We start from the raw sequence: 72,089 nt of genomic DNA, 5'->3' as shown, positions 1-72,089 counted from the left end.
TTTAATTGGAACATTGGTGGTGGGCTTCTTTGCCACCTTTCTCTCTGGCGGGATATAACGAAGGTTTCCATTGGTTGATTTCGCCTTCCATGACGAATGAAAGTCACCGTTCTTTGATACGTTTTTCATGAGGAACGAAGGCTTTTATGGCAGCTTATTGTGACGAAGTTTTTAAGATAAACTGAGATTTTAAGCAAGTGTTCTACCTAACATTCTCATTGGATTGCTTCGAATTGTGGGTTTGTAACGACGGCTTCCATTGGTTGCTTTCGTCTTGGATTCGTTGTATGAATAGATACAACTGTTACAGGAACGGTCACGTGATTCTCCAATGGATTTGATAAAAGGTTGTGATTGGCTACAATTGACATGTTATTCCCTCGATTCTGTACCAATCACGACGATTGGTAGATTACCTCTCCATCGAATTGTGCTTATGAAGACTTTTTTTACTTGAATGATGAAATTCTTTATGAAGCAACGGGATATAACTGAGGCAATCGTTGCCATCTACTTCTCTGACGTCACTTCGTTACCCTGCACGTGGTGGCGAATTGTACCCGTGCCTGCGGTAATATAATGAAAAGAAGCAATATGACGACGATAGAATTAGTTATACTGTGAAGATTCAGATAAGCGTTATAACGGAGTCCTATATCGTGATGTTGTGTAGTTTGGGACCACTTGTCATTACATGTATAACTGAGGATACGTTAACATTGATAGAAAAAGGTCGTTTTTTTCGCAGTAGTGTGGACATATAATAAGGAAGCTATCATAACATTACTGTAAAATTTCACATATTTTGTATAAAATAAATGTTAATCATTCGCCTTTTTATCTTTGATAATCTAGATATTTAGTATTTTTGTCTACATAAATGCAGTACATATCTACAGTGAATATTTGTATGTAGAATGTGACAATATGACCGATTAAGAAATACATGTGTAGGTAATATCGAAGTATTTTTCATGTAGATCGTTTTGATATGACAATAAAATGTGACTACGTCATATATTGATATCAATAAAAAACACTTTGTTATTTAAATCACATCAAGAATGATATTTGTTTAAAACCACTGTCGACTGGATGTTTTGATAAAGTATATAATCAGTCCTTATTTTATTGAGTGACTTTCTTTTTACTTAGGCACATTATCCGACACGCCTTATTTTTATGCATTAAAACGCTTATTTCAAGAAAGATGAGGGTTTATGACGCACTGACCTATTTTCTTGTGTCAATATTTTTTTTTGTTACTTAATTTCCTTTTTTGCTTGTGTATTGTGTCAGTTGATTGCTTTACGTATAGAACCTCAGTATTAATTTTTATTAGTGCCGTTATTTTCACATTTTTATAAGTGTCGATATTTCCATTTATTTTCATTTATTTTTTGTTTTAATTAATCTTAATGTGGATGCAATTAATCTATTTACAGGAAGGCATTAACAACAACAACAACAACAAAGGCTCCACGGCCACATCCTACTGTGTTTCCTGTATCCTCATCGTCATCGTAATATTTGTCATCCTTATCGCCATTTTCCTCGTCTGAAAGAAACATCAAAGGAACTTTTAATGAATCATCAAGCCTTATATTTTTAGAACCCTCCCGGTAGGCAATGGTAAAACGTTGTACCGAAGGCTTCCATTGGCTGAGCAATTGTTACGGAATAATGGTAAACATTGCATAGAAAGCTTCTATTGGTTGAGCAATTGTTACGGAATAATGGTAAACATTGCATAGAAGGCTTCTATTGGTTGAGCAATTGTTACGAAAAAATGGTAAAATTTTATCGTAGGCTTTGATTGGCCGAGCAATTGTTACAAAGAAATGGTTAACATTGTAACGAGGCTTCCATTGGCCGCGCAATGGTTTCAGAGAAATTGTAGGCATTATAATGAATGTTTCGATTGGCCGATATATTCCAGTTTCTAAAGAACAATTGTAGCAGTATTTATTTGATGACGGTAATGATAAAAACCATTTTATGTTAAGATGATATAGTTTAATGTCGTTTGTGTTATGTGTACGTTTGCAATGTTGAAACAAATGTCAGTGGTCACCTTTGTAAGCAGATATCTAAAATGTCTGTTCTTTTATTTTATCACCAAACTCATATGTGTATGTAACTTCGTTTCTGTCGACGTCGAAGTGGTAATCATAAATTCATATGTATTTTGACAAATCGTTCTTCATCTGCATAAGAACAGACCGCAAAGGACATTGCATTCAGACGCCATTTTCCTATTATTAGTTTCCGGGCAAAAGGGCTATAATCAATGAGCGCATTGTGATATCTATATATATCTCTTCTTAACATGTACACGCTAGCATAGCGCTTAAGGGAACAACCAACCAATTGAAAAAAATAGATTTTTGAAACATCCCCTGTGTATAGAAAGTTGAGCCAGGGATAAAATGTCTGGCAGCTACTGATTGGCCAGTATGTAATGAAGTAAGAAAATAGATATGTAGCCTGATAGGTAACTATCAATAAGAAATATTGATATAAATTTCGAAAGTCCGATTGAATTTTTTTCCCCAAAAGTTGAGGTAATAATAATTAACAGGTAAACATTTAAGATTTTTGTGAATTTTTATTGCGAAATTCGCCCATTTTCAAAATGGCTACCCTGGAGAAAATTTGAGCTGAAGGACCCAACTTTTTTTTTTTATTATGTGTTATATGAGACCCTAAAGTTTTGTTATAAACCAAAATTGTCATCTTGAATTCAAGAATTTGAATGAAATACTCCAAAACGTTAACACTAAAGTCTATGGAAAAACAATTGGTTGGTTGCTCCCTTTATTGAACATGAAAGCGTTATAGTATCATCAGTGCTCTCCGATTTGTCAAAAGGCATGAAGTACAGAACAACAAATATCATGCATTTTAAAATCTATTACTTGTTTTTATATTCAGAATTGTGCACAAGTTTATAAAAACAAGTAATAGATTTTAAAATGCATGATATTTGTTGTTCTGTACTTCATGCCTTTTGACAAATCGGAGAGCAATGTTACAAAGATATTGAATTGGTGACCTTTAGTCTTTAATTTGTCAAATATTGTAATTTTATATTTGTTTTGGGAAAGGGCGTTGATAAGTTGCAAAAACTTGTGCCCAATCCCTTTGTACTTTTTGACAATAAAATGTGTTTGAATCATTGAATCAGTGCGTTATAACATGTACATGTTTACTGCAGCAAACCTCCTTATATCGTTTTCGAGCGTCTAACTCGGCGCGCTGTAATATTGCGAACATATGTAGAATATGTAAGCGTTTTAATCAGTGTTCTATAGAATAAATAAATCCGCGCACTTTTCTGTATCACACTATTATGATATACCTGAGCGATTTAATATCAGTCCGCTATAGAATACAGACTTAAGCTAAGCGAGTTCCAATAGATATGTAAGCTTATTACGTGTTCCTTAAGATTTCAGTACCATATTTTTGTATTTAAAACGAAAAAAAAAAAAAAAAATAAGAAAAAAAAAAATTGTGTATCATGTTGTATGTAAAGGGACCACAGAACCAAATCAAGATTTAATAGGAAGGTGAATGCATCGGGGCCTACTGATTTTATATTTTGTGTGGGCTGGGCAATACATGTAGATGTAAAATATATAGAAAAAAAGTTATTTTTTCCTAGCCTGTTTTTGTCAGAGGGAGTTAATTAAGTGTGTATTTTGTTGTAAATTTAGATGAATTTTTGGTGCTGAATTCAATACAAGATGGTGGCCCCCATATAAAAAAAGTTCAAATTGGTAGAATGTTTAATAATTCTATTTACAGGTTTCCGAGATGACATTCTTCAAAATTATGGCTAGTGGACCAGTGTTGAAAACTCCATTTAATTAAGCAGTACAGTGGTAAACGTTAACATTACCGTCTATGGGAAATCATTTGGTTCCGTGGTCCCTATAGAGCCGTGTTCCTAGTCTATTTTACATAAAGGTCGCGTGGTATGTAATGTTTTTTTTTTTGTTTTTTGTTTGTTTTTTGTTTTTTTGAGAAGCATTCCATTTATTTTTCTAACAAGTTAATTTGACTGTCTCTTTGTCTCAGACTTACAATAAGTATATATTTTACGTGTTTATTTCAACACATGCTGTCCATTACCAAGCAGAAAAGACACCATACGGGTGTAAAAATACCGTTGATATTTTTCTTCCTACATTTCACTTCTTTTGCCTGATAAATCAGCGTTTTCAAACGCATGATAACAATATTTGTAAACATTTTGAATATTTTTTTTCTTTTTTAGTTTAATAACCAATAACCTCGTCGAGGAATATGATTGGAGTACCTTTTTAACTACTTGTAACATGCTGATTTAGCTAGTGAACGTTTTACTACGGTTTTCTTATTCGATTCCTGTTGTAAATCAATTCCAATATCAGTTACATTTAAAATGTATTCTTGATAATCTTTCTAGGAAAATGTTGGGAATATCATTGATTTTTATTATTCGTCTGATTCTAAACATTACTGGAGACTGATCAGGAGATCGATAGGAAATTCGGAGACTTGGAGTCTATTCCTACTTTAACTGATTCATTATCGGATGTTTTAGGTGATGATAAATCAAATATTTTGAATAATCACGTTTGCAGTAGCATACACAGATGATGATAATACTGGTATTCATATTTTTTCCGAAAACAGAGAGTTCAGTTGAAGCTCCTATGATTTGTTGAATCTAAAAAATAGGCAAAAATAGGCAATGCTTCGGGTGGTGATGAAAACAGTCACTATAGGTTAAAGCAGACTGTTAAACTTTTTGTAAACCACCTGAACTGGTTTTTAACATATCATTATCCACTTGTATCTATCCTTAGAGTTAGCGCCTTTTACGAATGCGATAGCCAATATCCGTCTTCTAGCTATAGAAATTTCTTTAAAAAAAAAAGCGATACATAAAAAAGTTATTGCAAGAAAAAGAAGATATCGTTTTAATAAGTGATATTTTTTATTTATTTTTTAATAGCGAAAAATGCAAGCCGAGATGAAATGACAGCTGAATAATCTCAAACCATATGGTTCCATGGGCTGTACTTTGAGTACATTTCCGCAGCTTCATGTACTTTACAAGAGTTGCTTCCCCTGAACCACTCAGATTTCAAATGAACGCCCCATTTGCTTTCATCAACATTTCTTAACTGAGGTCTCTATTTCTTGTCATTATGCGTTACACGTTTAAAGTTTCTTTGAGTCTTCGAAATCATTCATTGTTTCATTAATTGTATATTATTATTCTATCTATTAGCATGTGGATATTTAATTACATGTACGTAATAACATTATATTTCTCAATAAAAAAAGCATTTGACATCACTGTATCTGAGTTATTCCATTAGAAAAAAAAGTTCGGCAAATACTGTGCGTAATTGGTAGACAAAAGTTAGGTTAATACTGTACATCGGCGAATATGAGTAATTGGTAAATACATCGCCGAATGTGAGTAATTGGTAGACAAGAGTTAGGTAAATACTGTACATCGGCGGATTTGAGTAATTGGTAAATACATCGCCGAATGTGAGTAATTGGTAGACAAGAGTTAGGTAAATACTGTACACCGGCGAATATGAGTAATTGGTAGACAAGAGTTAGGTAAATACTGTACATCGCCGAATGTGAGTAATTGGTAGACAAGAGTTAGGTAAATACTGTACATCGGCCGGCGGATTTGAGTAATTCGTTGACAAAAGTTATGTAATTACGATACATAGGCGAATGTGAGTAATTGGTAGACAAGAGTTAGGTTAATACTGTACATCGGCGAATATGGGTAATTGGTAGACAAGAGTTAGGTTAATACTGTACATCGGCGAATATGGGTAATTAGTAGACAAGAGTTAGGTTAATACTGTACATCGGCGAATATGGGTAATTGGTAGACAAGAGTTAGGTTAATACTGTACATCGGCGAATATGGGTAATTGGTAGACAAGAGTTAGGTAAATACTGTACATCGGCGAATATGAGTAATTGGTAGACAGCAGTTCGGTAGTCACTGCGCATTGGCGAATCTGGTGAGAATCGTATTACACATTACACTAATGAAGAGTTGGCTCAAACTCTGTAGCGAACATTATTGATATCATAAATCAGATTTTATGTGTAGGGATAATTTCGTACAGGTCTGTAAGTGATAACCAATTCAGTTATTGCAGTTATAACATAGCTTTATAAATGTCTAGTAGGAACTGACAGATATATTGGGACTGTAGAACAAAACTACAAATGACAAGAAAAAATGCATTTCTGTTTCAATTTTATTTAAACGAAAGGGTACAAAGTGTTTATGAAGTGTATTCATGTATTTCAGACACGGCAACATCTCACGATTCAGACGAGCTCTACGTCTTACAATATACATGCATATATAGATTTCAACCGAACGAAACGATGGAGAGAAGGGGTACTTAATTGGTGTACTAAGTCAGTATGAGTTATCGCCCTTATTCCGTTTTATGAAGTAAAGATTAAACAGGATTAGCTTCCCAAAAGTCTAAGAGAGCTACCAACAGCACTATCTATTAGTAAGAAGTTATAGTAAAGTTTGAGATAAATTGGAATGTTGAAGCTTGCGTAGTTATGCTGAGATTAATGATCGAACCAGTCAAAGTAGACAGACGTATCTATCCTTTTGCAGTCCCCACAGTGCGACTGGTACAAAGGCCAGTTACAACGCTACCATCCTGTCGGTTAAGACAGTGAGCATCATTTGAATCACGATTTTAAGTGGGAAAATGATTCTTAAACCAGAACATTACTCACTAGGAACATCATTTGTAATAAAAAGATGCAATTCGTCATATTTTGAGATTTACACAAATATATTGATACTGACACAGCATGTCTTTCCTTTCGGTTTTGTTTCGGTTTTGTTTGTTTGTGAACGAATGATGCAGTAAATACATTCGGAATTAAGTCCCCTTTTTGATTAATGCTCCGTTTAAAGATTTAATCATGCCTTTGTCAAATTCATGGAATGATAAAGTCTTTTTTTTATATTTGTTTTATTTTTTAAGACATTTTTAATACATAAATATATAAGAACCACACACACACAAACACACATCAATTCCAATTGGTATGGTTTGCCTGTCATCATAATCATAATTGTATCATACTAATCATCATCATAATCATCATATTCATCACCATCATAACCTCATCTACATCATAGTAATCATCATCATCATATTAATCAACATCAAAATATCATCATCATCATCATCATCATCATCATCATCACCGTCATAATCTCATCATCATCATATTAATCATCATCATAATCTCATCATCATCATCATAATCATCATCATCATAATATCATCATCATCATCGTCATCGTCATAATATCATCATCATCATCATCATCATCATCATCATCATCATCATCATCCAAATCTCATCATCTTCATCATCGTCATAATATCATCATCTTCATCATCATCATCATCATCATCATCATCATCATAACCATCATCATTGTAATCTTATCATCATGCTAGTCATCATCATCATCATCATCATCATCATCATCATATCATCATCATCATCATCATCATATTCATCACCATCATCATATCATCATCATCATCGTCATCATCATCATCATCATCATCATCATCATCATAATCATCATCATTGTAATCTTATCATCATACTCAACATCATACTAATCATCATCATCATCATCATCATCATCATCATCAATTAAGCAAGGAGATAAATACATAAAACATACATACTTCTATACTTGTATATATATTCTGATAAACATACATCCATCCCACATACTCATACATATTCAGTTTCCTGGAAGCCTGATCAATCCTGTCGAGGGCTCAGCTTCTGTGTTGGTCATATCAACTCTTGCCACGTCAACTGAGCCATCGGCACGATTAACCAGGCTCCACACTGATTACACCAACTACATCTAGCATATACACACAAAACATACCAATATCATACCCACATGTACCTGAGAGAGAGAGAGAGAGAGAGAGAGAGAGAGAGAGAGAGAGAGAGAGAGAGAGAGAGAGAGAGAGAGAGAGAGAGAGAGAGAGAGACTAGACAAGAGATCACAAAGGCATTTTGATAATTAACATTGATTCCAATTGTTATTTATTCAAGTGGTACCATAAACATATAAACTCCAGCATCCAGCAGCTCAAGTAGGGAGAAGTAGTTTACATACAAGCATACAAGGCACGCATGTATATTTACATAAATAATAATACATGTATTATCATATATTGGCACACTAAATCAAAATTGTAAAGAAAATTAACTATCAGATAGTTCAATAAGTTTTTCCAATTTTTTCCATTCATTTTCACATTTCAGCTGTGCACCTTCACCTTTACTATTGGCTATATACTTTTGAAATATGTAATGTTCTTTACTTGAATTGATTAAGGCATGAGGACTTAAGACTTTATGCAAGCATCTTGTTTTGTATATAAAAAACGAATGATAAAGTCTTATCAGGTCTTTAAGGATCGCCGGGTAGCACAGTGGAAAACACACCTACCTTTCAGCTAGTCGATTCCCCGGTCGGACGTGAAAAGGTTTGGCGTCACCTCGCCGATAATATGGTTTACTCCGGGTACATCATCCTACACTAAGAGTCTAAGACCCCTCACGCGCGTCTACCCGAGCAAAGAAGCGTGACGAACATAGTTCGCAATTGTTGTTAAATGATTGGCAGATTAAACGAAATAATGAAGTTTGATTTTTTTAAGATAAACTTCACGTTGTTGGATTACACGAGATGACATGCGCAAGTCACGTGATTCAGCTTTTGGAGCCCACGGGAAATTGCATTGAGTAATTTCCCTATTGGATAATAAAATTTGTCAGTATAAACATTTGTGTTTCTAGGCCGGTTGTTATCTCACGGTGTGGAGTTGATTTGAATTTTTTTTTATCAAGCTTCATGATTCGTTTTATCTGGGTTATTTGGGGTTTTTTTTCTTCTTTTTTTTTTCTTTCAAAAAACCAGGGGCGTATCATATTAATGTTTATTAAGTTTTAACGCAGAAATTTACTTAAAGAGTTATTTACATTGTTACCAACAATGTCCACCCATACCATGCCCACGGTAAAACTTGAAAAAAAACCCCCCAGTAAATGCCACGACTCCAGTCTGCTGCTTTCATAATCTGTTGAATAGAGACACTGTCAACAGCTGCACCATCAGCAGAAGTCGCCCAAGAGTTGTGTGCCCCAAACATTCAAACATTTACACCTGTTTGTAACAATACTGCTTTTAGCCATCTTGAAATTGAACTTCTACACACTAGCCGATATGTTGACACTGTACCAAAGAGGTAAACATCTGGATTTCATCTAGGAAGCCTGGGTTCGATTCCCCGACTGACGTGAAAAATCATGGAGTCAACTGCCTGATCATGTGGGTTTTCTCCGAGTACTCCTGTTTTCTCCGAGTACTCCTGTTTTCTCCGAGTACTCCTGTTTTCTCCCACATTTGGACCCCCAGCGCACTTCCGTCAGGGCCAACAAGAGTGGTCAATACAAGTTGGTATTATTTGTTTCGCAATTGTTATAAAAATGACAGTTTACATAATAACGTTGACACAGTTCTAATTAATAAGCGTGTAATGCTGCCTCTGACTGATTCAGTTATGCCCTTATTAAGGGATAAGGGATTTTTTAAGCATTTAAGGAACAACTTTAATAATCATAATGTGACGTCACTTTTTGCGCCTTTTACGTTTGTTGTTGTTGTTTTTTTAATTTTTTTATTAGGTATGAAAAGCAAAGTTAACCAATCAGAAAGCTGAATTCTGCATACCAACAATGGGAAATTAATTATTAGTCTACACATACTGTAATTTGATCAAAAATAAAACTAACGCTCCCAATGTCAATGAGTTGTAAAAACTTGCCTCTTTGTGTAGTTACTAAAGCTAATATCATTACTAATTATCTTGTTTAAACAGCAAGATATACCAACTTAGCTAATGGGTGTCCAGATTACATGTGGAAAACATATCCTGGAAATTACTTGCAGATATATATATCTTCGCCTTTGGTAAGATGAATATTTAGCAGTGGCTACAAATCTAAAATGAGAATACAGCATCTCTGACCTAGATTTATTTTTGTCCTTTCTGTTTTTGTTTTCAGTTGTTTTTGTATACTTTTTGTTTGTTTTGTTTACGTATGCTCTTATCCCACTGACATAATGCCTTTTGTGGCCGTGGTGGCCGAATGGTTAAGGTTTCCCGATTCTTTATCACTAGCCCTCCACCTCTGGGTTGCGAGTTCGAAACCTACGTGGGGCAGTTGCCAGGTACTGACTGTAGGCCGGTGGTTTTTCTCCGGGTACTCTGGCTTTCCTCCACCCCCAAACCTGGCACGTCCTTAAATGACCCTGGCTGTTAATAACAAAATAAACCAAACCAAACCTGATGAACAAAGTTTAATTAATACAACGACTTCATGATCTATTTGATGTATGAAATGTGAATGTTTTTTTCTTTACTCCTGTATTTTGTATATGTCATGAATTATAAACAAAATTTGAAAATGAATTAAAAATAAGTAAAAAAAGGAAAGATGAACATTTAGATATAAAGCTTGCCGTAAGAGAACTAGCTAAATCAGCGAGTCGGGCTCTCATTGCCTTGGTAGGATGTTTGATTCTGCTGATGGTATGTCGTACGCGGTATTTAGTAAATTTTACTGTAGTGCCGTTTGGAGAAGATCTGAACATCGTGTTTAATAATGTTCAAAATAGAGATTTGAAATTATTTTTAGGATAAGAAAGAAATTATTCTTATTTAAGTAAAAAATGCTACATCGGTTAGTTATCTTGCGTTTCTACACAACGAATCGAAGTTTTTAGATTTCGCTGTCAATTAAAATCCGTGAATAATGAGCAGATTCTGTTCAAAGTTTATTCTTGGCTTTAAGGAAAGGTAAATCATGGAATTCGAGAGCTAAAAAGACAGGAAGTAACTATGGTATCATCAATATTTTAGATAATGTCTCTAATTCAGCCAAATCCGTTATATTAAAAATCCAACAAGTTTTCAACGCTGATGAAGAGGTTTGGGTTTGAAGTCTCTGGTGTAATACAGGCAACATTATCGGGAATAAGTGATGGACATACCGTTTATTAAAAAGGATTTACAACCGGTGCATGACGTCACCACGTTAATGCCGAATCAACACCGTAATGTATTAGTTAAGTCACAGGTGCCTGACTCGTTTTATAAAATAATAACATATAGATTACATATAAATGAGAAAGGTTCTGAACTCCCCCAGGCTTGAAATCTGATGTATTTATTTCTAAGTACCGTAGCTTCGGTTGCATTGGGTGGATTTTTTCGAAGTAGGACTTAAATTAACAAGCATTCTGATTGGTTAAACAATATTTCTATAACCAATCAGAATACGTGTTCAAATTTACCGCGACTAACACAACATGGCTACTCAAGGGGAAAATCTGCTATCAGTATGCATACAAAGTCCAGGGGCCGTCGATAGGGTGCTCGTATACATAAAGTAAGTGTATGTAATAGTTGTATTCGGTGATCTGATGAAGCGTACCTCTTGATTAACCCGTGGACTTCGTATTTAAAGCTATGTCCAATAGAGTCAAAGTGTGGTGACCCCGATACGTCAACTTGTCCGACTAAACAAAATCGAGGGGATTTTGAAGTTTCACGCCCGATTTCGTAAACTAATATCGAGAAATCGACAACATGTTATGGCTTATTTTAAAGATTGATCATTTCTCTTCAATTTAAGTCCTACTTCGAAAAAATCCACCCAATGCAACCGAAGCTACGGTACTTAGAAATAAATACATCAGATTTCAAGCCTGGGGGAGTTCAGAACCTTTCTCATTTATATGTACTCTATATGTTATTACTTTATAAAACGAGTCAGGCACCTGTGGTTAAGTGGCAGCTAACCGCCCCTAATATAGACGGGTATATATACATTATGTAGATATACGCGACCTATCGCTCCATAGGACAATATACTGTGCACTTCTTCTTCTTCTTCTTCTCCTTCTTCTTCTTTTCCTTTTTTTTTTAGGTTGAAAATGAAATCCACTTTTTTATGTGAATGTAACTTTTATTCTGATCTAATAGTCCATTTGTTTGAGCAACCAAGTATTTTAGAATTTTAGATAATTCATTTGTTTCAGTTAATCACAAATATTTCATTGTTATTATTATTTATCTAAATAATCTAAAGACTTAACTGTTTCTAAATAGCCTAACACAATCTTTACCCTCCAATATTCATTATACCTCGGATAACTTGGTCGGCTGGTAAAACACTCTTTTAAAAAATCTACGAATTGAAGGATTATTTTCCTTCAAACTGTTCATCGACACATTTAGAGAGCTGATCGCAGATCGAGCAGTAATTATTTAAGTATTAAAGTGTCTTATTTGGTGTCTATAGTCGATATAGATGCCAGAGCACAATATGATACGTTTGTTTGCAAAGCTCTGGCATCTATATATATATATATATATATATATATTTTTTTTGAAAATTAAAATTGAGTTATAACATAAAAGATGCCAATATTCAGCGACTTCGTCAATGAGGTTCGACAAATGAAACAGCCTATTTTTTTCAAAATGCATTTGTCACGTGCATATTGGCAAAGAAAAAAAGTGCATTTGAAACACACAATCTGTTCAATTCTTTTTATTATTTGTGTAACAATATTGTATGCAATTTCTGCACTATAGCCGATTTCTGTATGGTTAAGAGAAAGTAGAATGTCTAATACCAAATTGACATGGTTAGATGGTTGATATAGGATTTATGATCCGTTGTTGGCAAACATCTGCGAAATACCGCCATAACACCAACAGTTTTGTCCCTGTCTCCCAGATTCTGTGATACTGTTGGCAGCGGCGACTGAAATTCCTTCATTTTCCAGTACCATCTTAATATAGAAAAATACACCAGACGTATCATTTGGAAAGAGTGTCTGCCCTACCGCAATTCATATTATAATGATCGTCTCAAATCTGGCAGAATGTAACTTTGTCCGCACAAAAATCGTAGCAGCTCTGGAAATCATATCTGCGTTTGGCCGAATAGGCGCGACTAGTACCATGAATTCCATCTGATCCCCCTCCAGCTTGTCTAACACTCTGTGAAAATTGTTGAAAGTAGTAAAAGAGAATATAACATCACTAGACCAGTTTAGGTTGACAGGATCAACTTCAAGAGTCTGTGGATCAGATAAAAATTATACTTGATGCAAACAGGTCGATATACAGATTTGGCCCATAAATTAATGAACAATTCTTTCAAGCACATTTCGCCACTGTGCTCATTTCATATCATCAGACAGTTTCCGAGATAGAAAGTCAGCTGGTGTATTAGAACTTCCGGGTATATGTGCAGCTGACACCCAAATGTTGTAATATCTCTCTGATGTGTTAAAAAACACAAAGAAATGAAAGAATCAGAATCTGAATCTACATATCATACTCTATAACAAGTGTATTCCCTGAATGTACGATAATACTATTGTATTGTCCCAATTGTAACCTGGTATTAGTCTTGGAATAACACTAATTTTGTCAAACAAGGAAACGAAACTTTCAGCTCAAGAACATTGATATGATCCAGTTTCTCATGCATTTATGATCAGTGGCCTACTGTGTGAAAGTTGGAATCGTGCACAACACCACCCCAACTTGAACAATGTGCTAATCACTATATCTGCTGGAGGACTAAATAAATTCTTAACTGACGTTGAAATATTATCCACGATTGTAAGCAACATAGAATATGAGAAGAGGGCTTCATCCTTCCCCCTAAATCTCTTTTTGTGATGTTTAAGACCAAAATCCTTTTCACGCTCTAGAGGTTTGTAAAACAACGGTTTATGCTCCACGAAATTAATCAAGTTCAGACGTAGTCCTCTGATATATCTTATAGGTCGATATTTCAAATAAACTGTCAGCAAGAAACGAATGATTCAAGTAAAGATGACTTTTTTATGAATGAAAGCAATGACTTCCTTTTATTATTTGCGGGACATTTATCAACTGTTTTACCATTTGTTTCAATGGTATGTCCTCTTGCTAGTGTATTACTATGGGTCATTACGAAACGTTCCTGGATAGGTACACTCGGCACTTCTTTGGCATTTCCCAAAGGAAGTATCCGTTTATATCATATTGAAGGATGTTTCAATTTCTTTCCCATATTCCCATGCATGCGAATTTAATGCGTAGTGTTAACAGTTCAACGAGTGCGTGATTTGGTCAGTCGCGCCACAGGGGTTCGGTTAAAAAAAACATATAAAAGTAGGCCTTAATGACAACAGTTAATAACCTCAAATACACCAAATATATAGTTTTTATACACAATATCAAACATTTGATAACTCAGCTTTTATAAGACTTTATATTTTTTTGATGTTGGATTTTCAGTGTTGTGGCTATTCACTGATTCCAGATATTATTGAAAAATAAAAACCGAACCTCTGTGACTCGAACTACATGTGCATTTACACACGATCGAAATTGAACACGGTTAGGTTAAAGGTCGAAATCGACATGAAAGCCGACGTTTAAAACTCGTATATATGAAGACTTGTGATTGAATGGAGTTCGTGAGGTACAATTATTAAACAGATGGACCGAACAGTTTATAGCCGACGGTAAGGTAAACTATATCACAAGTAAGGCGGTGATATATAGCAGCTCTGTTGTAGCGAGTCACCATCACTCCCATCTGTGCCTGATAGTGTATAACAGTGCAACGACGGAGGACCATTCATGCATGCATACTTACATTTGCAGTGTCAATATATGAACCTTGTATGCTCCGGAATATGACACATTTGGCTCTCTTTAGAGCGAGAAGTTAAAGGAAACGTTGTGGCTTTATTTATTCCCGTCAGATGAATTTTAATATCAAATGGCCGAACACGGTAATCATATGATAAAAAAGAATGTTTTTTCTTATGACTTTGTTGTTGTTTTTATAATGTATATTGATACCTACCTTTGATACGTAAGTCATACAAAAACATCGCAGTGTTTTACTCAGCGTTTTTCCCCATTAAAACCCACCAATGTATATACCGTACGAGGCAAATGAACCGTGAATTTATATCAGTACTCTTAGATAACTAACATACTAGCGTTTTCTAGGTTGATTAGCGTATGTTTAGTTTAGTTTATTTCCGAATGTAGCACAACATATATGAATTACATAATACATAAACGTACATTACAATTCATTTGAACAAGATGGCGGAGAACACAACCGATATAATTATAATTCATACCATTACACACATGTGTATATAACACACTCTCTAAAGCTAGCAAAATAACGAAACTTGACAAATACTGTCTAACGCAATTCAGTTATTGAGTAGAGATATTCTTTTGGACGAAGCATGCATTATAGTTTTACTGAAATTTCTTATATCTGCTACATATAGTTTCGTTGTATTTTGCATATTTCAGCGACACATAACCTTATATTCTGAAGCTTTGGGTGAATTTTGAAAAAAAAAACAAATCTTCCAGTAATCTTATAAACACATTTTCTCTTTCACTATCTGGGAATCAACCATATCACACATTCAAACCTTAACATACGAGGTAACGAAATAACCCCGAAATACCGGTAGTTTTAGATACGGAAACTATTGAGTCATCAGTGTTTTGTCATTTGTTCTGTTCTTTTTCAAAGTGAATTTTGCACTCTAACCTGAAAACGTCACCATGGTTCCTGGAGCTAATAACTTTTTGGAATTAAAACAACATTAAGGTTTTTAACTATCTGCATCTATCTTAGGAGGTTACGAAGTATTAAAGATCGTTGTATCTTTTTTTTCTATAAACAGTCTAACCGACCTTGCCACAATTATACGGCGATGGGTCGTGGTTATATGGTCGCAAATCCAGTTTTACTCTTGTTATGAAGAGCTGCTGTCTGACCTTCAAATGAACTCCTTCTTTCTAATCAATCACGTGAACGGAAGAAGTCATTTGTCCTGTATGTGTGCGATTCGTCAGATTGATCCTGATTTCCGCAGGATATTGACACACGGTATATTCCTTGTGGTCCCTTTTATGAATCGTTCCTTAGTGAATGAGACGGTATTAACAGATAAGGATGTGGGGGCCGATATATTTTATCGGTTTACAGAGGAAGCTTAATGATCATGTGACTGTGGTTGTTTACGACCGTTCTATGTATTGTCTAATGCATCTTGTTTACGTCAAAGCGAAATTTAAATTGGGCAAAGTCATTAGCGGCAGTTCAAGTATGTTGAGTGACTCTGAAGGCTACACTAATTGTAAGAAGGAGCTACAAAACGAATGTTTTTAATCTGATTCCAATTAGGGATGGTGCCCGCGAAGGTGAATAGTAACATTATTGGATTAATCAAGGTTAAACTGTCACTACATTTAAACGTATTGACAGTTTTCTCGACCAATAAATGTTCTGTAGCAAATTGGGATAGAACAGAATGAAAAATAACCCCGGAAAAACAAACAATTGTTATGCAACACAAATACAATGTATAAAAAGTAAACACGGAGTCATGCAATTATTGTTTAATAGCAAATAGGAATGACAAACAAAGCGACATTGTGTAAATTTGATTTGGATATATCAAGGTGAATCCGGCTCTAAATTTCATGTCACAAAGGGCAATTGTTTTTTTATCAAATGTTTTAGTTTTCAAGAGCAAATAAAGTCGGCTAATGTATTTTGCTCTTGAGAATTACAAGGGAGAATAAAACCGTGCGTTCCTTTGCTTAATTGAGCGAACCCTAATTTGAATTAGTCAGATACAGATCGACAATAACACATTCTGAAATACGATCTGAGGCAGTGAGTACGGAACAACCTTGTATGTTGATGAGCAGCAAGCATGATACATGCTTACTTTAATGTAGTTTTAACCCAAGAAAGGATATACATTTTAAAATGAGATCTTGCGTTCAAAACACCCTCCCATACTCTTTATCAATTGCGACTCTCGACATACTGTTTACCACCAAAAATCGACATCAACATGCATCATGCAAATTGTGAAGATGGGACTTAATCATTGAATATAGAATTGAATGTCACATGCAAACATCAAATGATTGGGGAAGAGGGTCTTCGCTATCCAGAAAGGGGGAAATAAATAAGGATACATCGATACATATCGTGGTAGGCGGATGATGTTGAAGAATTATTATGTCATAGATTTCTTAATATTAGGAATGTTTTCTCCGATAAATTGATCATATTGTTCAAAGCTTTCGGATATCAGTTTTACTGTCATAGGTTATATTTCGACGAAATTGCTATCAATGTATTGCGAGTGGTTTTAAGCTTATCTGATTATGGTTACTCAGACTTTAGACAAACAAACATAAATTTCGTTGTAAACAGATAACATCAATAGGAAGCATTGTCTGTTTCCCATCAGTCTCCGCTCCCGTTGATTGATCGGAGAATAGTCCTGCTGTGAAGGCGAATTCAAAATTTTAACTGGAATTTTCAAATCATTTCAGAGAATACTGATATCGTGACGTCAAATTAAGATTATTTCGGGTAATCATGAATCAGTTTTGCTAAATTATCGTCGCTTGAAGCAACGGTTACCCATAACAATATATGCAAAATAGAACAAAAACACACTTTTTTACGTTTTCGCACTTCAGTTCATGATGGACTGGAAAGTATATAAGTAACGAAAAAAAGGTTGGTGACTGGATACATAAGCTAGTGACGGGATATATAGCTTGGTGACGGGATATATAGCTTGGTGACGAAATATATAGCTTGGTGACGAGATATATAGCTTGGTGACGGGATATATAGGCTGTTGACAAGATATCTAGTTTGGTGACGGAATATATAGGCTGATAACTGGATACATTAGCTGGTGACGGGATATATAGACTGGTTACGAGGTATATGGGCTATAGCTAGGATATACAGTTTGGTGATGGGATATATAGTTTGGTGACGGGACATATAGGCTTGTCACATGATATATAGGCTGCTGATGCGATATGTAGCTGTTGATATATAGTTTGGTGGCGGAAAAAATAAGCTGGTGACGGGATAAATAGCCTGTTGACAGAATAATACATTTGCTGACGGGATATATAGTTTGGTGACGGAATATATAGTTTAGTGACGGGGTATATAGTTTAGTGACGGGGTATATAGTTTAGTGACGGGATATATAGTTTGGTGACGGAATATATAGTTTAGTGACGGGGTATATAGTTTAGTGACGGGGTATATAGTTTAGTGACGGGGTATATATGACGGGGTATATAGTTTAGTGACGGGGTATATAGTTTAGTGACGGGGTATATAGACTGGAGACAGGATATATGGGCTGGTCCTGAGATTTATACTTTTGTGACGGGATATTTGAGCTGCTCACGGGATATATGGTATATGGGCAAAGTGACGGGATATATATAGTTTGGAGTTGAATTGTCTTTAAAACAAAATTAACTAGGAGACGTTATGGTAAAATTTTCTGCATTGTCAAAAATCATTTAGGGTTGTTTTTCTGATAGTTGATTGTTCAACATTCCCCCATCAGTGTCCATCTTTATTTAGCTGAAGGAATCAGTGGGTTCTTAATCAAAATATCCTGTACAGTAAATGTGATGATGCTTCACGTACAATACTCAGAACAGTTCTATTAAGAATTAGTTGATACTTAATCATGTTACCCCGACTTCAGAGTCGAACGATTTATCACTAGTACACTCGTACTGTATCGTATCAATGGGGTTCATCACTGAAATTAATACCTCCATCCAATCGACCGCCTTATAAATGCCTTCCGAGGAAGCACTGAAAAGTACCACTTGAGAAGATTTCATTGTACTTCCACATGTCCTCTGGCTGTTTTTCGGATTGCGAACCCGTCTGCCCTGGATGTTTGTTGATATTTGAATACCATGATCATATAGGGTGAGTTTGACACCGCTGGCGATGATCGACAATGACATAATCTGTCCCAAACAGGCATAAAATAGAAATTTTATCAAGAGAAGTAAAAAGGATATGCAATAGTGCTCTCTTGTTTATTTCGAAATATGTAAATATTGTGATGGTTCATGGAAATGGGTATTTCAGCTGCATAGTCCAAAAGCTAGATTATTATGGCTGTGCTGTTGAGTGTCGTGTCTGTGTATCGAAGTTAGGCAACGTCGAGCGTGGTCAGCTCTTGAATTGGTGACCGCGCCGTTGTTCTCCCGGTGCAATATTTATTAGAAGACTCCAGCTATGATATAAGGCCTAATATTTTCATACGTATGCATTTCGAATGTTGATGGGGGTGTTGTCGATGAAGCAGAAGATTCCGACTCTATCAGAGCACATATCTTTTTTTTCTGCTCGTATTTGCTCTCGTATTACGGATTTAGAGTTAGAATTACGGTTTGGTTATTTTATCGGTATTCTTTGTAGTTAAACATAAGTCACTAGATCCTAACATATAACCGTAACCAAATACTTGCCAAAACAGTTCAAGCCTGTTTTCTGTAGAATGTTTCCTCGTCCTAAACCTTCAAGCATAATGCCAGGGTACTTTCACTGTGAGCATAAACTACGGTTTGGTTAATATGTCGTTATTCTTTATTATTTTATTTATTCATTCATTTTTTTTTTTTTCAGAACAAAAAATTCGCCAAAATTAAGAACTGGAATATCATACACAATCTCTTTTGTGCTCCTTGTAGATTCAAGCGTCCATGCCTTAGAAAATTGGAGATTCCAGAATTTTGTTTCAAGTTTGCATGCCTTACAATGATAATTTGTCCTTGAAGTGATTCTTTTCTATAGATTTAAGTTATCGTACGTTGTGTATATTATTTCCAGGGAGATTTCAGCGTCCATGTCAGTCGAGTGAGATTTTCATGGGGACTCGAGCTTCCATACCATATGAGTGCTGTTTTCTGAGACATTTCATCTTGCACGACTTTAGTTTTCATATTAAAAATGTCAGAATGATTAAGTGGCCTATCCTTCCGGAATATCTGGTTTTAATCACCTTGTACGTTTTAAGGGATTCCATACAAATATGTATTTCACCATTGTTTTATTGATTTTCAGTCAGAATCACGATTTCGTTTGAATTTTGGCATTTTATATTGTTTTACATTAATACAAATCCGATTCATCATAAACCTTTTGATCATACCTGTAAATTATACTTCTTCTGATATTTTGATATTCTTCCATATACTGTGTAAATGGTGTGGTCTGAGACACTTTGAAAAGCAGGAATTTCTTTTGACCAGTTGATGGGAAATGCGCGTATGAACTCTGAATGAAAGAAGGTACAGCCCCTTGACGTTTCTTCACAACGTTACACACAGGGACAACTCCCATTTAAGCTGTTTGATAAGTGCGATGATTTCTACTAAGCTTTTGTTCATTCTGCCAACAATAGAGGTTAGTATGCCCCAGTACATTCAATGTTCGAAGACACGTTACCAAAATCACAGGGTTCCGAGGTTTGTATGTTGACCAATGCAAAGTTTGGTTTGGTTTGGTTTTATATGTTTAACGTCCTATTAACAGCTAAGGTCATTTAAGGACGGCCTCCCGTGAGGCTGCGGTATGTACGTGTTAAGTCTCCTAGTGATAGGCCGGAACTTTTGCCGATTTATAGTGCTACCTCACTGAAGCATACTGCCGAAGACACCCAGAGGGACACCCCACCCGGTCACATTATACTGACAACGGGCGAACCAGTCGTTCCACTCCTTGTGCGATATGAAGATAGACATATTCGATGTTTGTTTCTCTGTCTGGTGGTTCCTATATTCGATGTTTGTTTCTCTGTCTGGTGGTTCCTATATTCGATGTTTGTTTCTCTGTCTGGTGGTTCCTATATTCGATGTTTGTTTCTCTGTCTGGTGGTTCCTATATTCGATGTTTGTTTCTCTGTCTGGTGGTTCCTTTTGTTAACACCATTGTCACCGATGTATTAGTCTATTTTATTGATGACACCACCGTTTGCTTTATCAGGTCGTGAAACTAATTCATAATGAGGTACAGCGTTAGACTATGAGTTATCACAAAGTCATGCAGTGATCGTGAGAAATGATCGTTGTGTCGTTAATCATAATGTTCATGAACAATTGAATTTGGAAAGATTAGTGTCAATCAAACATTTTAATGAAATCAGATTTCATAAAGAATCACCGGGAAAATCTAATTTGAAAATCATGCCATCATAATGACTTAATTGAAACCGAAAATACGGTAATTTTAGCAATAATTACTTGTATCTAATTGATTGACGTATTGATTAATTTCCATAGAACAGTTTAAACCAACAAATATTAACCAACAGCAAGGCTTGTTTGAATTAGTATTTTGTTCAAATTTAATCATTCTAAGACACCTGTGTTAAGATATCACAATTATAGTTAATGATTCAATTCTGTTTTAATTATGGTAATTGTTTCGGTCATTAGTTTGTCAAATTGCAAATTAGCTAAAATGGCGTTGAACTTGAAATACCAGTTACCATTTTGGTTGTTCGTCTATCGGCATTTGCTGCGGGACTGCCAGGGGCTGTTACATATCTATATATCAGTAATACGGTTTAGTATTCTTACTATTAGACAAAAAATATAAATTAGATATTGAACAACGATATTGTTAGCATTTTCTTAAATATAAACATAACAGAAACAACTGCACTGGGACATACACAGGTTGGTGTCCAGTCCAGGCTCTTCCTTTGTCAATCGTAATAGTCCCGCAGAAAATAAATCACAAATTAAACGTTACATTGCTGTCCCGCAGCAAAATAGTTTGGAGCTGAAATTTACTAGATAAAAGAAGGATAAACATTTTCTTAGAGTGATAGTTCGTTCTAAAGAATAAGTCATAATAGACAACAATAGTAAACAAAGATAATCTGACTTTATTATCAGTGATTATTCAACAATACATGAACATCAGAAGAAGAAAAAACAATCACCAATTGTTAACAATATGAGCAAGTATGGCAATGTCCGTTAGGAATTCTAATCTTCGTTGAAACGACCCATCTCCCTAGTGTGTTAGGCAGTCTAAGCGACATTCACCAGTATCACATTCTCTGAATCACTCTTCGCTGACAAAAATAGAACATTCCTGCTTCGATTGATCCTTTAATTGAGGTTCTTTTCAGCCACCGTAACTATTGTGCATTTCGTAGATCAGTCCTTATCCTAAATCTATCAGCTAGATTTTTTCGATGCCCTTGATTATGTTAGATAAATTGAATACCAAAAAGAACACCAACTTTTGTATTGTATTATCTAAATTTTTGGGGAAGTCATTATTTAATTGTTATTCCATATGAGGTACAATACGTCTTAAAGAATGATATAAATTATGGAATGTAAATTTGGTTTAGTTTTATATTATTTACTACCATTTTTGTATGTTGTTTTCTTCAATGAGAAATTAACAGTTTTATAGACGATTGTAAAAAATATCCAATCATATCGTCATCCCACATAAAATCTGGAATAGCTTGTTGATCACGACATATGCAAATTAACTGATTTGTCAAAATGTTTCGCTTGTGACACCGTATTGTCTGTTTTGAAATAGTTATTCGATTATGACGGCATCATTTGACTATTGTTTTTTGTTATGCTAAATTAGTTATTTGTATTAACATACGTTGTAGTATCTCAGTACAAAATTAATAACCGGTGTTTACATCAATTTCAATGACTAGCACCATTGGTAACGCGTCAGTATCTATGACGTCATGATGCTGTCGGCACAGCGATCTTATTTTAACATGTATCTTCACCATCTACGTTAAACTTGTATGAATTAGTCATTGTACGACTTCGTCGTTGATGTTTAACTTACCTGAGCACCATTATAATCTGACGTCATGATGACGTCATTCTTAGTCCACCAAGTTTGTATCGTTATTGGTCCGTTTTTCATTATATGTTTAACAACCTGCCTTTCTTCCTTTTATCAACCCATGTATATTCCGCATACCCCAAACTGAGGTGTTTTACAGTTGTATAACTGAGATAACAAAATACATATAAAATGTGACGTCATACATTTCTTACATGACGCTATCACAAGTGACATGATCATTGTCATTTTCCTTCGCCGAACATCGTGAGTAACTCACCCGATCATGTACACATAATTTCTCTTTCGACAGAAAACGCACACGTAATTTAAACCCATTGGTGTTTGCCTCTGCGATTATACACCCGTGTGACGAGCGCCCCCTATCGAAGGATCCACTACTGGACGAGGAATTTGGTTCTTTAAGTTTGAGCATACCGCGATTTGTACACTTAAAATCACCGGAAACTGTGAGACAATCGGAAGCGTGATTGTAAATCTCCTCACGTTCTCGGGAATTAATCCTTCCGGGACAAAACACTTCCATTAATCCTCGCTTAATCTGTATATTGAAAAATCCATATATGAGAGGATTTAAAGCACTTTGTAGTAGAGTAGACGTCTCGGCGAATGCCATGACAGACGGTGTAAACTTGTAGGTGTAATTACTATAGATCCTTATGAGTGTGGTCACAAAATACGGAGTCCAGCAGGCAATAAAACTGATTATTATACAAAACGTCATCTTGACGGTCTTTATTTTAGCCCTAGGTATTGCACTGGTGTTGACGATTGATTTCCGTAAAGAACAAGTATTTGTTCCATTGATCAGCTTCCCTTGCCTCCAGACAACTATCACCACATTTACATAACAATAAGATAACAAAATGGCAGGAACAATTAGGATATACATTGTCATAAACAGGAAATAAATCTTCCGCTGCCACATGGCAGTGTATCCTTGGCTGCGGCAGCCATATTGAATTTCTCCATTCGGAAGTATTTCGTCAACGGTCTGCACAAAAATAAGAAGCTGTGGAATCGCAAAGATGAATGCAAGCGTCCAGGATATGATGATCATTCGTCGGGCTCTTGTATGTGAGCTCCTAAACTTTAAGGGACGACAAATAGCCATGTACCGGTCAAATCCCATTGACGTCAAAATGAACGTTGTACTTGCTAACGTCACAACTTGTACATACGTTAAAATTTTACACGCTGCAGCTCCAAGAACCCATTCACCGAACGCCACAAACAAAATCTCTGTTGTCATAGTTACCACACAAACAGTCAGGTCACCCACAGCTAGATTGATGATAAATATATTGACACGGCTGTTCCTCTTTCTGTACCTACTGCACGTTAGGATGATAATGATAACGGTGTTACCAACTAGCGTCAGCACCATGATGACGACAATGGACGCTACACGTTGTATGACGTCAGGAGTCCAAATTTCTATATCGCCTTCTTTTACATTTTCTATCTCGGATATATTTTTGTGACAAAATGTACGTGACGCATTGTGGACACAATAAATTTCCACGACATTTTTATCCCACTCTTCCATGACGTCATGAAAACATGCGTATCCAGCCAAAACTAGTTACAGTGTGAAGTTGCATTTCTAAGAACTGCGTGTTGGTCTGACGAATCTATGTTGAATTTTGTAGATGGGCGGCGAGGGATCATTTGGTATGGCGTAGATGATGGAGCATCTTCAACTGACCGTCCTGAAATAACAAGATAAATATTCAAACATTTGTCATGAATGACATAAACGCTACAACATATGACAATGGCAAAGTATTAGACATTGGTTACAAACAGTGGTACAATGAAGTGATATTTTTTTAATTTTATTTTTTATTCTAATAACACGATTAAATAACATTTTGTCTCAAGACCTTTTTTGAGCAGATTCCCTTTATGAATCCATGGAAATTGTTTACATCACCATTTGACATTTTCAGACATTTTTATTCTGAAATCTTACACATAAAGGACATCTTGGAAAATCCTATTTTGTATGAAGCTATTTGTGACGGAATGATTGAACTATGACGTCCAATAGAGCGTGCTATCCGTTTATTTGTATTATTGCTTTGTGTTGCTTGTCATATGGCTCTCACGTTTGTGCAGTAATCATATTTTAAATGTTGCAATAACATTTTCCGTAAAACAGCAATATCGTTTTCAAATGCAGAGATAACCAGCGAAAAAAAAATTGCATGGTCCTTTTTAAAAGGAATGTAATTCGTTTTTCATTTTTACTAACGCATTAGGACAATCGATTTTATTTTTACAACCCTTTCCTTTCAGTATGACCAGTTGTCTCATATAAATGACATACCACTACCAATAGAGGCAGACAACAAATGCTCGGTGAAGCCATCTCGTTAAGTAAAAAGTAATATTATATTTGTACATATTTTTTTTTTTTTTAAATTCAGTCTAGCTCCCTTTCAAGGTTGTTTATAAACGTCAATCAACATGCTAAAGATGAAACATTGTTAGTTGTTCACGTTGTGACACGTTTTAAATAATTTTCTACTGTATTAGAAGAAAAAACTATTTAAAGCGATTTGCGAATAAGAAGGTATATGCTTTGATATAACACACTGATTTCGCTAGATAGATGGCAATGTCTCAACATTTGGCATCGCAAATGGTCATATATCAACATTTGACATCACAAATGGTAATTTTTCATCATTTGACATCGCAAAGGGTCAAATCTTAACATTCGACATTACAAATGGTCATATATCAACATTTGACATCACAAATGGTAATTTTTCATCATTTGACATCGCAAAGGGTCAAATCTCCACATTCGACATTACAAATGGTCATATATAAACATTTGACATCACAAATGGTAATTTTTCATCATTTGACATCGCAAAGGGTCAAATCTCAACATTCGACATTACAAATGGTCATATATCAACATTTGACATTTCAAATGGTAATATTTCAACATTTGACATCGCAAAGGGTCAAATCTCAACATTCGACATTACAAAAAAGGTCAAATCTCAACATTCGACATTACAAATGGTCATATATCAACATTTGACATTACAAATTGGAATATATCAACATTTGACATCGCAAAGGGTCCAATCTCAACATTTGAAATCACAAATGGCCATATCTCAACATTTGACATCACAAATGGGAATATTTCATCATTTGACATCGCAAAGGGTCAAATCTCAACTTTCAACATTACAAATGGTCATATCTCAACATTCAACATTTCAAATGGTCATATCTCAACATTTGACTTCACAAATGATTATAACTCAAAAAGCGACTTTACAAATAGTTTATAACTCAATACTTGACTTCATAAATGGTAATATCTCAATATTTGACCGCACAAATAGCTATCTTTCCTTTTAACGATACCAAAAACTCTCTTTGTCAAAATCCAGGACTAACTTTACAGCTCTCAAGCTGTAAAATCATAATTTGTATGAAAAAAAATTGAATAATGCCAATATTTCCAATACTTACCAACCAATTGCTTTATTTCCGAAATTATCGAATGGAATTTAACTAAATGAATTTCAATGAATACCAATAAATATCTGCCAGGCAAAGACATGACATTGTATTATGAAAGATTAACTTACGCAGTATATAGAAGGGCTGTTTAGGTGCTGTAAAATACAGTAAAATGGGCGTAAGATGTATCAATATTTTTACATTACTGACGATAACCGATGGCTTCATCGTCGAGGGACTATGAAGGAACATATGCAATAGTGTTCCTCGTAATGAAAAGATTTTGGATTGATAATGCACATTTGATTTATACCACATTGACTGCTTTGCCTGGTCACTAAGGGAGAGGAATGGTCGTTCCACAGCCGACCTCGGAAATTATTGCCGTCAGTATCTCACAGAGAAGTGTCAAACAACCTCTCAAGCAGAAATGACATCTACTCTATTCCTGGTCACGCCTGAATGGACACAAATGCGAACATGTATTTCTTATCAAACGTATTATGCTATTTGCTTGGCATCTACATTCGATTGAAATGTTGCATTTTTTCTAAATGTTATTTATCAAATGTGTCTTTTTAACCAAACGTAGCACTGCATCAAATCGACATCCTTATTACGTTTGACTAGAATGGTAAACTGTCTTGAGTGTATGTTGATATTAAATGATTGTTTATTAAATCCCTCTCCGTCCGTCCGTCCGTCCGTCTGTTCATCTGCCCGTCAAACTTTTTGTCATAATTCCTAAACTCGTTGTATTAATCTTGGAAAATAAGTCATTGCTATGATAAGTTTTTGAAAAAAACGAGGTAAAATAGTGTAGATAAAATTTTTAAAAAAAGTACTTATGGCGAACAAATTTGAAACCCAGCATTCTATCATAAAATGTGCATTGGTGAACGGAAAGTCGCATGCATAGCTTTGCCGTTTTAAAAATCTTCCATATTCTTCTAAAACTTAATCTTATAATAGGGGTAAAATGCCATAACACTAATTTGCAGCTATCATGTTGAACTTCTTATTGCAGAAATAATACGATATTGTCAAATACATCAATAACAATAAACTGCAGCCAATAGGCTGAATGTCTTATCGCAGAAATGATACGATATTGCCAAATGCAAAACACCACTGCAGGACTAGGAGACACCTGTAAATTGTTTATGCTATGATAAGGTTTTGGAAAAAAGCCGAGGTAGAATAGTGCAGATAAAATGTAAAAAAACAAACAAACTTATGGCGAACAAATTTGAAACCCAAGCATTCTATCATAAAATGCGCATTGGTGAACGGAGAGTCACATGCATAGCTTTGCCGTTTTAAAAATCTTCTACCTTCTTCTAAAACTTAATCTTATAATAGGGGTAAGATGCCATAACACTGATTTGCAGCTAACATGTTGAACTTCTTATTGCAGAAATAATACGATATTGTCAAATACATCAATAACAATAAACTGCAGTCAATAGGATGAATGTCTTATCGCAGAAATGATACGATATTGCCAAATCCAAAACACCACTGCAGGACTAGGAGACACTTGTTGATTGTCCATGCTGTATACAAATGAAAGGCACAAACCTGGTGTTAAAAATAAATTATGATGTAACGAGAAAGTAATTACCTAGCATTCCATAAACAACGACAACATTTATCATAGTTGTTAACTGCGTGTTTGTAGTGCTTTCGTGCAGATGTTTTCGAACTTAAACTGTTGCTAACGAGTCATTTATGGCCGAAAGAAGAAAAAAATCCAAATAAGGATAATTTTCTATTCGTTCCCTGGGATGTATTTTAGCTAAATCTACAGAAAATTATGCGTCTTTCAAAGGATAATTGTGTTATTTGATTATATGTTATTTCGCTTCCTTTAAAGAGTTCGCTTTCAAAGGTTTTGCTCTCTATCAATTCCGTTAGGAGAAGCATGATCGATATTCTGCCGTATCACCTGATTTCCCATCAGTAATGAAAACTTCTTCCAATTCTTCAGCACACGCCAAACGTCCACTGTTACACATGACATGCTTATGAAAGAACTGATTTCGCTTTTGTATGCGATACATTTTCGTGTGTTTTGGCATTATTTTTCAATTGTACATATTTTAACATTATTTTCAACTGATATATAACTTTAACCTTCGAGTGAGTGATATAATTTTACCAGTGCTATTCATGAAAGATTTTATTTTTTACCACAATATGCGGGTGTTACTCAACTCCTCAGGCATAAACAATTTTTAAATGACAAAAAGTTTATTCCACACGCGGTTAAAGCGTTTTGATTGTTCTTTACTCTCACTTGAAAGGTCGTTTCACGGGACGCGGAAACGATGACACACACAAAAAAAACTTGTTTTGGTGATAATAATACTTTATATAGATTCCACTCAAATTATAAATTGAAAAAAATAATTAAACTTGCGAACTTGCTATGATTAGCAAAATATTTTAATATCTTCACATTTCTTTTCCAAAATTGTCAGTTTTGCATATTAATTAGCAGTATTTGACTTTAGGTCATACAGCCCAACTGATATTGTGAAAAGAAAACTTTGACGCGAAACAAGTCAATTCATCATAAGAATATCTTTTCTATTGTGTTAGAAACAGTTCACACAAACTCGTGGCTGTTGCATATGATATTTCGTTCACTATCGTTAGTTACACACGACCACTCGTTGTAAAACCTCTAATCATATCACAAGAACTATGCATGTTTTATACATTGTATCAAAGTTTGCGTTAAAATCTTGAAGAGTCAGACGTTTTCTTCATATGCTTAGTTTTAAAAGAGGAAAGAACATTGATAATACATTTTGAAAGTATCGTGAGTTTCCCTTGGCTTAATAGTTAATTTTTATTTTATTATGATTTTGTGAATGACCGGAATATCAGAAACTCTTTGAAGAGCTTGCTACATTAAACGTATGATTATATGACATCATAAAATATCATATTAATATGATTTATTCGTTTCGTCATTATTTCAATTTCCGTCCATCAGTTTTATCCATTTTACGTTGAGTGCCACTAATAATGAAAAATGTTTGTCATGACTGTACCGCTAGACTCTTCAGCAATTATGCATGTTAGCAGTGAATTTAGAAATACACAAATGATTGTACAAATGTCAAATAAGATATAAGCCATGTCAATAGAAAGGACCTATTAAAGGAACAACAGGAGTGTGCCCACGAATCAATTAGATCGAAACCCGATCCAGGTGCAATTTGTAGCAACCTCAGAGGCAGCCAATGAGGGATTTTTTTACGGAAAACAAAAGGTCCAAGGGGCCTATGATATGGTATAGTTAGTGTTGCCCGACTGAGGTGTACGACAAGGTTCAATTTTTTATCCAACAAACTTTCAGAAACAATGCTGTATGTTATCAAATGATCTTCCCTTCTCAAGAATATTAATCCTTGCACATTATGACCTGAAATATGTATGCAGATACTGTACAATTAATGCGTAACACAATCTTAAAGAAAAAACATGTTCAAATTTGGCACACATTGTTAGCTATGACATTATTTTACGGAAGTGGTTCACCCACTTCAGCCTCTTGTACGCCAAACATTGTGATTATTTTGCATAGTATGTTGAGTAATGATTGTCAAATTTTCAGAAAAATCGGAACTAATGAATTTGACATCTAAACGTCAAAATGTGGGAAGGTCTTTTTTTAGAAAAATACAATGATCATAATGCTATGTTCGTGGTTACTATTGAAGCAAAATCAAAACAAAAAAATAATATTTATTTTCCAATGTGTCTGTACAGTCATAATCTTAAGTCGGCATAGATTTTGAACTCAACTAGGTACTAGATGAAAAATATTGACTTATGCAATCTCATTAACAAGCGATTCGATACCTTTTCAAGTCATCGTGGAAATGTTTTACCCACTTCCGGTTCTTGTTATTTAATTATGGTTTTGTTTATTTTTTATTTATTTATTTATTTATTATTATTATTTTTTTAATATGAAAGAATGTTTAAAAGATTATAATGTTAAGTTTTAGTAATACATAAATCCATTCTGTATATGTATAATTAGATAAACAAAGAAATAATAAGAGCAATATTTTTTAAGCGAAACCTTTTTAAGGTTTCATTCACAGCATTGCATTATCTGAGGTTTAGACTGTTAAAAAGAGTTGCAAATTGAATTTAATTCCGGCAATTTATGTCACGCTTAAAAAATATTGCTCTTATTATTTCTTTGTTTATCTAATTATTCATCGGCATGAAACTTTATCTACTTTTAAAAAAAATAATATGATTCAGATTGTGTCACTCGGTGCTTTCTTGGGATATTAGATTTAGGCACATTGCATTTGCCGTTTGAAGGAGATTGCTTTTTAAATTAGATTACATTTATATGTGTGCTTTCACAACAGAACATCAAATCGAATCTATCAAGCACGAAACATTCTTAATTTCGAACTCTGAAATCTTAATACATGTTGTGTGATACACCTCCTGACAGGAATTCAAAGTAAATCATGTTAGATATGTAGACAAATTAAATATTTATTAAATAGTGCATGTGCGTTGTAGAACACTATGGTAATTAAATTAATGGCGGATCCGCGTCTCCGTTTTGGTGATAATGCCAACAGTCTATAGCCTAGTAAGCATGCATTTAAACTGGTTTATGGTAAAATCATTAATCTGGATTATCGAGTTTACCCTTTTTCATATCACTTTTTTTACAATGATTATCAAACGCCCTACGGATGTAGACCAAATTTATCAAATTGAATATATTTATGTAAATTTAAAAAGAATAAAAAAATAATGGCATTCAGCGATGACCGTATTGTCTCGTGACATGAATCTAATTATCGTTATCGTTGTTAATTTTCATTTAAATAACTCCTCCAGTTGTATGTCACGCTAGAGATAACATCTGATTTATTTGAAGCTTTCGGGTCTAGTTTGCAAATTACGTTGACTATTAAGAAACTTTTTATTTATCTATCTGTTCCTGTTTTGTGCTGCAACAAAAGCCCGTTTAACATTCGAATATATCCGAATAAATTTGTTGTTTGAGTATAAACGTGGCGCTTGCTTACGCCCACGAAGCGTTTATCTAGCATCCTGGTAGCGTTCACTAAGCACCCACGTAGAGTTTACTTAGCACCCAAGAAGAGTTCACTTAGCACCCAAGAAGAGTTTCCTTAGCACCCAAGAAGAGTTCACTTAGCACCCAAGAAGAGTTTCCTTAGCACCCAAGAAGATTTCACTTAGCACCCATGTATAGTTTACTTAGCAACCACGTAGAGTTTACTTAGCACCCAAGAAGAATTTACTTTGCAACAACGTAGAGTTTACTTAGCAACCACATATAGTTTACCAACACCCATGTAGAGTTAACTAAGCACACAAGAAGAGTTTACTTAGCAACCACGTAAAGTTTACTTAGCAACCACGTATATTTTACCTAACATCCAGGTGGAGATTACTTAGCACCAAATTAAAGTTTACTTCGCAGTGTTTACTGATACCATGTAGCGTTCGTTTCGCTTCATCATGTTCAAATGATATTGACTATGTCTTTAACATTTGGGCGAACATGGCTGTTTTGTGTAAATGATCCATCTAAAAATCTCATTAAACACTTTTTTAACGAAATCGTACTTCAAAGTTTATTTTTTAATCTTTAAACGGCATTTCATTATAATGACATCCAGTGGCAATCCTCTTTATGACGGCATCATTAAACATGGTTAATAATGACACTATAGCGAAATGTTAACCATGATTATAAATCGTGATTATAATTGCATGTTACATAATCAGTCAGGATTGTTAGTGGTCAGTAATGACCATGGATAGAATATAAAATTATATCATGTGACTGGCCTCCATTAAGGAAATCCATGGCAACATAAGTTTGATCGAAATTGTTCTGGAACGTTTTAGCAAGGTAATTAAACCAATATCAGCTATTGGATCAAGTGTATGTGAATGGGTTTCTGTGTCATTCCATCTCGACCTCAATACAATATAGGTCAGTTTGATGAAGACGCTGATTCATCAGTCGAGTAAATGAGGACAGGGCTTAGTGCGAAAAGGGTGTAACTTGAGTAATTATTTTACCTTCGACATATCACACCATGTCATCATGTCGGAGACAGAAGACAGTCAATCAGTTGATGGATACGTTTTGAAGCCAGAGGTCGAACTCAGAGAAGGCGGGAACGGCAATCTATTTCATAAGCGGGCTAAAACAACACATAATACCGACATAATAACGAAACCATAATTCAAACTTGAAATGAAGGACACGAGGGTAAAATATAAACAAAATATAGACTTTCATGAACACTCCTGAAAAGGTTTGGTTTGGTTTATTTTTTTTAACTTCCTTTTATCAGCAAGGGTCGTTTAAGGACGTACCAGGTTTTGGAGGTGGAGGAAAGCCGGAGCACCGGAGAAAAACCACTGGCAGGATGTCAGTATCAGGCAACTGCCCCACGTGGGTTTCGAACTCGCGACCAAGAGGTGGAAAGGTACAAGGGGAATACGACCAGAGTTGATGATATTAATTCATGGTTTAATTGCAATAAGACGCTCCCGATTATGATTGATCTGGTTGCTAAATTACATTTTTAGAATACTCAGGTTTTACGAAACGAAATGTAAACTACCAGAAGCCGTCCTTATTCAAATTTATTTTTTCGTTCAAAGGTCGAGAACGGAAAAAAAAAAAAAAAAAAAACTGATCTGGATCTTTTGCAGCAAAGGCGAAGTTGGATTAAACTTGTATTTACAATTCTTGGAAGACCTACAAGGACATTCATCAATGGAAATGCAGTGTGAGGACCGGAGACATCATTTGACTGGATATAAGACGTCAAAGAATGGAGTAGGAATCGAGGTCTAGTGATCCGAGTGAAGGCGAGTTTCACCTCTGTGTTTACAATAGAATATCAAGTGAGGACAATTCGCCTACAACAAAGCGTTCGCCTTAAAAAGTCCATAATATTACAACATGGACAATAATCAGATTCATGAGCCTGAAATAAAGGTATGGTATCGCATTTAATATCAACAGACTGAAAACCAGACGGTGAATATTTGTTTATCAATGATGGTGTTTAGGAACGCTTTCGCGTACCAATAAATCTTGATTAGTTCCGATACAATATAGATTTTGTCTGCAAAAACATCAAGCAGATATTATTTGATATCATCTTAATGATTCGTGTTAAAAGTGGTAATGGTTTCCAAATCCACTTGCTATTTTCAACTTAATATATAATTTATTCTGACTTCCAAATGACTTTGTAGATTTGGTGTGGAACAACACAACTTCGCGCATACAAAAGTACAATGCAGTTATGATTTCAACAGGTATTGAGACTGCAGTATTTTTTAATACATACCAATACACTATTGATTTAAGTTCATTTTTGTTTTTAAAATTGGCATTGCTATCCATTAACAAAGAATCAGAAGTGAAAGAAATCAATTATCTACATAAATGGCGTTTACTCATTGATTTTATATCTGAAATCGTATCAAGATTTTACATTAGCAGTTAATGTGACCTCTGTATACAATGTCTTAAAGTCTGAAGTCAAATGGATTGCTACATCCTGTTTTATTTTTAATTCTACTAATTGATGACATAATTAAATCAAGATGCAATGCGACGAATCGAGCACAAATAAAAAAAGAAAACATTCCTGATTACGAGTATATCACACAAAAAAGCATCAAATTCGTATATCGCCCCAGTGAACTCCGTCTCCTCGATGATAAACATGTGTCTTTTCCAGGCCTGGTGTCACGCAAAAGACTAATAATGTCAATGACCTGTGACTTTTTTATCTGATGGTTTAGATAAGATTTAACACAGGTAGCACGCTTAAGTACACAAGGATCACTATGTTTCGTATCAGCCATTTAATATCAGAATCTTACCTAATGAGAGTAAATATATCGTCCCTGATATCTTTTAAGCATGCCTCTAAAAGGTAAACATGCATCTAATCCGCCCGGGTTTATAAAGTTTCTTTGGTAGGGTTTGTTATCTGAGTAAATTTATTATCAATGTCTTTTCTGAAATATCAGTATACGCATTAATATGTTCTACCAAATGTCCTTTCATCACCCATTTATACAATGTAAACATCAACAATCTAAGACGTTATATCCCTTCAGAGTTTATAAGTATCGAAAACATTGCTTGATAAAAGGGTTGTTCAGCACTACATGTGATAAATATGGTGTATTGATATTATATTATTGATTAGCCAATGTCCACCAATAACAACAGCAAAGACCTCGCCGAAAACAACATCGCCATTTACAAAAGAAAGTCGAATAATACCAAGTTGTCAGTGCGATGACACACGAAATTATATTCCTTTTTGCCTTCCATTATGTATATTGCTTTCACCCGACATGGTTAATTCGTCCTCATTTCAATACTTCTGCAATATATTTCCGCAAGATAATTACTGTTTTCATAGTCCGCAGACACATGACGTAGACCCCGACCTATAAAACTGGTTCTGTCGCCGACTGGTCGTTCGGTCTGATACTCTCAGTATCTCTTAACAACAGCGGAGCACAGATCACAAGACAACGAACTAATAAAAAACTCGGCGGCGTAACAACTAAATCAGATTAGTGTCATTCCGTTATTCCGGAAATGTGTCCATTGTGTCAACCTGTTTTCGAATTTTAAGGTCTAGACGACCGAGGGAAACATATATATCTGCTAACTATCTCTCGATTAACGACTGGCTATCTTTGACACGTGATGGCCTAGGACGACTTTCACAAAAAAAGTATCTCTGTCCCGCAAATTTAGTCTAGACACACTCGACTGAGCGCCAGATTCGATTGATTTGTTGTCACAGACTGTATTGTATCGAACAATCTGTATATCTAATCATCATCGTTTGTATGCTAATTACCGCTTGACCTTAATAGGAGCAGTTTGCTCTAGATAAGAATTCTTATTAGAATAACTTTAAAATAAAATGTAAAATGGAGTTTTTAATATTAAAAAGTGAACTAAGTGAGCTTGATAATTTTCGATTAAAAAGTGAGCTTGATAATTTTCGTTTCTCGCAATGATGTTTGCGCGTTTTTTCGGTATAGCTTTCCCAGTTCAGTTTGAGAATATTGCATCACCTGGACTTGACCTACAGACTGTAGGCTAACGTCAAAGGTGTCACCATTGAAGCAGATGACACTTATCTATCTTCAACACCTGTATTTATTATTTTGTACCTGATATTCAAAAGTTGAAATTGATTCAAACAGGTAAAAATACGTTTTTATCTGTATGGTTAAAACTTGTTGCCCGTTATAGTTAAAAAATTAAAGGGAAGACATATGTATAAAAGACTTCAAAACAGGCTTACCCTTCAGGAACGCCTGGTCCATACAACGCTATATTTTGTTCTTTCTTGTCCTGGTTCTATCGGTTTTGGAGTCAGAATTAATTCCTTTTTATGTCGGTATTCCCAGTTGTTCCTGATGTCACGATCGCGATGTGTGTAGAATGTCTATAATGAATGAACCACTATGTATACTGTCGTTGGCAGGTCGACGTTAATTTGATAACACACTCCTCGCTACCACTCAGACATTTCGTCACTCCAATCTGTGTCAAATTATCTCAATGATTTATTCACGCACGAAACATTTAAGAAATATTAATCCAATTGGACCAGCTGGCATTCAAAATGACTTGATCAAAAGTGTTTTCATAGCGTATAGGCAATGCTTTAACCAGGGCGAAATTGGATATGCTGCATCACAATATCCAATCAATTGTATACTTCGCATGTATTAACATGTCTATTCTGTACAAAAGGGACTTCATTTAAGGTAAAGCATTCATGTAAAACTTCCACCTACAAAAATTCGTAACAATTATAAAAGTTTATAAAAGATAACTGAATAGAAAATCACGTTAACCAACAAATCCGTAAGTTCCGAAACATGAATAAAATAAATGCATATTTCATATGGCTGGTTTGTCCTTCCTTCTAGAACTCGTCAGCTATGCTATGGGCCAACAGTATTTAAATCCATAATTGAAGTCAGAAAAGTCAAAATGGGCCTGTACATTAACTGCAACATTAAATTAGTTTTCTTCTTTTACATAGGATGTTTTAAAAGTGTCCTGAGATTGAAATGCAAATTTGAAGTCAAAAGAAGTGCTACTATTCATCAGAACTTATTTATGGCATAAAGGATAACGGCCAATTTCGGGACTGAAAGTCTACCAGCACAGCTTGCTTCTCAGCCACCTGATAAAATTATCGAACGGGGAGAGAAATTAATTGACTAACTAATAAGAATTGTGGAACCTGAATGTACGTTCCAGAATGCCATAATAGATATCAAGGTTATGACGTCACATAATGAGTGCATAAAATAATAAGGAAGACTACCGGAGGACGGACTGGCTGACTAACAGTGTGAATACGAGAGAGATACGGAAGAATGAGTCTGTATTTGATATCATCAGACACAAGGGAGCAGATGCCATCACTGAATCATGTCCCACAGTTAATTAAATTACTACTAATTTATATAGGACATGAAAAAATCAAATTGTACAAAGGATATGAAGATCAAGGTTATATCCAAATCGAGGCACATTGGCCCATATTCTATCGAGTATGAACCATTTATTACGAAATAACAAGCCATACTTTGATAGATAAAATTTCGGTCTTTATCGACAAAAAAAAGTGACCGATTAAAGAAATACCAATAAAACTATCAGCGAAAACAAATCGTAACTCAGTTGATTAAATCAAAACCAGTGAAACTTGGAGTCAAAATATAAACAAAATAACCAAGTAAAAAGAAGTCCACGTGCTGTTCTGCACGATTAAGATCCCAAGTCACCAATGTCGTCATGTAATTTCCAATTGAGGCTATGTCCTGTTCTCAAAATGACAACCAGCACCGCGACAACTTCGTCATTATTGCACATGTATAACTTTAATTGCTTTATTCCCGAATGATATGACAACGTCACCATCAATCAAATCACGTCGCGTACCAAATATCGTTACCCCTAAGAACAGAGCAATGACGAAAACTACAGCTGCACCTTAAAATGAATCGCCTTATCAGCAAAGATGGAATTAAACAATAAGAGATTCGGGAACAATTACTTCTGGTAGCATGTTCTAAAGCGATCAATCAACAGTGCATATATAATTAAATTAACTCCATTTTGAATGTATAACTGACAGATCTGCCGCTTCTAACCCACTAAAATGCGGAAATGCAATTTCAATCTCCGTCAAAACTCTTCAGACCGGGAGTGTCTATCTTCCATAATCACGTCTCGCGATTTCTGGAAATACTTTTTTGTATAGGTTTTTAGTTGGAAACAGGAACGAGTTTGGGAGAAAAGGGGCGGGTGACAGATTGATAAGTCCTTAACTAGCATTGACTGTATTTATTTTTTAACAAGTCCGCGTCACATTACAGGATTAGAGAGTAGGAAAAGAGTATACATGCGGTGTACACTGCTTTTGCCTATGAGGCCATTAATGTGAAACACCCGCAGAGTAGAACATTTGTTTTCGTGGCAGAAAAAGCGACGTTTTACTTGTTTAACTCTATTGCAAATTTGAGGGTTATGTTACTCTGTATATTTTTTTTAAAAACGTCTTTTCTAAGGCCTTACATGGAACACCTCATTTTTGGAATAAGGGAAAAAACGTCGGCCAAATCAAGGAAGCTTGCGGGCTCTATATCGTCGAGTCGACACAAGTCTAAAACAAATTATGGTTGCGCCGCTCTCTATTTGAGGTTAAATTTGATATTTGGCGGTTGACAGTATGATGTAACCGTATGCCGTGTCGTATTAAGGTATGGGATTGCTGTGTATTACCAAAGTAAATTTGCAATGAAACGGTAGAAACATAAAGCACAATGGCATTCCTATATATTAAAAACATCTGAGTACCACACCAATCGTGGGCACCGTATTCACACGGTCTTAGTTGTGACAAGGTTTTTAAAAACAAACAACGCAGAATACAGACATGATACCGAAACCATCTCTCCAACATCAAATGAATAAGACGAGTGCAAAGTATGAACAAAAATAAAAATTTGCGTGGAGAACCATGAACAATGGCAAGCAGAATAAGACCAGGTGTTCCGAAGTAGTGTGCGTCTCCTGCTTCACCCGCAATACAAATATATGTCAAATTTTGGTTAGGTCATTCTCAAAATAAAAATTAATGTTATGACAACGGAGCCAATATGCAGATTAGTTCAGCAATGGATATAACGTCAAACCACAAGCACTTTTGACAAGAAACTTCGTTTTTATTTCCTTGTTTGACATCTGAACGTAATATATTACAAGCTGCAAAACTGCTGCTGAACTGATTTACTTACGCCAAGAATTAATTAACATGAATGTTACATGTTAACTTTTGTGAACGGTTCGATGCAATATAAGTGGCCCTGTGTAACCTCCGCATTATATAAATTCTATAAATATTAAGAAATGACAACAATTGTATGTGCTTTCTAATAATGTTTTTTGCTTCCTCTGAAAATGCAAATGAAACTCCAGAAGTTCCGCGAGTAAAGCCACGTTTTCGTGGATTAGGTTATATGACAACAACTATTTTTAATGTAGTTTTGAAGCTTGTTAACAATGGTATTGTTTAAGTATGTTAACTTTGAGCATTAAGTCACTTGCTTACAGGAAAAGAAAAAGAAATAATGAATCACTTCCCAGCATGAACGTAATTTTAAATACCTGAAATCGTAAAAAATTACTGACCAGCTGAATTACAGCTGAGTCTGACGGGTCTATTGTGAAATTCAATAATTACAAGCAATTTAGGTTTGTCTTTAGCAGATCTGATTATCTGACTATCTGACAGTTTTGCTGATGCTGGTGATTACAACAAGCGCGTTTTACTGTTTTTTCAAAATATGTGTTCATTTGCTGCATACGTTTGTCCTATTTACATTGTTTACATGTCCAAGTTGATTCGGTATCCAAGACCAAGTCGTATTATCACGATTTCTGTGGCGGTTGTCGACTACTGATAGAAACCTTAACAATACAAGGTTTCGCGAGATGCAGGTGCTGAAGGCAATTGCCTACCTAAATCATGCCATAATTTTGACATCATTTGCAATGTGTTTCCTTGTTGAGTGTATGCCAAGTTGTTCCTTTGTCACCACCATCCATATGTAGTTGTTATTTTGAGAATATGTTACTTATTATTTCATATTCATGATGATAACCGCCATTTCATGCTGAACGACAAGGCAGGTATTTGAATTTAGATATTATTACAAGCATCAATATGACTAAATCGTTCACTAAAACTGCCGGATGGTTTTGAACTTTGTAGTCCTTGTTCCTCCAATATTCAATTGATTATATGAAAATATCAACTAACAAATGAAGTATTCAAATAAGCTATTATGATTCTGGTGACATGCTCTAAAAAAAAGATCTGGTGTTTTTGTAGTGGTTTTTTTCAGAGAAACAATAAAACAAATTGGACATTCATCCTTAAAGCTTAGACACCTACTGTAACAGTGGACGTGAGTATTCATCAATGAACTGGTCTTCTCTATCAGTAATGATTAGCAAGTAAACGCTTCAGATTGAAATTGGAAATTTTATGTCACAAAGAGTTTCTTAATGAACATTTCATATAAAATGCATGAATGAATTACGTCATACTTGCAGGGTCTTTTTAAGTCTTACCGTCGCAGAGACACTCAACATCCTTCTGTTGGAATTGTAAAAACATAAATGAGATTTGTGATTCATTACAGGAACTTGTTGAGAAATTGCCTATCATTAACTATAAAGCGACATGAACGTATGCTTGTATTGTCATTGCATTGAATTATTTATTGATTAGTAAAATGGTTTGGCTACTTTTACTTGGTTAGATTACAATTAAACCAAATATGTACAGGCATGCTTAAACGAAAACAATAGAACCGACATTAAATCGAATCCATGATTCTAACTCAAATTCGACAAAACGCGAGCAAAAAAGTATATGGTGACCCTGCAAAAGGTCATGGAAAACATGTCAATAAGACAATATGAATACCAAGCGCGGTTCATGTTTTCTGATCCTGAAATGCAGCAGTTTATCTTATAGGTAAAATATATGCAGACCGAAGCTTAAACAAAAGTTATCTCAAAGGGCCCTTGGAATATCGAATTGGCAAAGCAGCGCTTAGCGCGTTCTCCGTTTCCCGCGACGGAAACTTTTCACGCGTTTTATCTCTGAACTGGGGCCTTTGGAAAACAGCTTTTGAAAAAGTGTTCCGTCACAAATCAAGTAAAATCTTTCCATCTTTTTAATTGCTCTCATTTAACAGTGCAGTAAAATCACGATGAGAGTAATTGCCTTTATCATAAATGCTATCGTGCGTTATATGTAAAATAAAGGAAGCGACGGTTATATGTAAAGTCACGTGATAACCCGAATGTACGCATGTTATTGCTGGTCGTCTGCACTCTTTATAGAGTTCCGAATGGTCTTTCTCAAGCTATCTTGTGTCGGTATGGCGGAAATGCCTGCTTTATTTCAGACAATACCGAAACGATAATAGCCACTGGGACATTGCTGCAATCAAAGTGAGTGATCAAAACGCTGATATCTGTGTTTATGGCGCTTACCTATTCAACTTTATTTGATTCCGTCAAAAATTTGACAAATACAGTCATAACGTTTTCTGTAAGTTTTCGTCTGAACGAGTCAAGTGAGACTTTCATCGTCATTTTACATGAATTTCACGTTCATTTTTGTACTTAACCGTACATACTTATTCTGGTTCATAGCACTATAACCCGAAACAGACGTCATTAGAATATATTGCACTAGTATAAACGTCAAAATGGGAATCTTCAAACAAAATTCATGAATCCCTATGTTGTAATGTTGGACATTTAGTGCTATGCTGTGATGTAACTAATTCAAAGGGATAGACATATCGAGACAAAATTTACTGATTCTATGTTCTTATGCAGCATATAACGATATATACAAATCCATTAAACAGCATTTCATATACTGGTTTATTTAGTAACACCCTCTAAAGTGGTTCTACTATCCCATAACTGTACAAAATATCAACGTCCGAAAATGTCAACAACATGGCGTGATTACCGGAGGCGTTAGGTAATGAGGTCAGAGACTACGTTTGATATTTAACTTCTAATACTGTTCGAGGGGGAGTATATCACATTTCTATCTAATCATATTTTGACAGACCAACATAAAAAAAATAACTGAAAACTTACACAAAGCACACATACAAAATTCCCAATAATATAAAATGATAGATATATAAGAAAACAATTTTTTTATTTTATTTTTTCCTCTAAATTTTTGTCAATAATTTTTTTAATTTTATTCATTTTTTACGTTATGATAAATATATCAAGGTTGAGGAACAGGATCTCTGTTACACTAAACACAGTATCTACCCTGGGTATTATAATGTAGAACAGGACCTCTGTTACACTAAACACAGTATCTACCCTAGGTATTATAATGTAGAACAGGACCTCTGTTACACTAAACACAGTATCTACCCTAGGTATTATAATATAGAACAGGACCTCTGTTACACTAAACACAGTATCTACCCTAGATATTATAATGTAGAACAGGATCTCTGTTACACTAAACACAGTATACCCTAGGTATTATAATGTAGAACAGGATCTCTGTTACACTAAACACAGTATCTACCCTAGGTATTATAATATAGAACAGGACCTCTGTTACACTAAACATAGTATCTACCCTGGGTATTATAATGTAGAACAGGACCTCTGTTACACTAAACACAGTATCTACCCTAGGTATTATAATGTAAAACAGGACCTCTGTTACACTAAACACAGTATCTACCCTGGGTATTATAATATAGAACACGGTCTCTGTTACACTAAACACAGTATCTACCCTAGGTATTATAATATAGAACAGGATCTCTGTTACACTAAACATAGTATCTACCCTAGGTATTATAATATAGAACAGGATCTCTGTTACACTAAACATAGTATCTAGCCTAGGTATTATAATGTAGAACAGGATCTCTGTTACACTAAACATAGTATCTACCCTAGGTATTATAATGTAGAACAGGACCTCTGTTACACTAAACACAGTCTCTACCCTAGGTATTATAATGTAGAACAGGATCTCTGTTACACTAAACACAGTATCTACCCTGGGTATTATAATGTAGAACAGGACCTCTGTTACACTAAACACAGTATACCCTAGATACTATAATGTAGAACAGGATCTCTGTTACACTAAACACAGTATACCCTAGGTATTATAATGTAGAACAGGATCTCTGTTACACTAAACACAGTAACTACCCTGGGTATTATAATGTAGAACAGGATCTCTGTTACACTAAGAACAGTATACCCTAGATATTATAATATAGAACACGGTCTCTGTTACACTAAACACAGTATCTACCCTAGGTATTATAATATAGAACACGGTCTCTGTTACACTAAACACAGTATCTACCCTAGGTATTATAATGTAGAACAGGACCTCTGTTACACTAAACACAGTATCTACCCTAGGTATTATAATGTAGAACAGGATCTCTGTTACACTAAACATAGTATCTACCCTAGGTATTATAATGTAGAACAGGATCTCTGTTACACTAAACATAGTATCTACCCTAGGTATTATAATGTAGAACAGGATCTCTGTTACACTAAACATAGTATCTACCCTGGGTATTATAATGTAGAACAGGACCTCTGTTACACTAAACACAGTAACTACCCTAGGTATTCTAATGTAGAACAGGATCTCTGTTACACTAAACATAGTATCTACCCTAGGTATTATAATGTAGAACAGGATCTCTGTTACACTAAACATAGTATCTACCCTGGGTATTATAATGTAGAACAGGACCTCTGTTACACTAAACATAGTATCTACCCTGGGTATTATAATGTAGAACAGGACCTCTGTTACACTAAACACAGTAACTACCCTGGGTATTATAATGTAGAACAGGACCTCTGTTACACTAAACACAGTAACTACCCTGGGTATTATAATGTAGAACAGGATCTCTGTTACACTAAACACAGTAACTACCCTAGGTATTCTAATGTAGAACAGGATCTCTGTTACACTAAACATAGTATCTACCCTAGGTATTATAATGTAGAACAGGATCTCTGTTACACTAAACATAGTATCTACCCTGGGTATTATAATGTAGAACAGGACCTCTGTTACACTAAACATAGTATCTACCCTGGGTATTATAATGTAGACCAGGATCTCTGTTACACTAAACACAGTATCTACCCTGGGTATTATAATGTAGACCAGGATCTCTGTTACACTAAACACAGTATCTACCCTGGGTATTATAATGTAGAACAGGACCTCTGTTACACTAAACACAGTATACCCTAGATATTATAATGTAGAACAGGACCTCTGTTACACTAAACACAGTATCTACCCTAGGTATTATAATGTAGAACAGGATCTCTGTTACACTAAACACAGTATACCCTAGATATTATAATGTAGAACAGGACCTCTGTTACACTAAACACAGTATACCCTAGGTATTATAATGTAGAACAGGATCTCTGTTACACTAAACATAGTATCTACCCTAGGTATTATAATGTAGGACAGGATCTCTGTTACACTAAACATAGTATCTACCCTGGGTATTATAATGTAGAACAGGACCTCTGTTACACTAAACACAGTATCTACCCTAGGTATTATAATGTAGAACACGGTCTCTGTTACACTAAACATAACTACCATAGATATTATAATATAGAACAGGATCTCTGTTACACTAAACATAGTATACCCTAGATATTATAATATAGAACAGGATCTCTGTTACACTAAACACAGTATCTACCCTGGGTATTATAATATAGAACACGGTCTCTGTTACACTAAACACAGTATCTACCCTAGGTATTATAATATAGAACACGGTCTCTGTTACACTAAACATAGTATCTACCCTAGGTATTATAATGTAGAACAGGACCTCTGTTACACTAAACACAGTATCTACCCTAGGTATTATAATGTAGAACAGGACCTCTGTTACACTAAACACAGTATCTACCCTAGGTATTATAATATAGAACAGGACCTCTGTTACACTAAACACAGTAACTACCCTAGGTATTATAATGTAGAACAGGACCTCTGTTACACTAAACATAGTATCTACCCTAGGTATTATAATATAGAACAGGACCTCTGTTACACTAAACACAGTATCTACCCTAGGTATTATAATATAGAACACGGTCTCTGTTACACTAAACATAGTAACTACCCTAGGTATTATAATGTAGAACAGGACCTCTGTTACACTAAACACAGTAACTACCCTAGGTATTATAATATAGAACAGGACCTCTGTTACACTAAACACAGTATCTACCCTAGGTATTATAATATAGAACAGGACCTCTGTTACACTAAACACAGTAACTACCCTAGATATTATAATATAGAACAGGACCTCTGTTACACTAAACACAGTATCTACCCTAGATATTATAATGTAGAACAGGATCTCTGTTACACTAAACACAGTATCTACCCTGGGTATTATAATGAAGAACAGGACCTCTGTTACACTAAACACAGTATACCCTAGGTATTATAATGTAGAACAGGATCTCTGTTACACTAAACACAGTATCTACCCTAGGTATTATAATATAGAACAGGACCTCTGTTACACTAAACATAGTATCTACCCTGGGTATTATAATATAGAACAGGACCTCTGTTACACTAAACACAGTATCTACCCTGGGTATTATAAAGTAGAACAGGATCTCTGTTACACTAAACACAGTATCTACCCTGGGTATTATAATGTAGACCAGGATCTCTGTTACACTAAACACAGTATCTACCCTAGGTATTATAATGTAGAACAGGACCTCTGTTACACTAAACATAGTATCTACCCTAGGTATTATAATATAGAACAGGACCTCTGTTACACTAAACATAGTATCTACCCTGGGTATTATAATGTAGAACAGGATCTCTGTTACACTAAACACAGTATCTACCCTGGGTATTATAATATAGAACACGGTCTCTGTTACACTAAACACAGTATCTACCCTAGGTATTATAATATAGAACACGGTCTCTGTTACACTAAACATAGTATCTACCCTAGGTATTCTAATGTAGAACAGGATCTCTGTTACACTAAACATAGTATCTACCCTAGGTATTATAATGTAGAACAGGATCTCTGTTACACTAAACATAGTATCTACCCTGGGTATTATAATGTAGAACAGGACCTCTGTTACACTAAACATAGTATCTACCCTGGGTATTATAATGTAGAACAGGACCTCTGTTACACTAAACACAGTAACTACCCTAGGTATTCTAATGTAGAACAGGATCTCTGTTACACTAAACACATTATCTACCCTGGGTATTATAATGTAGAACAGGATCTCTGTTACACTAAACACAGTATCTACCCTAGATATTATAATGTAGAACAGGATCTCTGTTACACTAAACATAGTATCTACCCTAGGTATTATAATGTAGAACAGGATCTCTGTTACACTAAACATAGTATCTACCCTGGGTATTATAATGTAGAACAGGACCTCTGTTACACTAAACATAGTATCTACCCTGGGTATTATAATGTAGACCAGGATCTCTGTTACACTAAACACATTATCTACCCTAGATATTATAATGTAGAACAGGACCTCTGTTACACTAAACACAGTAACTACCCTAGATATTATAATGTAGAACAGGACCTCTGTTACACTAAACATAGTATCTACCCTGGGTATTATAATGTAGAACAGGACCTCTGTTACACTAAACACATTATCTACCCTAGATATTATAATGTAGACCAGGACCTCTGTTACACTAAACACATTATCTACCCTAGATATTATAATGTAGACCAGGATCTCTGTTACACTAAACACATTATCTACCCTAGATATTATAATGTAGACCAGGATCTCTGTTACACTAAACATAGTATCTACCCTAGATATTATAATGTAGAACAGGACCTCTGTTACACTAAACACAGTAACTACCCTAGGTATTCTAATGTAGAACAGGATCTCTGTTACACTAAACACAGTATACCCTAGATATTCTAATGTAGAACAGGATCTCTGTTACACTAAACACAGTATACCCTAGATATTCTAATGTAGAACAGGACCTCTGTTACACTAAACACAGTAACTACCCTAGGTATTATAATGTAGAACAGGATCTCCGCTACACAAAACACAGTATACCCTAGATATTATAATGTAGAGCAGGATCTCCGCTACACAAAACACATTATCTGCTTTAAATATTATTATCGATTGTTCGTTTCTATTAGTTTCGGTGATAAGCTTTTGTCCCTGTAAGTTTTGTCTCCATTCGTTATGTTGTTATTTACTGGTAAATACCGACATGGATGTTTTCTGGGCCAATGTCCTCATAAATATAACAACATTAAATTAAGACTATTAGACATGGGAAATCCGAGGCGGTTGTCAATTAACGGAGGGAGTTGACAACTGTGTGATAACGGACATGTAATTAGGTTTAGAAAAGAAGACAGTCGGAGGTCGTTCATCTATGGCGCCTTCCTACCAAATACGAAACTAACTAGATATGCAAACCTCAAATAACAGCATGGTGAAAAATAACTCTTGTCTTTCCTGAAAAAAAAAAATCATCAAAATATCCTGAGATTTTGTCGACCTTGTTTTTATGTTTTCGTTGTTTATAAATAAGGCGTGTAAACAAATAACATATTAGGCATAATACTCCACTGGCCTTTGCGATTGTTACACATTTTAGAGTAGGCCTACGGCAACACTGTCGTGATTCAATTAACCTATTTAAGGAAACATAGATCGGGAATTCGTAATCTACTTAGAGTACATGGATGTATCCTGAATCCATCTCCTGTGCCAATTATGGCTTATTATTTCTATTTTGATATTTATCAGACGACGTTGGATCGAAAGAATATTCCAGTTACCCTTATTTTAATTCCACGAAAAAATACTTAAAATCAGTCTGATACTTACTTTTTCTAAACAGTTTCTTCGTGTAAGAAAGTATGGTTTATGTAAGGACTTTCGCATTACAACCAAGGTATGTTTATACGTGACGATTTGATGACTAGTACTGTATGTACATTGTCACCTTCATCCGACAAATGACCAGGACAACATTTGTAAAACATGTACTAGTTGTCTTGGAAATCCGAAGATCGATGTCAATTTCCCGCTCAGCTGATTTGTTACAATACTATGTTCTAGTATTCTATTTTGACTTAAATCACTCGATTCTGTGACCCTTTGCCTAATACCTGGTCATATATGTGCAAGGGCCTATGTGCCCCCTCATCTCGATTTAGTAATGGCCGACTGCGGCGTATTCAGATGGCTTCTTTTATCTGCTGCTTCAACAGATTGTCCAATAGTTCCAATTTTTTCCCAAGTCGATCACAAGGTTATACTGTTTGGTGTGGTCTATAACGGGGAATGTGTGTGTGCTTACTATTGTTTTTATTCTAGATCTTTTTCATCACATAATTTGTTTTATTTGAAGCTGTTTCCATTACAACTCAAGACAAACATGTGATTGTCTTTCTTTGTGGATTCATTTGTTGCAAAAGTTATTTTTAACTAAGTATAGAATTTGGTACAATATACGGTACCTCTGCCAAAGGCTTAACACCTTTGTTGGAGCTTGTATAGTTAATGTGTTTGTAGCTCTGCCAAGTCAATCTTGTCCTACCTCATTTTCTAAAATAGCAGAAAATAATACACATAATGGGAGTAATTCCCTTCCGGTCATGAGTCCTGATAAAAGGTACCTCCTTAATCAGTTTACTGATCGTGCGGCGTGTAGCACAATATGAATTTACATACCTGTATATCATTACGTACAAATATAAAACTTGAATGTATCGAATTTTAAAATCTATAAATAATGTTGAATTGACCTTATTCCTATAATATACTACTTGTGAGGTTTACTTTTTTTATTCAACGGTAGGTTGGATTATATAGGTTTCGCCTTATTTGCATGATGTTGATTAATGATACTGTCGTTCATGTAAATATGTCTGAAAGAAACTATTTTGATATACAAGGGTATTTTGAAAAATAAAGTTGAAAACCTAGATGCGAAAAGGTAGTTGAGATATCATTTTTTATTCGTGTTAAGGTAACTGCATTTTGACAAGTTAATTCTGATTAAATGTCAACATGGTAACACCGAAGTGTAAACAAAACAATACCAGGCAATATTGGACATTAAATTGGTTGACGCGAACGCAAAACATGAATTAAAGATAGTCAGACCATGTGTTCTAAAAATATAACATCCCAAGTAAATATCTAAATCTAACAAATTCCATGGTTGTTTTTTTGTATTTTTTTGTTTGTTTTTTGTTTGTTTTTTGTTTTTTTGTTTTTGTTGTTTTTTTGTTGTTGTTGTTGTTGTTTTTTTTTTGTTTTTTTTTCATTCGATATACAATGTATCTTAGTCGTGTTGTTTGTAACAAGCACATGGATGATATGTAAATTGACTTGGCTGTTGGCAAACATAACATAATTGTGTAAGTAAATGTCATCACCTAATCTAATCCAGCTCCGATAGTCGTAGGGACAATTTGTCACAAAGACGGTTATACTAATTAAAGAATTGATATCCCAACTTTGATTTCTAGCTTGAAAACATTTTCGTAGATCTTTGTGTTGTATTACCGTACAATGTTAATTTGCCGCTATTTATGGTGGTGATAAGATGTTGTTTACAAAACCGGAAGCGTATAGAAATGAGGAGATATCCCTATCTAACGCCGGCGGAAGGATTAAACCTTCCTTGGGAGTTCAGGTTAATCAATGGCGTCAGATATCTGTTTATTGTACACTGAACAATGGTTCTTTATGACGAATATAGATAGCTCGTTGTATTGGTGTAGCTTACAGTCTCTAAACCTAGTTAGAGATGTACCATGATGGAACCACAAATGATATATGCGATATATGTCTTATTTTCTCCTTCCTAAATCTTTTGAAACGCAATTAATCTAGTATATAGCATTTCTTATACTCTATCGTAACTAGTTTTGTTCTTTGGCATTATTTTTCTATTGAAAGTTAACAAAACGTCATTGTTAACATTCGTCAGCTTGATTTGAAAATACACCTATTAAAGGTGTCTTCTTGTTAACATTACAATGTTCCATCACAAGAAATTACGACGCAACGGCCAACAAACCTGGTTTCAATATGGAGGACATCGACGGCCGACATTCGAGTTTACAGCCTCATATAACAGTTTCGTCATCGTGTCAAATATGTGCTTTTGGCTGTAAGAGTTCCTTCAGTTGACATGGCAAACAACCATCAGATTCAAATGTGGCCAATCAACTTTTTTTCTGAAGAACATATTTGCTTGACCGTTATAATGGTGGACAATTAGGTCTATATTGCAATGTGTGTAATTCAAATAGATTTTATTAAGGAAGGGCAGACGACAGGTGGTCTATACTGATACATGCATTCACCCCTTTCACATTCAATGCCAACAAGTGATAAGAAAACTAACAATACTTTACTGTTAAGACTAGTGATTTCAGACGAAATTTGTGTTTTAGTCGCCCATATTCCACAATCTTAAATGGAGGACAAGAAGTCCAGTATAAGTTTAAACCAAGGTATTCAACGTATTTTCGTAATAGGCACCATGTAACATGTAAGTGTTGTAAACATCTCTAACCCAGACAGATCGATGCATCACGCCTGCAACTGCAAAACGGAAATGTATGGCAGAAAATGACTACCATAAAACAGTTTATTTTCGCAACACATAAATTCCATGATATTTTAAAAAACTAATGAGATGATGTAATCGCCGTAATGCCATTAATACGCAGACTAATGATCGCAAACAACAAAACTATTTAACATAAAAATAAGTAGGATTTATAAGTACCATGTGTCATAACTGTATATTGTCAACAACACTTTTTTAGTTGTCAGTCTGCAGCTAGACCATCAATCGGTTTGTTCAATGCAATTATCAATAATGCAGCATGTACACTGTAAGTTTCTGGTATAATGGTGTGCATTAAGGCTGTCTGACTTAGGTTTCCCGATTTCACATCTATTTTTTCGATCAGCTTTATTGCTAATGAAGCGAAATCTGCATGTACGCAACAAGACTGCATGTCTGTTGTCGAAAATAGCACAGTCATACTGTTAATAAAATGGAAAATGTACAGACCTTATGATGGTTCACTTGGTTAAATGGTAAGTTATGTCATATCATCATATATATGAATATGAGAATAATGACGTATAAACACTTAGATTTACCTAGAGGCCATTGGATAGCACAAGGTAAAATACAAGATCAAATACGAGGTTATATACAAGGTCAAATACAAGATCAAATACGAGGTCAAATAAAAGGTAAGATTCAAGGTTAAATACAAGGTCAGATAAAAGGTCAAATACAAGGTCAAATACAAGATCAAATACGAGGTCAAATAAAAGGTAAGATTCAAGGTTAAATACAAGGTCAGATAAAAGGTCAGATAAAAGGTCAAATACAAGGTCAAATACAAGGTTAAATACAAGGTCAAATACAAGGTCAGATAAAAGGTCAAATACAAGGTCAGATAAAAGGTCAAATACAAGGTAAAATACAAGGTTAAATACAAGGTCAGACAAAAGGTAAAATACAAGGTTAAACACAAGGTCAAATATAAGGTTAAATACAAGGTCAAACTCTTAATATAATAAATATCAACAAAACAACCATACCAGCTTAGAAACGAAACCTTTACAACTTATAACGTAATAAAATGAGGGTAAATTATGGATCTTCTTGTAGACCTTTAAAAATAATACAGGAAGAATAAGTTAGACCAGGTGTTACGGGGGGATAACCGCCTTCTCTTCTAAAGTCAAAGTCAGGTTAGGTGTTATCTAAAAACGAAAACTAGGACGATAATAACGAAACTACTAGGTATATCAACAAGCATTTAAGAAACCCGCGGAACCAAATGATTTCCCATAGACGGTTATGTTAACGTTTACCACTGTCCTGCTTATATGAAGTTTTCAACACTGACCCACTAGCCATAATTTTGAAGAATGTCATCTTGGAAACCTGTAAATAGAATGTTTGAAAATTCTACCAATTTGATCTATTTTTATCTCGGGGCCACCATCTTGTATTGAGTTCAGCACCAAAAATTCACCTAAATTTACAACAAAATACACACTAGATCAACTCCCCCTGACAAAACAGATTTTTTTTCTATATACATGTAATTTACATCTTCATGTATTGCCCAGCCCACACATAAAACTTTAGTAACTTTTCTCACCTAAATATCAAATCAGTAGGCCCCGATGCATTCACCTTCCTGCTAAATCTTCGAAACGGGGAAAACCCACAATCTATTTTTTTGATTTGGTTCTTTGGTCCCTTAAATGTCTGACTTCATATCGCATAAGGAAGTAAAAGTCTTCCCCACTTGATAGTATAAAACTTCACAATGATGTTCATCCACCTGCATCTCTCAAAACTCTAAATTATTAATTTGTCAATAGCCGTGAATCAGGATGCTGCGAACGCAGCCTTACGGAATGTCAACTGGCGTCGAACACGTGTTCAGGTATTCTGTTCTATGTCAATCAAACGTTAAATCTGACACAAACTCGATCCAATATAGTCATACAACATTTGTTTTGACAAACAAATAATGACATGGAGACTTTTCAGAAAGACATCTCAGAAGGTAGGCGCCATCTAGATCTTTTTCGTTAAAATACTCGCCATGCCATTCTAGATCAAATCAAGCTCATTTTCTCGACGTGACAGATTGCAGAAGTAAGTGAGAACACGGTGTCTAATTGCATTGACTTGATGGGTATTTGTGAGGGAGAAGTGTGTCATTCTTTTAACATTTTATACACACAATTGTGCCTAGGCAATACACTAACTTCTTAACCGAACGCCTTTGATTTCCCTTGGCAGTCGTTCACCTCTTTAGAGAATATTTCTGGGTTATATATTCAAGGCGTCTCCCATACATGCAGCGTACCAAGTAATTAATGAAATGGGAAATATAAGAAGTATAGATCTCCTGGAATGGCATATTTAACTATTTAACAAATACGAAAATATATCCCCTAGACTTCTCGGAATCTAGGAATGAATATCAATTTCGTAAAGATGTAAGCGTCATGCTATTCACCTAGCTTTTTTAACATTGCTATTCAAAACTAAATCTGTGATTGTCGGATTGGATATACCAGAAGAAAATCTATGAATATTTGGGCGTTGAAAATATGCGGGGACGGACTTATAATATCCCTGAGGGAGAAGAAGCAGTTAGCGATAACTGCGGATAAACTATTGGTAAAGAAGGGGTCTTCCAGAGAATTACCAGGAATTCTCGAAGCAACAGTAAACTAAGCATAGGTGATTTAGGAACTATATTTCAAATAAAAAGGGCAGTAACTGCGTATATAAAGAGTGGATCCCAGCTTCCTTATGCGAGATGCCGACTTCTTTACATACAAATGCAGTGCATATGAATGACTATAGGAAGCGTAGATGAAGAAGCAGGAAATCTTATTGATTATGTTACGGACAAGCAAAAAATACGAAATTACAGAACAGACAAGCGATTCTGTTTTTGTTTTTTGTTTTTTTTGTTTTTTTTTCGTTAAGCCAAGTATTATTTCACTTTTTTTTTCTTATCTTTTTTTTAAACAAATGTCTACATATCATGATTATATAAGATTCCCATTTAACACAATTGTTAAATGCATGCTTGAAAATTTTAAGTGAAGTTTATGACAATTGCTAGGCTGCACATGTATGTTACCACGGTGAAATGTCTCCCAAGGTGTGTATCCTAAAGGCCTGACAGCACCTGCATTCAATCTTTATTGTAGTCCCTACTACGGCGAGTAAAACAGACCAAGAGACTTCAGTGTGAATTCAATACATAAAACTGAACCCACGCGACAAAGACAATTAAAAACACAATGTCACTTTCTTCTACAACTTCTGCGATGTCTCGTTAGTTCTGACGCCAATCACATTTCGAAAAGTACATCCACGAGAGATCGAAGACGCTGTTCTATTTGCACGTAAGAAAATATAATACTCCTTCAGCACAATGTAACAGAACCAAAAGTTTGTCTGTTTGTTTACTGGGATTATCTCCCCGTGAACAGCCAAGGTCCATTGAGGCGGGGTCTCCTTGTAGTAGTTGTTGACTACCTCACTGAACAAGTTACGGGAGGCCCGCCGCATGCCCTCGAAAGCAATTACGGTTAAGAGTCTTGCTCAAGGACACAACCACGACAGCACATACCGGTCCGTTTCTGATGTTTTCGGAACAAAAAGCGACATGGATAGGGAGCGGCGAACCACTCACCTCGGATCTTCGAACCAACTGAGTTATCGAGGCCCAAAACCAGGAGAACCGGAAGTTACCTTCGTTTTTGCATGAAACGACATTAAAATTAAAATGAATTTTAGCTTGGATATTTGAGAACCGTTTACCTTTACCACATCTCCTCTATGTAAATTAACCGAAGTGTATCCATTTTGATAATTACGACTATAGCTTTTTTCAAAGATATTAGGATTAGAAGATGTCGTCATATCTGACTACGTGTCACACATTATATGTAACTGCCGACGTCATCATCGGCATGGTAACCTTTCAAACCAATCCTCCCTTAGTACAATTAAAGTCGTGAAACAATAAACAATCATGACTAACGTTTGAATCTATTAATGGACATAAACACCTCATTCAAACGCATGTAGCGTCCTTTGCATGGTAAAATGTACTTCGATTGCTATTAGTAGTTTTATAACGAATTTCCGTGCAGGTGTCTTTGTTTTATCTCGTGGAGGGCTTGAATAATTACACGAAAAAAATAATAACTCAAAATAGATCCGATTTAAATGCATGGTTTATCACTTCGGCTACTTACGGTAATAAATAGCATGCATTGTCATTTACAAAAAAGACCATACAAGTATATATAATTACGTCATTAGAGTTTTGAAGCTGAACGCATATCTAGGTAATATTCGTTACATTGCATCTCCTTCTTTCAGGTTTTAGTCCATGTTATGGAAGCCTCATTTCCCCCCCCACCATATGTCGTTAAACCTAATTTGTCGCCTCCATTTGTAAAGAAAATATTAATTTTGTCAAGCTTTAGATAGAATTTGTGGACAAATGGAAATATCATTGGCATTCGAGAAAGCCAGAACAGCGAGACATTATGTACCGAATGTGAATCTGTATGTCCATTCATTCATTCATTCATTCATTCATTCATTCATTCATTCATATCCTTATTTCTCCGATTTAGAAGAGCAACAAATGACATTAATAATGTGTTACAAGGATAAATAAACAACACTAAAATTTTTTTAAAAAGTTGCAACAAAATTCTGTATGAGGAATCAAACAGAAAAACTATAGGATTACATAATAGTTAGAGCCATACAATTGATCTTATTTGAAATTGAAATCAGGCAATATGTACTGTCCTCCAACGCAATAAAGGTCTTACATTGTTTGTGGCCTTAATGGCCATTCGACCTTGTCGTTTCCAATTAGTCTAATGTTCGCATGATCGAGTGTAGCAAAAGCTCAGAAAACATGTTTTTCTTCATTAAATGCTTGATGATAAAATCAGATTTATATCGTACACGCAATTGCCTTATAAATCACATAATTAGAACTCATGTATTGCCTTTTAATTACCATTGTACAGGGTTAAGTCAATATATTGTGTTTTTGTTTTTTGTTTTTTGTTTGTTTTGGTTTCTGTTTTTTTTTTTTTTTTTTTTGCTTTTTTTTCTGTTCTTAATGACTTCTTGAGAAAAATACCCAGAATTCCGTATTGTACTGCATAAACTTTGTAACGGGAAAGGACACTTCTTCTATTCCCCGTATATTTTGATGAAATATGTATCATAACCATGCAAATAATGACGGAACGTTCCCAGGTATTTTAGCTTTTATTAAAAAATCAAAAAAATTTGACATAACAACAAAAACATTATTGATATAGATAAGACCAGAGCAAGATATAAATTTGCAAAAAAACTCCTGAATTAAGAACACTCTTAATAAAACTGTGTGTTCCGGAAGAAGAAGCGTCTTGTGCTTCATGGACAACACCCGCCATACAAACACAACTCTGTATTAAATGTTGGATAAGTCACATTCTCGAGTGAGAGTTGGGGTGGAGGAAACGGAACTATCAAGCATATCAATAACAAAAATAGACACGTCTGACTTCATTTAAGCATTGATGTCATTTTTGTTTAGTTTCATCGGGGTATGAAACAAATTTTGTTTGTAAACTGTATGAATCCGCGTAGCGGATTCTTACTAGTGGGGTGACACCTGAAGGATGTCACAGAAAGAATGAAGTGTAGTGAGGGGCGATAACTCTGTTCCAGCAGTTTTCATCAAAATCGCTCTCTATCTACATTTCGACCAATAAGATAAGACCTTGTGTTGTGGGCCGCCATAGCCGAGTGGTTAAGGTGTCCCGACACTTTATCACTAGCCCTTCACCTCTGGGTTGTGAGTTCGAAACAAACAAGGGGCAGATACCTTGTTCTGACTCTAGGTCGGTGGTTTTTCTCCGGGTACTCCAGCTTTCCTCCACCACGAAAACCAAGCACGTCCTTAAATGATCCTGGCATTTTATAGGACGTTAAAAAAATAAGTAAAACTGTGTTGTTGCCAAGAAAATGAAACCCATTAAGTTTAATTTTCTGTCCCATAATACCCCTATTTCAATGAAATCAAACAATATCTAAAGGATTTGGACCAATCAGAGGCTAGAAAATGGCGACCTTTTCGGTAAAATATGATTATTGTTAAGTGAGGTTATACAAGAGTAGCCAGTGTCCCATGATGTACCTACATACCAAATTTAAATTTCATTGCAATTGGACAATAACTAAAATCTTCGAAAATGAATACGTTCCGTTACCACACTTCATTCTTTATAATATTCTATCGTCAATTTATCCATCGGAATCCTGAGATCTCATTACCAAGATAGTTAAGAAATAATTAACGATGATTCGTGTATTGTTGCAGGATATACAACGAGGACGAGGGTATTTTGCAATTAAATTAATAACGAAGGCCGCAGGTCAAAGTTGATTATTTCTATTCTACCATGTACTGTTTAGTTCTGAGATCTATATAGAAAAACGGCAAAGAAACCCCGGAAAAACCTTGTAATTTATTTCTTGAGTATTGCATTATTTTGTTGATAAAATATATACATTTGTATTTCTTTACAGGCACTACAGTACTACAATCAAAAACATCTATGATATGGCATTGATTTTGAAAATTAAAAAAAAAAAAGGATAAAAAAAATAGGCCTTCGTAGGATTCGAACTCGCGTCTTGATCAAAAATAGAAGAAGTCTAACCATTATAGTCCACTCGGCTACAGTAACCGTCTAACCTAATGGGTGAATATTAGATACATAACATTGTAACAGCCGTGACTCATAAACGTCTATTTTTGACACGTGCGTGTATTACTGGAAAATAATCATGGTTTTTAACCAATCAAAACTGTACTGTCGTTGCATAGCAAACATGGTAGAATATTAAATGATTAATGAATTTCGTTGCTTATACTGCCATTCATTATATTTTAAAATTAATAAAGTATTTCTATTACTAAGTCTAAAATACCTCTATTAATACTAAAAAAAACAATTCCACATGTGTACACAAAATCCTAAACATCACTTCTGGTTATAACATCATATATTGGGACCGAGTTCACAATTAGCTTCGCTATATGTTTCATTGTAATATTAAAATTCATAATAAATTCCCAAAATTGCATTTACAACTTTCTATTTCACCTGGTCAAGACCAGCATCTGAGAAACAAAATATAAAAGTTCAACACAGAATGTTGGACATTATCAGGAGATATCTGTCAACATATGTCAACAAATACCGATTGTATACATCCGGGTCAGGGGTAGAGGTCAAATCTACACCCAAAAGTGTGTTAACGACTTGCGCAACACGACCGGCCAATCAGCTTGTGTTTCACCTGATCCAAGTCCCTTTGGAGAATGCGTTTCTCTGGTTTATAGCTGTTTACCCCGAGTAAATACATGTAACACATGAAACGGGTACTTTATATATGATACGAGGATAAATAGTAGTGTGTTGAGATTTAGAAAATCACAAATACACACTGTTACTGAAAATAGAATGACGTAGGATTCTGGTGTAAAAAGGCGGGAATTCCCCAGGCGGGGGTTCCCCAGTGCAGTACCCGTGTGACCTAAGCGGAAACTGTTGCATCACGGACACGACAGAGAAAAATAACTTAAACCAGCAGTCAAAGTGTCGATTTTGGCGTGTTTGTACCCAAAATATCTCCATAACTAGATTATTCCCAGATATACGGGATATGCCTGGACATACATGTAGATCACACCGAGTTTTATAAGTGTGGAAAGTTTTATCAAAATGTATAGAGTCGCTTTTCAGTTAGCTCCGGCAAAGTGGTCTGAATTAGCCGCATGTACATTACGTTCCGTCCTTCAATACACTACATTCCACACATACTTGGTTACGTCACTGGTGACGTAACATCCGCCAACTCTCGATAAAATACGACCCTTTTTCAAAACCCTATTGTGGCCGTTCTATTAAAGATATAGAAAAACTAAAGATTCCATTTTCTTTAGAATCCTCTCTTCTTGTTACGTTTTGAGTTTCAGAATTTTTCATTAAAGCGCTGATTTTTAAGGACCGGTTAAACAGAAGCTACCGGTCAAAATGACGATTTTGGCATGTTTGACCCAAAATATCTCATAAATACGATTTCCCACAGGGATACCAGATACATCCAGACCTAGATCGAGCCGAGTTTTACAATCGTTCAAAGTATCAACCGAATTGTATGAGCCAATTTTTCTGTCCTCAAATCGCTATTATATCCGGCAAAATAGGCGAATTAGCTCGTAATACATTACGTTCCGTAAGGAACGATAACTCCGTTATCGCCCCTTACTACACTTCATTCTTTACAGAAGTTTGCAAACAAAATTTGTTTCATACCCCGATGAAACTAAAAAATAATTGACATCAACGCTTATAATTAATTTTTGAAAATTATTTTCTAATTTAAAACATGTTTTATGTACAATTTTACTGGTTTTAAATGGGATTCTTTTTCTCAAATCAATACGCAACGTCAATTGTCGTATTGTGACGTCACATTTTTCGCGCCATTCTCGGAATTTCTTTCATATATGGATTGAATAGATTTTTTAAATTTTCATTGCGGCTATGAATACCAGTAGCTAGCTACATATCCCGTGGCGCGCGGTAGCGCGCCTCGGAGGATATGTAGCTAGCTACTGGTATTCATAGCCGCAATGAAAATTTAAAAAATCTATTCAATTCATATATTTACATAACCTTGATTTAAAAAATTTATATCGAGAAAACGAGAAATTTTATTAAAATGTCATGTATACGACGAAACGCCAAATTATTAGAACAGCGGGGAGATCCCGCCTATGCACCATCGTTTACCGTGTCCTTCCGCTCCCCAGTTTGCAGTAGTTTATTTATTTATTTTTTGCTTGTTATTTAAAACAAAGAGACATGAAATAACATCGAATACAATAATTTGTGTTAAATTAGATTTAATTTATGTAAGTAGATTACAAAGAAAACATAATTTACGGAAATGAAACGAGGACTATTTTTCAAGCGTATTGATATTTTTCTGATGTTATGTGTGGAAAATCACCACGAGAGACAATGTTTTCATACGGTTTTCATAGTGTATTCATGGTCATATGTTTGTTGTTTTCACTTGGTATGTTCATATCAGCAAACCACATTAGGAATGTAAATATAGAAGAATGAAAAGAATTTTTCGACCAATCACATTTGAGTATTTACCATGAAAACAAAGAAAAATTAATTATATCGCATATGAAAAAAAAGAATATTTCCAAATCAGATAATAACGTCGACCATACAATTATAAAAGGTCTTCATCAGCCAGTATCTCTCGAAACCTTGGATGGTATCCTATGATTGCAAGATCTTCTCTTTCATTTTTGATTTTTATGATAATACCGCCACATTTTCTTTTATTAGCTAATTAACACCAGAATTGTTGTCATGTAAATTCAAAAGCAACCGATATGCGGAGTTTGACAAATCAAAAGTATCATTTTACATCGATTAGAAATAATGTTTATGTCGAGTTATCTGCCCTGTTATTTGTTCGTGTACTACTGACTCCGGATGGCCTGTTAGCCAGCAAATCATTTGACCACTAAATTGCCTTATTTGGAACGTCATTGTCCGATAATTCTCACATGATAACGGACGAACTGTATCACGCGCGGAAACAACTGTATCGCATTCCAAAGTCAAATTTCGCGCTGTCAAATGTGATCTGTTGTTGTGACGTCACGACTACAGACGACCGTTTCCGGCAAAAATAGTTCGTTGAAATAAACGCAAACTCAAATATTTAATTTCAACATTTTAATCAATATATTCTATCGTGGGGATATCAACTTTTATACAATAGAAGTTGATGCAAGTTGCAATGATAAGTCATGTTCTTAATCAGGGGGCACTTATTTTCGTTATGTCATATAAACCCTTAATATAGTGACGTCAAGCAAAACGACGTCACGAACATTGTTCTTCATACATATGTATCTTTAAACCAGTGTAATTTTGTGAGAATTTGGTTTCATCATCATTCTTTTTACTTTTTAACAGAGCAAATGGAAATAAAGCGCATTCAACTTTATTAATTTGAATTAATGTGAAACTTATGTTATTTAATGTACTATTTTATAAAATTCAGGCAAGATTGATATTCCCTACAATCTGAAACTCGCAGAAAACAGGTCTATGATTTTTTAACGTTTCGAATTCGTCAATTATCTAGCGTTTTTCTGCGTGGTAACAAGCTGCAGTACACCAAATTGGTAAGAGCTTTGGAATTTATCTTGTAACGAAAGATAGGATTGTTTACAAATACCTACAAATTCAAATTATTTTCTAGCCTGGTGTTTTCATGTTCAGATTTTTAGGTCGATTTTTTCTTGTTTTGCTGAGACTAGAAAAGAGTCTTGCAGCAAGTTTTCCGTAAACATGTTTGTGTATCACATAACACAGCTCCCTTAGGGTAACACGGAACTGATCACGGATCGAGGGTTTAATACCAAAGTAAATCAATAGGGCTAGGCAACCTCCCTCTGTGTGATTACAAAAGTCCATTAAAGGTTCTATTTAAGCCTTTAAATGATAGTGAGGTAAATACTGACACAAAACGATACAATGTTAACGCTTTCTATCGGATAAATGTAAAAAAAAAAATCTGTTCAGTAAAATTGGATAATTGCAGGGGAAAACATGGATGTTTTTAAAGCATCTGTGTTTAAGGCATTTATGTTCACATCTCAGGTTAATGGCGACGCGGATATTCGTAGACGATAAAATCAAGATACAACTCAGCAGACAAAACGTCAAAGGTTATCCCTGATCTCTTAGACGTAACCACTGAAAAAAACTTTCTGTCTATTTTTAAATTCAGGGTCACTCTGCGATGAATTCATTCCAACATTTCTCTATTTCTCTGCTTATAAAAAATAAATTCATAATGGTGAAAAGTATACAGACACTTGTAAATTTTAAACATGTTTATATCATTTGATAAGATAATTGAACGTATATGAAATCTGATGATGTGATTAAATGCGTCTGAAACATGATAGAAATAAAAATAGAAAAACTAGGTGTCTCGGAGCGACAAGAAATTTCCTGCCGAGGAAGAAGCTTGAAATTTTTCAAAGCTTTTAAGCTTTGACCTTGTTTAGAGGTGTAATCGTCACTTCCGGAGCTAATTAGATATTGATTGATCATGTATGACTGCCTAAGTTAATTACTAACTGGCCTCGTAGAAAAATACAGAGAAAATTTGAACTTACCAAGAAAGATCTAGATGAACACCATAGCGACACAGACGGACTGTATCAATGGCTTTCTGTTCTGGAGTCAAACAAGGCTCCCCAATTTTGGTCATACTGTTTACAGATACATTGGACGTAAACAGTAGAGGAGTCTGCATATCGGATACAGGTAAACAAGTTTTGATTACAGATCGTGTGGTGTTGTCTAATTGTAGAGTGGTTCCGAAGTCACACCGACATGGCTGTTTGTGGTATTTGGATGATAAAACGTGACCTCCAGAAAAGGTAAACATATTTTTCATCTCGCAAAAACAGTTGTGTAAATCAAATGTTAGTAATGTCATGTTTGGTATCGAAATGGTATCGAACTGTGTTGGTGACAATAGTCAAGAGAACAATACCTATTATTGTATTGTTTTCTGGATACATATGTTATTCAGGAGTCAATATAAACCGATCCCAACACTGCTGAAAGACATTAGTCTGTACTTAGAGAACAACACTGGCCCATCCAGGCTGTAAATTAGTCCTACAGACAATGGGTAATATCCTGCTGTTCTCGGATCATTTGAGAGGCTGTGAACCTTCCTGACCAGTAAGCCAGATTAGAATCTCCGTCTTTTTTTTTTTACCTGACTCAGCGTATTTCTATCCTGTTTATAAGATGGGAATGGCTATGCCTCTCTCGGAGAGGAATCTAAATAGAAATAGAATCATTCCAACATTTTTATTAACCCCCACATGAAAAACAAAAGATATTACGTTGTTGTTTTTTTGTTTTTTTTTTTGTTTTTTGTTTTGTTTTTTTGTTTGTTTGTTTGTTTGTTGTTTTTTTTCTTACAAAGGTCACCTTGATTAAGCGGCCACCTCCGTTATGCGGTCAGTCTGTGATCCGCCCGTAAGAAATAACTATATAATGAACCTTAAATTGTATGTACAACAACATGACTTAAATTGCAAACAAAACTAAAGTAAATACTTCGCAAATGAATATGTCTTCTGGAATGTTACAGCAACTGACACGTGTACGTATACCTAAAATTAAGTCTTGAAAACGAATAAAACTGCATTATAAACATCATTGGCTCTTTTGTGTTACTAGCCGCCAAAGGTGTTGAAATCTTTACGACAAATTACAAAATAAATACCTGAACACCTTAACTATATCCAATTTACTGTTAATGGTATGTAAAAACCATGCATGAAAAATCCATTACTGTTGTACACCTCAATTAGGGTCGGCCTATCAGATAGGCCATGGAGTATCGACTGACGTTATAGCGCTTCAGTTGATGAAAAAATGAAATCGATAATATACAAAAAAAAATAGCAATTTATCTATAAATTTGCAGGTGGACTACACGCTATCTGAATTACCGACTATCATTGAGACATTATGGATATGGAAACCCGATTTAGTGACGCAGGTCCCGTAAGAGCTCTGCTACATGTTACCGGTAATCATAACTGGAAGTCTTACTTATGAGTAATTTATGGATATCTTACGTTAAACCTGACATGTACTGTAAATGTATATCTTTTCGTGGTGATATTATTTCCGCAGTTTTCGCAAGCAATCTGTTAAATCATCATTGCTCTATATTGAATTTCTGTATATTATTTTCTATGGCAAGTGATGATTGCGCCTATTAATCAATGTGCTTAATGACATTTCTGTATATTGTTTTCTATAGTAAGTACGAGTGCGCCTATCAATCATTGCCCTAAATGTCTCTCTACAGCGAACAACTAGTGTAGTGATAATTGCTCATAGGAAACAACAGTGAAAACTACCTTTATATGTGAATTTAATCGTAGCTGTATATAGTGTATGATGACTAAAGCTATAAACGCCACGCACCAACATTTTAAAAGCAGCTCAATGTATTTTCGTTATATATTTGCCCACGCTTGCACTTTGATACAGACATGCATACCCAGTGCAGACATGGAAATGCTGTCGAGATTTCAGAACAAGCGTTTTGTTGATTTGTTTTGCTGTTGAATTGCCTTAATGTTTAACCAAGGATGCTGACTGTCACTAACTACATTACTTTTGACATCCGCTGCAGTATTTCTCGGGCTGTTGCTGTACATGTGTCATTGGTATGATGAGAAACCTACAAACCAAATGTTTTAGCGAAGTTTCCCTATCTACTAAGACAGATTCATAACAGGAGCATGCAAGGTCTGGTTCTACGGACGGATAGGTCACAATGCCCATGGGAAATCAGAAAATCCAAAGCGAGGCGAAAAACATTCATTTGTGACAAAGTGTCTTCCTCATCTTCAAAATAATGGCAGTGGGTCGACTATGTATTAGCTCGTGTACGAAATCTCTCCAAAAGGAAAGTCTTTTTTCCCCTTAGTTTTCAATTGCTTTATTTTCACACGTAAGTGTAAGAGTGTAAAATGTTTTATTCTCTCTAAAAATTTTAAATGTTTTTTGTTGACATCACTATATCATTTTGAGATATTGTATTTTCTGCCTCGGCATGAAGACAATTGTTTTCTAGGCTTGTTGCTATGTCTATTGGTTCCATTTTTACCACACTATCTTTTATTTTCAGAACGTAACCTAGATTTGTATGGCGGGTTTCGTCGTGACCTAGATTTGTATGGCGGGTGTCGTCGTGACCTAGATTTGTATGGTCGATGAAACAGAAGACGCTTACACTTGAAAACACCTGGTCTGAACCCCTTTGTTCTTTTATCAATAGTCTTTATACAACACGTTTATGTTTTGTTCCTATTTTCCTATGTTTTTCGTTTTTAAGTTAGGATTACTATGATTTTTACTACGTCGGTCCTTTCTTGTTTTTTGAAATAGAAAAATCAACTGCGCCCACGTAGCCTACTTTAAGTAGAGAACAATGAAGTATTGTGTTTCCCGTAGACCACGCGACGACTTTCCTTTAATGATGCTCTCCATATTAAATATCAGTACCAAAAGTTCGAAAGCAACCGAGGTCACGATGGCCCCACTTATGATAGAAGAATATTCTATTTTATATCACTATGTCATTATTGTGTAAACAATAGAATTTAGCGTGTATAGTTTTCAGATTTGTCATAAAGAAAAGACTGAAATACGATCCGTGTAATCAATAGCGCTGTGCTAATCACAGAACATAATTGGGTACGTAAACGAAAACAATTCCTCAGTAGTCACGCGCGATATGACTCCAATGGCACATATGTATAAACGGAATTTAAGCCGGTGTTAACGACAATACAACAATGAAATGATGTCTGATACGCTAACCTCTCTAAAGTCTTCATATCTCATATAAGTTATATGATAAGCGTAATGATTTCTCAACTTTCCATTTCTGGATAGTAACATTCCGGTTTCCTTGAAATGCGTTGTTTTAAACGTATCAAATACGAACAATTATATCTTTACGCATATAATTGTCGGTTGTTCATTGTTTGCCAACGTTTATCGATTTTGAGAATTTCTGTTTCGCTTTTGCGTCGATAATTTCTTGTTGGTTTCCGAAATAAAATTGATCAGGCGGCGCGATGGACAAAGCACTTGATATGGAATCACATGTCAAAATGCGTGGGATCCTACCACAAGCTTATCTATCCGGGCTTATGAGAGTTTTGAAAATGTTGATGACTATTCAGATATCAGCAAATTTACTACATAATTAAGATTGAATGACACTGGAACGTTTGGATTTATGTGCAACTTTTGGTTGTTTTTGTTCAAAGTGTGATTGAATATGTGCTCAGCTTACGTTTACAGTAAATGCTCGGAAAGAACAGTACTATAAAGATTCTTCTGAGAAATGTTCCACCAGACGTACATGTATGTGTACATTTATTTTATACAATAGACGAGAGAGGTGGCTTATTCCCAATTCAATTCACGTGTTTTCTTCGAAACATTAGTCAGCCAAAATAAAGAGAGAAGTATTCGGGAACGTTGTGTAGCACGTGATTTCGTTCCTCGTTTAAGTCGAAAGACTCTGATGAATTCACAAGTTGTTACACAAAGATGACTGAAGTCTAAATATATATTTTATCATTATAAATCAAGGATTTCAACTCACAGAAACATATATGTAGAAACAGCAAAGAACTTCATAAAAAAACATGCTGTATATGCTTAATTTTCCTGGATTATTGAAGTACGTACTTTCTCTGGCTAAATCTCCGACAAATATTGATTATCATCGATGCAATCAACAATAGGCTATTGTACTATGTATATTTATATATATTTATTATACATTTCCTTATTTTACACTATATAAAAGGTAGACAAAAGAAATGCTATTAGAAACACATCCTTCAAAAATGCTATTTACCAGGTTAATAGTCAAAAGTGCTATTTACTCGGAATAAGCGCATTCATATTTTCGCGGATTTTTTTTGCTTTGTTCATTTCGGATAATGTATTTGTCATATCCCTTCGGATCGTCTCTACCGCCATCCCTTGTATTATGATAAAGTCCGAAATCTCTTTCGAAAACCCAAGTCCAAGACGAGACAGAAGCAGTTTGTTTCCTAAAATAGTTCGAGTGAATGCTACAGGAACATTTCGGAAAATAGCTTCATCTACAAGATTACATAATATCTGGATGAAGAAGTATTGAAGAGGATTGTTTCTGAAAGACAACGACAACGCTAACACACAACAAGGTGTGATAGAGCATTCTAACATCAAGCGTGTCTTCCATGTTTTTATTCAGGAACTCAACTAACATACAAAACAGATCAAATTCCGGAACTCCGGTAATTCTTATAAAACTAAAATGAGAAACGGAATACGGTGAACAATTATAGTGATTATCTCCCTTTGACTTTACACTCTGTGTCCCAGTAATTATATATTAAGTGTACGTGTACACCACAAAGTAATGTCTTTTTTTTCTGTAATTTAATCATTGAAACTTTGCTTTTACTACAAGTCTTGAACAAAATGGAATAATTTAAATGTGGGTATAATAAAACAGTTATTGTATTTGTATTTCGCCTCGGGAAATAGTTAATGTCTCGGGGGACAATAAAAGTGCTATTTCCCTCACAGCCATTAAATAACTGTATAATATATTGTACGCTCTTATCACCCTCTAAACATCTTAAATTCTATATTGACTGTGTAAAGTTCGGTCTTATCTCTTTAAGGACGCAATAGTTTCTATTATTTAAATACTTTTCGTAATTGAGTAAATGTCTTAAGAACCAAAAGAGCGTTTGTCCTGTGAAAACGGACTAGACCAGTATACGTGATATATATATATATATATAATCAAACTATGACGTCATAAAATGATGTACCGAATAAAATTTATAATCCCCTGAAGAGCGGCACGATGTAGCCGCGAAAGTACTAGGGAGACAGCAGATCTGTGTTTGACTTTTTAGTTTATTATTATTTGCCGTCACATGGACATTTTAACTTTGTTCTTTATATATATATATATATGTATACGTACAAGTCTACAAATCTGATGTAGATATAACTAAGTACAACCTCCCAATTTGTTCTGATGTTTTAAATTTAGTCCTTTAAAGAATATTACAGCTTTTGTAAGTGTTAATGAATGCCTTCTTTGTGGTCTGTTTTTCAGTACGCCCTGGTACTTATTAAATCATCTTTTGTCCAAACGAAACGTTGAAATCATTTGCAGTTGTTTAATTAACATTATTACCAAACAGAAGATAGAAGTGCAATCAGTATAACGAGAATGAATACTAAAAGCTCTTCCCGCCCGGCTTCATTGGAAAGACTTCTTTCAAAGGTTATTTAAGAAATAGACTATGTACATGTACTTAATTATGTCAGGTTAAAACATCATCGCTCATGTGTTGGTTTTAACATGCAGAGTACACATTAATGACTGAACTACTCAGGGGAATGTTTTGTAAATTTGTTCATTTCGAATTGGCAAGATCTCAAATAGCTTTGTTGTGTTTGCGAAATAAATTAGTCAGTAATTATATGACAAACCTTGAAATGTGGGTTCGGTGTGATTATTTGGTATCATTTGATGTCTAAAAGAATCCAATATAGCTACAAATTGAAAATTAAGAATTGAGAAAGCCATGCTTATTTGAAATGCAATTCCTGTTTTTCACGTGCATGTTGTCTGCATCTGTTTTGGCAACCCTGTCATCCCGCAAAGAAAACAACATTACTGGCCAACATTTTGTCGGTAGGATATGCAAAGTAATGATGGGTTTTAAATTATTTCATTCCTGGTAAACATGTGCAGTGCGCGTAAATACTTATTATCCAGGTATCACACAGAGAGAAAATCTAGTTGCGTTCGATTAATAAGATATTTCTGTTTCGGTGTAGTGGATTGTACAAATTAAAGGCATGAAAGATATTAGCACCTTTCAGTAAGAATTGAGAGTCAGATAGAGTAGAGCCAAGAAATGAATTTAATTGCATCATACAGCTGTTTCGTCTCTTACTCGTTAGAAATGATAAGAGCCAATTGTGTTGATAAGTAGTTGACAACTTCGTAAATTTTGATATATGGAGGCGGAGGTACAATGAATCCATGATTCAATAAATTTCATAATTTGCAATATCATATTTCAAAATGGCGTCAATTATATATGTATATTCTAAACCATGTTACTATTCAAATGAATGAAATCGTCAATTACTGAAGTCAATGAAAATGAACTGACAAAAACAAATGTAAAACCGCTAAAGATACATAATAAAAACTATTTTGAGGAGGCATTGAAATAACCAAACGAAAAAAATGTTTGTATTCAATTTGTTGAGCCCCTTTATTAAGAATGCAAAGTATTTTCAAAATTAATTTGAATATTTTAATAATTAAAAACCATGTCGACAATATGCTATGCTAGTTATACTCGACAAATTAGGATCTAAATGTTTTGCGATTTTCTAAAAAGAACAAAATCAATGCCAACAGATTGAAGCGCATTTGTTAGAATCTTAGTTTTAACACACCAAGATATTTCATTCAACTTTTTGTTCTGAATTTGGCTATTGACCAAGGCCAAGAGAAAATTCCGAGAGAAAAAATACATCAAAGTTTAGAATGCATACCGTCTATCGCCTGAGTTAACCTTTAAGTAAGAAATTGAGATCGGGGGTTGGAGTTACGTATATCACGTAGTTATAGATATTAGTAAATGTGTTAATTTGAGTAAAAATCAGACACACCTACCTTGACAAAAATGGAGCATCCAATTCCAAGCCTAACACATGTTCAGGAAAAAAGTTGATGGTATGCGCAATATCCCGTTATCAACAAATTCCCTGTTTATATCGTGTTTTTGTTAAAATGCAAATTTCATGTCTGCTTCTAAGACTTTCCAGAGCACATCCGGTACAAATAACACCTTAAACGTTTTGCTAGAAGCAGCACGATATATCACAAGCTAGATCGGTCACACTCCCACCTATAAATCGTCATTGAGTGATTGTATGATCTAGACATCAGCTGTAAGTAATTTTCTTTGTCATGTCATGTTTGCACTTCTTCGGGCAGAGAAAATAATTCATAAAAATTCATAATCCGATAGAGACATTTGTGTCATTGCGAAGGAAAGACGACATCATATTGGTGTCATATTCAGTATAAATCGTAAGCAAGTCTTTCAGTATATCTTTAGAATTGATACGACATGTTTGTATTCGTCTGGGCACTCTGCTCCAACCAATCCTACCCTTTCCGCTTACTGACAGAAGAGTTCTGCTCTCACTGCATCAATTCCGGATAAATATTGATCCGTCACCGGTTCTGGAATTAGAAGGATACCATTCTTAATTTTTCTTGATTAACCTTCTTGACCTAAGTGTAGGCTATCAATGGCTCACACCATTCTGTTTTAATCAATGCAGACGATCAATATCGGTCTGTAATCGATTAACAGGTGATTAAACTTCTACAAGGCTTAAGAAGAATATCGATATTACAGAGTAGGATGAATACCAATACCAATACGAATAAAGAGGTCTTTGACATTTGCAATGAATGCAACGAATCCTTTCTTAATTCAGAACTAATCGGTGCTCTGTGATGGAAAAGGTATAGTAAAAATAACATAAAGAAATGTTTATTTTTACAACAGTTATCAAGTCAAACTATATAAATCAAACAAAACCGTATTGGTATAATATATCACCTTTGTTTGCGCAAATGAATATTTTTTTTATTTCATTTTTTCAAATAGAGTCTGATATTAAAGTAGTTATGAAGTGTTTAATGATAACTTACTTGTTCTGGGAAATACGTAGATTTTTAATGTCTTTAAATGATTTACATGAAAGAATATCAAAACCAATTTATAACAGTGAACTAACTAAAATATAGATAATATTGTCTTTAAATAATAAGTGTTTGGTTGTTCTGAATTCATCTTCAGTACAATATTTTTAATTATTTGATTTAACCACTGTAAAAAGTAATGGCGGCAAATTTCAGAAAACAGATTCTGAAATAGATTTCAGAATATCACTAAGGAGGTTTAATTGCTAAAATTAAGTAAAGCTAATATACAGTTAAAAAATTAATCACCTTTTCGATGTTCAACTCAAGTCAATAGGTATGTTTTCATAGGGATTCCAGCAATGTAAAGTTTTCAAAGTGAGAACCAAGAAAGTGTCAATAAAACCACGAGATATGTATTTAACACACGCCAATGTAAATGCTAGATCACCCAATGTATACCTCAATGCATGTCAAAAGTATGATAACCAATGCTACATTTTGCAATGGCAATATAACGAAAAAAAGTAATTTAAAAAAAAAAAGAATAAAAAAGATTGTACGCATGCATTGAATTAGATAACTTTGGTAGAAAAGCCTTTGCCTTCACGGAAAATTCCAGTGGGTTTCAGCTGTTGTCAAGGGCAACCGACGCAACAATGATGGTACACAAAATAGTCCCACTGATAAACTGCTTGTGCGAAGATAAGCTCACTACTAATTGCAATATTTATCTTATATTAACCGAGTTTAATATCTGATAACAGTATCTCTCAAAAACGGTAAAATTTACCGTTTGAACTCTGATCAATGCATTACTACGCAGCAGTCTATATGCCCATGTCAACACCGGGATATATCATACATTTAGGTTAGTAGTAACATATGGAAACCCTGCAGTGGGAATGTAAATATCATAAAAACAAAATCAGCAAATTGGAAAAGGAAAAATGATATTTTCCATGAAGATATCGATGGCGAACAGAAAATAACATTCAAGATACCGGCAATAAAACTGACCAACCGTCATCTCTAATTATATTCTGAAATCCAATTAAGAGAATATGAAAATCCGTTTTTGGATAAAAGGACCGGTGTTGAGTGCAACATGGTAGAATATGATATGAGAGGATGATAATTAAAGACGAAGGGAAAAACGAAACTGCTGATAACATATTGAGATTACGGTCTGAATTGGTGAGCAGTATGCAGTATACTGCAGAAAACCTACAATGAAAGTTCGTAACCGAAACCGTGGCCGCCAGGATCTACAAGAAAATCAATCCATGATTACGGAAGGAGTGTATTAATGTTCAGATAACTTGAGCAGGAAGTGGGTTTTTTTCATAATTCATAGTATGGAATTAAAACAAAAATAGATGGTAAGAACATATTTCAACTCTCATTATTATGTGCAAAGTCTTAAATGTGTGTGGGAAAATTTCTATGTGGGAGGAAATTGGGAGGAAGAGACAGATCCAACATACTCAAATGAATTGAATAGTCTGCAAAGCCAATTTCCCTTTATACTGCAGAATGAGCTAGGTGTGCTAAAAGAAGAGTTAAAAATTGAAAGGTATGTTGGTCATAATGTCAGCTAACAAAGAAATTGTTTTTCCAGAGGTATAACGCCCGATGAAATTACGGCGACTGTGCATGTAAAACGACAATGATGTATATTGGAGAAACTAATGATAACAAATCTTTGATGTGTCAGCAATCAGTACAGCTTGCCCTGTTCAAAACATTAAATCTGTATAAATATAAAGATTTCTTCTTTTTTTTTGCTTTTTTTTCTCTATTTGTTTTTTTTTTTTGTTTTTTTTTTAACACACTTTAATTTCACGTCAAATACATCTGTGATTATGATTGGGTAGACATTATCCATTGTCTGGTTTAATGACAAATCAGGAAAAGAGTGTCTGCTTATGTAATTGATAACGATAGGTATTTCTGTTCATTAGACTCTTGGCGATGACAAGGAGTCATTAAACAAGATAATGGGGTACACGTTTATTTGGTAAGGGCCTCCCCTTACCCTTAGTTCAAAAGGCAGAGAGTAGAAAGTAAAATAATATATTCGATTGAATTATAAGTACATTTTGTATCGTGAAATAAAATTGAGCTTTAATTGCCTTTTTAAAGTTCTATTTAAGTCATTCGAGTCTGATTGACTATTCATTCTGTGAAAGACAATGGTCATTGGCCTCGTTTTGGTACATATGTATTTGAGCTAGTTTGGAAATTAGAGGCAACTTTTTCAAT

The 72,089-nt window shown here is 34.9% G+C and overlaps 2 protein-coding genes across 3 annotated transcripts in view; one reads left to right on the top strand and one right to left on the bottom strand.

Moving 5' to 3' along the window:
- Positions 1-2,449, top strand: part of LOC117335835 — a 37,373-nt gene extending 34,924 nt beyond the window's left edge. The window contains exon 3 of one of the 2 annotated variants that reach the window (XM_033896072.1): positions 1,446-2,449. In XM_033896072.1, the coding sequence (XP_033751963.1) occupies positions 1,446-1,562 (117 nt within the window). In that variant the 3' untranslated portion in view covers positions 1,563-2,449. Of the gene's footprint in view, positions 1,424-1,445 lie in introns of those variants that run through there. The other variant, XM_033896074.1, reaches the window with a different exon arrangement.
- A 19,716-nt stretch (positions 2,450-22,165) lies between these two features.
- Positions 22,166-69,317, bottom strand: LOC117336729 (neuropeptide S receptor-like). The gene is made up of 2 exons (XM_033897343.1): positions 68,781-69,317; positions 22,166-24,665 (listed from the first exon to the last, which is right to left on the bottom strand). The coding sequence occupies exon 2, from the start codon at positions 24,500-24,502 to the stop codon at positions 23,144-23,146; it is 1,359 nt and encodes a 452-aa protein (XP_033753234.1). The 5' UTR covers positions 24,503-24,665; positions 68,781-69,317; the 3' UTR covers positions 22,166-23,143.
- Positions 69,318-72,089: the final 2,772 nt, after the last annotated feature.

Source organism: Pecten maximus, chromosome 10 (assembly GCF_902652985.1).
Source record: "Pecten maximus chromosome 10, xPecMax1.1, whole genome shotgun sequence".
Lineage (NCBI taxonomy): Eukaryota > Metazoa > Mollusca > Bivalvia > Pectinida > Pectinidae > Pecten > Pecten maximus.
Note: the sequence above shows the minus strand (reverse complement) of the source record. Positions and strands in the feature narration are given on the sequence as shown.

Coding starts and splice junctions, on each gene's coding strand:
- LOC117336729 (XM_033897343.1), bottom strand. CDS start 24,502: ATGGAAGAGTGGGATAAAAATGTCGTGGAAATTTATTGTGTCCACAAT.